Source organism: Melanaphis sacchari, unplaced genomic scaffold, assembly GCF_002803265.2.
Source record: "Melanaphis sacchari strain LSU unplaced genomic scaffold, SCAv2.0 Contig51_pilon_pilon, whole genome shotgun sequence".
Classification (NCBI taxonomy): Eukaryota; Metazoa; Arthropoda; class Insecta; order Hemiptera; family Aphididae; genus Melanaphis; species Melanaphis sacchari.
In genome coordinates, this window is record NW_020271353.1 from 1,120,700 (window position 1) to 1,192,788 (window position 72,089).

At 24.2% G+C, this 72,089-nt stretch overlaps 5 protein-coding genes across 6 annotated transcripts; 1 reads left to right on the forward strand and 4 right to left on the reverse strand.

Annotated features, from left to right (window-relative positions):
• The first annotated feature begins 1,661 nt into the window (after nucleotides 1-1,661).
• Nucleotides 1,662-17,642, forward strand: LOC112599492 (suppressor of tumorigenicity 7 protein homolog). Its single transcript, XM_025346414.1, has 11 exons — nucleotides 1,662-2,098; nucleotides 3,614-3,696; nucleotides 7,567-7,681; nucleotides 9,839-10,009; nucleotides 10,081-10,314; nucleotides 10,923-11,020; nucleotides 15,236-15,426; nucleotides 16,226-16,328; nucleotides 16,677-16,920; nucleotides 16,996-17,135; nucleotides 17,239-17,642. The coding sequence occupies exons 1-11, from the start codon at nucleotides 1,978-1,980 to the stop codon at nucleotides 17,332-17,334; spliced, it is 1,596 nt and encodes a 531-aa protein (XP_025202199.1). The 5' UTR covers nucleotides 1,662-1,977; the 3' UTR covers nucleotides 17,335-17,642.
• A 1,356-nt stretch (nucleotides 17,643-18,998) lies between these two features.
• On the reverse strand, nucleotides 18,999-24,528 carry LOC112599446. Its single transcript, XM_025346363.1, has 9 exons — nucleotides 24,237-24,528; nucleotides 22,492-22,530; nucleotides 21,967-22,021; nucleotides 21,529-21,740; nucleotides 21,307-21,446; nucleotides 20,505-20,735; nucleotides 20,127-20,289; nucleotides 19,912-20,067; nucleotides 18,999-19,323 (listed from the first exon to the last, which is right to left on the reverse strand). Exons 2-9 carry the CDS (start codon nucleotides 22,519-22,521, stop codon nucleotides 19,120-19,122), a joined length of 1,191 nt encoding a protein of 396 aa, XP_025202148.1. The 5' UTR covers nucleotides 22,522-22,530; nucleotides 24,237-24,528; the 3' UTR covers nucleotides 18,999-19,119.
• Nucleotides 24,529-31,365: 6,837 nt separating this feature from the next.
• On the reverse strand, nucleotides 31,366-38,181 carry LOC112599438 (probable ATP-dependent RNA helicase DHX35). Its single transcript, XM_025346357.1, has 11 exons — nucleotides 37,959-38,181; nucleotides 36,894-37,111; nucleotides 36,445-36,624; nucleotides 36,234-36,374; nucleotides 35,993-36,155; nucleotides 35,765-35,924; nucleotides 34,800-34,948; nucleotides 33,183-33,324; nucleotides 32,512-33,107; nucleotides 32,293-32,446; nucleotides 31,366-31,577 (listed from the first exon to the last, which is right to left on the reverse strand). Exons 1-11 carry the CDS (start codon nucleotides 37,984-37,986, stop codon nucleotides 31,460-31,462), a joined length of 2,049 nt encoding a protein of 682 aa, XP_025202142.1. The 5' UTR covers nucleotides 37,987-38,181; the 3' UTR covers nucleotides 31,366-31,459.
• Nucleotides 38,182-53,962: 15,781 nt separating this feature from the next.
• Nucleotides 53,963-58,135, reverse strand: LOC112599467 (max-like protein X). 2 transcript variants are annotated; one of them, XM_025346384.1, is made up of 7 exons: nucleotides 57,616-58,135; nucleotides 56,472-56,536; nucleotides 56,280-56,387; nucleotides 55,406-55,617; nucleotides 54,931-55,098; nucleotides 54,374-54,487; nucleotides 53,963-54,126 (listed from the first exon to the last, which is right to left on the reverse strand). In XM_025346384.1, the coding sequence occupies exons 2-7, from the start codon at nucleotides 56,491-56,493 to the stop codon at nucleotides 54,028-54,030; spliced, it is 723 nt and encodes a 240-aa protein (XP_025202169.1). In that variant the 5' UTR covers nucleotides 56,494-56,536; nucleotides 57,616-58,135; the 3' UTR covers nucleotides 53,963-54,027. The 2 variants fall into 2 exon arrangements, with proteins under 2 accessions (XP_025202169.1, XP_025202170.1); XM_025346385.1 differs by having other exon boundaries at nucleotides 53,963-54,111; nucleotides 57,616-58,133.
• Nucleotides 58,136-63,210: 5,075 nt separating this feature from the next.
• Nucleotides 63,211-68,780, reverse strand: LOC112599440 (pro-resilin-like). Its single transcript, XM_025346359.1, has 3 exons — nucleotides 68,612-68,780; nucleotides 65,550-65,735; nucleotides 63,211-64,008 (listed from the first exon to the last, which is right to left on the reverse strand). The coding sequence occupies exons 1-3, from the start codon at nucleotides 68,624-68,626 to the stop codon at nucleotides 63,454-63,456; spliced, it is 756 nt and encodes a 251-aa protein (XP_025202144.1). The 5' UTR covers nucleotides 68,627-68,780; the 3' UTR covers nucleotides 63,211-63,453.
• Between the last annotated feature and the right edge of the window lie 3,309 nt (nucleotides 68,781-72,089).

Genomic DNA, 72,089 nt, shown 5'->3' on the forward strand with positions numbered 1-72,089 from the left:
ATTGCAATAATTGTACATTGCTTAACTAGGTATTCAATAAAATAAATAATAGTCAAGTTATCGTATGCAGATAACCGTTAAAACCCTATAAAGTATAAACATCATTAATCACTGATGTAAGGAACGATTTACATTATTTGGTCACGTAGGAACTTATATGGAGTTGGACAATGTGGTACAATACGTGTGATCTATTCCGTTTACCGCCAAAGACATGGGATGGCCAAATGAGGGTCTCTGTCGCCAAAGAGAAAGTTAATTTCTTTAGAAAACGCGGAGACCTTTGATGGAGCCGCCTGCGACTCTGGCTAGATTGACCAGGTCGTCTGATGTCTCCTCTCATCAGTACATAAGCACCAGTCAAATCGTCAAGTGCATGCATACCTAACAAGAACTTTCTACACAAAATTTTGCGAGTGACAACTGGACTTCTAATTTTTAATAAGCTAAACCAAAGTTGTTTTTTCTTATTTGAACTCAAGTGCTCCGTAAGTTGTTTCCTAATTTGTTTTACCTTTACATTTTCCCAAAGAAAATAATACAACATATTTACTGCTGCGAATCTGGTAAGGTGCATGATCATGATATACTACCTACTTATTATTACTATACCTAGTTTTTTATATTTAATTTACGTAACGGTGTAGGTACTTGATCACTTAAACGAGATACGATCTCGAGAACCCTCCGAGGCTCCGAAGGTCAGGAGAAAGGTAATAACTTGAATTTAATATTAATATTTGATGAGTGATTATATTTTCCTGGCACTCATAAGTGTAAAAGTATATTTCCACAACCATCTCAGTTTATAATTTATTTTTACTATATTATCTTTCTCCTACTTTTCATGTTATTATAGATAGATTGGCTATTCTCCCTGTAGTCTGTAGATAAAGTTTGTGAAGCGGTGAATTATTTAAAATAACATTTTCTAGCTAGAGAAAAAGACTTACTACAGTATTTTTATGAAAATTATGTATGGAGGTACATACGGGAAAATTAAAGAAAAAAAACAAACAATATCATTTTAAGAAGACTATCACCATTTTATTTGTACCAGAACCATGGAACGTTAATTTAATAACTCTGTTAACAAATCCACATAGAACTAAACATTCTAGTAAAGGATTGAACAATAGCGGTTTTCCCATATTGTCGGCTCATTTAACATCCCAGTATTTAGAAATTGCTTACAAAAATGTGTCAAGAAGTTGGAACAGACAAGGCAAGAATGACATTGGCTGAAGTAAGAGAAATTAATCAGAATAAAATGAAAGCAAGTAAAAAAAATTGAAGTTCAATTGTACATTTTAAGTCGATATTTTGATGAAGACAATTCCGCAGATATTTCTAATTTTTTAAAATAAATTGGTCGAAATATAAAAAAGAGATCTTATATAACCGAATAAATACATTTTTATATTTTGAAATAATATTATTTTAATATAAAATAATATATCTTAATTTTTAATTAATTTACTATAATTTATATTTTATATATTTTTATTATTTTTTACATGTACAACGGGAGGCTTTTTTTCTAATATCGTCTATCAGCTGTCGGCTTTTCATCATTATTTGGTGCAGAATTAGTAAGTGGCGAAACGTTTCACGGATTACGGCGGCGTCGAATACTGTCCCGCCGGCTTGCTGATAAGTGATAAGCCTTGTATCGATCGGCCTAGCGACATAAACAGACAACAGTAAACACTAAACACTAAACAGAGTCCTGTACGTGCCGCGATTTTGCTATTCGTTTATCGTTTCTTCTTAGTCACTTGGCTCTGTCTTAGTAGTCGCAACTCCATGTTGTTGATTACCGTTTAAACGATACATTTCTTGTCGTTGCTGTTCGTCAAACGCGCCGGTCGGTTATTTTTCACCGGCCAACGGCCGCCGACCGGTAATGTCCGTAAAACCGCCGCCACAGTCGCACGTTACCTAAGCTGATCCACATCTCCGTGTGTCCGTAGGAAAATGGTCAAGACGTTCATCGGTTGGATCTGGAGGAAATTGTGGTGGGCGTGGTATCTGGCCATTATTTTGGTCGTGTGCTACACCAGAGAGTGTCTACGAAAAAAGGCTATCTGGGACGTAGGTGAGTGATAACACACAATCTTAAGTTATGGGTGTGCTAGTCGTTTGGGATGCGGCTGATTAAGCTCTTTTTGATTCAATATGGTAGGTGTAGACACTAGATGAGGATATCGACAATGCGTATCAGATGTCTGCCAGTATTATATTAGTTGATTGGTATTTCAGTGATAAAATATCAACCATCTAGATTTGTGAGCCAATTGAATTGCTCCCGATGTTTTGTATGGTTATGTTGCGTCCTGACTATAGCGAGCAACAGCACAGTAGGTTTATAATTTTATTTATTATTGAGAACAACAACTCAAAATTACTATTAATGCATTCATTAAACGAATGTAATCAATATTGTAGCAATAATTACATGAATTATTATAAAGTATATTAACATCAAAGAAGAGATGAGAGTCAATCAACAAGTTTAGACTTATTCCGCCATGCTGTAAATTCAGACTGTCGATCGACCACTAGTCAACCTTCTCTTATGGCCGGTGTGCAATACATAGACCAGAAGGCCTTATCGTAGTAGCCTGTGGGTACTCAGTTTCACTATAGATTAAATATACTATCTATATTAAGTAATATATTATTATTAATTTTATTACTAGTATATTTAATCTATGGTTTCACACACTTTTGTTATTCACATTCATCATAACTGGGTAACTGAGTCCACAATAGTTATGTATGAATTAAACAAAGTACTAGACTCAATTCTGCTTATTTTAAATAATATCTTACTGCATAATTATTGTTATATGACTAGGTATATCATGATGGTTTTTATGTTATTTTATTGTAGTAGACAATAAACAAAATAACAATTATCAAAAACTTTTGTACTATACTATGATTACTTCCTTTTTATAAATGCCGTAATAAAAACAACATTTGATAAGATAACAGGTGGGTATCCATTTAAATTTTACAATTGATGTGATTAGAGTCACAATATGAAAATAATTTTAGAAAAAAATCTATTTGTTTGATAAATTTTAAAAATATAATTTTTATTGCTAGATACATATCTAATTATACCTATGCTTTATACATCCACCAATTATCTTTTCTGGAAATCTACAATTTTAATATCTTAATAATCCTAATTATTTTATAAAAGCATATCAAATTAGACCATTTACAGTTATATAGCCTCTGTTAGATAAAATAAATAAAATGTGTAAAAAAGAGTAATTCACAAAAATTGTTTATAATTATTATCAAATGCAATTTTAAAGAAGAGATTATAATTTTATCAAACAAAAAGAAAAATGTATAAAAATCAAAATATGCTACAAAAATAAAAAATTTAATTATGTAATAATTCAAACTTTATATTAAAAAAATCTAAATTTTATATTAAGCTAAAATAAATGCATTTTACTACAAATTTATGGTCCTAATGATGAGTATTTCAGTTGCATTCTATATTTTTTACATTAATATTTAGATATATAAACTATTTTGCTTTTAAATTAATCTTAAAACTTAAATTATATCTTGATTTATATCTTTACAGTGGCGGTTTTTATGGATTCATTGACACCAAAATTTTATATTGCTCTGACAGCTACTTCATCATTCATCTCAGCTTTAATAATGGTATGTTATTACTTTTTAATATTTATATTACTTAACATATCAAATTAAGTATCTTCAAATATTTAATTATTATATTAAATATTAGATATAAAGTAAAATTATGAATCTACAATTGTAATTTGTAGTTAAAATTTGTGTTTATGATATATTTTCTGTTCAATGTTTTAAGAATTACTCTTTGATAATGTTTATTAATGATGTTATATTTTTCAATGGAATAATAATTTGTAAAAATGATGTTTACTTTATAAAAGTAAAAAAAATACCTTAAAAAGGTTATTTCAAGTAATTTTTTAAAGTCTTAATTATTGATATATATTAATAAATAAAAAGTAAGTGGTCATTAAAATATATTAAATAAGTCAACTTATGAAGAATATTTTAGTTAAAAATAATTTCAAAATTTTATTAGTAATAAAAAAGGTTTTAATCAGATTTTTATTAAATTTATATGAGACTACTTAGGTAGTGTACTTTTTTGATTGAAAAAATATCATACTTATTGGTCCAAAAATGATAAAAGTTATTTTTGAAGTCTGTTAAAAATGCCTACAATTAATAAAGAGTTGGATTTCATAAGCAATTCTTCATTTAATTTAGATTAGTTTAATGTAATGTTTAGTATAGGTTTAACACGTTGACTGTGTATGTCTTTTGACAGTTCCCGCCCAGTGCATGTTACTTTTTTTGTCAAATCTAATTTTGGTACCAAGAAAAAAGTTTTTAAATGTTTTTAACAGCGTAAAAATACATATTTTAAAACATGCATTTAATCACGCTAAATAATAATAAAACCACATTTAGCTACACTTAACAAGTAATAAATCATTTACTTTTAATATTTACTCAAACGCGTGGCTGATTTAATACACAGTCAACGTGTTAATGGATTAAAGTACTTCATAGTTTATAATGGTCTTAGTGTGACATTTTTATATACTTCTACAATTTTATGTTATTTTTAAAAGTAATTTTTGTTTAAGCTGGTTGTAAAATTATATTACTTTTAAAAATGCACTAAAAAAATAATTAAAATGTATTTAAAAAAAAAAATAATTAATTGATGTTTCTAAGAATTAATTATTTTTTGTTGAAAGATAAATGTACTTTCCTCTATTTTGACAAACTGTTATTAAAAAAAGGTATATGGTTCAAATTTAAAATATTCTTGTATATCAAAAATGACTTTTTAACTTTTACTAAAACTATCATTTCATATTTCATACACAAAGAATTATCCCGGTTATTAGTTTCTAAATTGTTATTATTTTGTAAAACTCTTGTAGATTCTTATCATAAATAATCATGATTTTGTCTTCTGTTATAAATCAAATTCTGTTACACAAAATGTTGATTAATCTACTCTATTTGGTGTTAAATCTGTTGTATCAAATGTGTTACAAATAATTAAACACAAAATATCTAAAAACAAAGAAGGCAACAATTATATTTATCCATTAGAATAGAAATAAAATATAAAACGTTTTTTTTGTAAGAATTTTAAAAGAATAAAAGAAAAGCATTTGATTTCAAATTCAAACTTTTTTTATAATTTATAACTAAAGACTAGATTTCTGTGTAATTGCATATTTTTATGGCATGTTCTAAATTCTATAGTAACAAACTTCAAATCCAAATCAAGAGATGTGAATTAGTTTAAAGAAAGTTTTATTTTGCACAAAATTTAACGTATGGGGGTTTTTTTTTTAATAAAAATACACTAAAGGGTACTTATGTACAAATATTTTTACTGTATAATCTATATTATATTATCATCTATCTACTTTATTATTGATATATTATGTTGTTATATGAAGTATTGGACTTTTATAATTAATAATATAATTATATATATATCGATATAATACGATGTAACTAAGATAATGACTGTAAGTACTATAATAGTCGATTAATTATTAATACATATACACATACAGCATTACAATCTATTTGCAGCAGCTATAGTCAACCCGTGTTTTATACAATAATTTTATAGTCAATACTTATTACTTGATATCATTTAATTTAAAATGCTAAAATTGGACATAGTTTTATGGAAAAATCTTGGAGATTTAAATGATTATAAATTTTAATCAAATATTGTAAAGTCAGTATATATACATATCTATTGTCAGTTAATTATTATTTAATTTAATTTATATTACATTTTTTTTTTTTTAATTTTATATTTTAATATAATAGGTACTTCGTAGTTAATGTCAACTAATAAATAATAATATTATATAAAATAAAATTTTAAGTGCTTAAAATGAAAATTTTGTTCTTGTATAATTGTGCACATTTTAACATTTTAATTGCATTTTTTTTTAGATGTTAGTTATACCAAAATCCAGTCTTTACTTATAACTTTTAACTAAAGAATGAAATTATATGCATTTTCATATTCTACTGAGTTTATGCATGATTTTGAGAGTTTGCAATATGGACATTTAAGATTAAATTGATTTTATAGACTAGACTAAATATTATTTTTCATGTTAATGCATACTTGAAGAATTAAAACATTTTTGGTTATTATTATTGCTTATAATTTGTTTATTTCCATATATTTTTAATAAATTAATTAACTATTGCTTTTGCAATAAAAATAAGGATTAATATGTCAGTCAATAACTAATTAGAAGTTATTATGGTAAAATATTTAAAAATTGAAAATAATATTTTTTAATTCAGAGAAAATATTTTTTTATTGCATTTATTGTTATCAAAGAAATAATAATAATAAAATTGCTGCTACTATAGTTTACGTATATGATGAACTGTTGATTGGATCTAGTTTATATTTTTAAAGTTACTGTACATGTTACATTTTTATTTATGTGTATATTTGCTTCATGTTTAATTACTTTTTTAGTACACGTAATTCTAATCTTTTTATTTGTAACAAAATCTTATCTATGTTACAGTGGTGTGTTATGGTATTTGAAGTTTGGAAAGCACCAAAAAGAAAAATCAATTATCAGATGTTCTGTTTCTTAAAGTTTTTATAATAGCTCTATGCAGTACTTTCAACTGCTGCTAAAAATCGTAGTTACCCACCCTACTATACTCAAATATGTCTCCTGTATAATGTATGGTCTGGATATTCAAAATTCCAAGTACTTACGTACCTAAATAACAAAATTAATTATTTTTCTAATTTTGATTATAATATAATTTAGATAGTGAAATATACTATATCTAAAATAAAAAAAACTTACGTTACAATGTAATACATATTTCCAAATGACACATAAAATTAAATAACATTTTTTCCCTCTTTAAATAGGTAGATTTTGTTATTACAATAAATTTTAGAGCACCAATTCATTTAAAGAACCATTTTAAAGCGCTACCTTTTTATTTTTACTTATTTTTGGATATTGTTGCTATTCAATAATTTATAAAATAAAATAAAAATAAATATATTTAATTTAAAATATTATATAAATAGGTACAAAATAAATTAGGCTATGATAAAAAAAAAAAAAAAAATGAAAATCTAAGAAAGAAAAAAAAACAAATTATAGTAAAATTGATGAATAACCACATTTTATTATTTATATACATATAAGAGATTGTCCAAGTTTCAATGAAATAAAAATTTTTAAGATTAAAAATTCTAATTCAAAATTTAATTTGCTTCTACTGAAATTTTATGATAATTAAAATATCGCTTAATTTTTAATTGTTATAATATGTGTGTTATCTATTTATTTATTAAAAACCCTTAATTTTTAATAAATATGTAACTATTTGGTCCTGTAGACATTTTTTAATAATGAATAATGACATTAATAATTTATTATATGTTTTCATTTAATGTAAATTTTTGATTTAGAAAATGTCTCAATTAATTACTATTTTCAGATTTTAGAATGGATATATTTCCAAAAATATGGAGTATCATTTATTGAACAGTTTTCATTGAATTATATTAGTCCATGGATTGGTGGAGGAAATGATAATAATCAACTAGTACCAGGTATATATATATATAAATTTTCAAATAATTAAAAAAAAAAAACCGTAATACAAAAATGAGTGGAACAAGCGTAGTAAATAATGATAAATCATTATAATTTTTTTTTTTTCAAACCAAGATTATTTCATAAAAGTAAATTTAAACATCATTTGTATTCATAACCAATTTATCTTAGTTATGCTTGAGAATTATCAAAGTTTTTTTATTTACCACCAGCTATTATTATCTCCTTAGATTGTTTTTAAACCTAAAACACTATATGTTAATAAAATTGAATTTATATATGTTACGGTGAAAGATAAAGATTGGTGAATGTCGTCATTCTCTGGTGATTGACGTCTTTTATCAAAATGATTTGATTATGTAGGTAAATGATGTAAAAACCCAGATTTTAAATTCAAATGTACATCTTTCACTGGTCATTGATGTAATTTACCAAAACTAGTGGTAAATGATGATAAATCTCAAATAATACTCTGATTTTTTTACTATAGGTACTATTTATAATAATGATTTATTGTTGGTGGTGGATGTTTCATTTTTTATTTTAAGCATTTATTTGAATGAGATAATAGGTTAATTAAAAATAATAAAACACATGCATATTACAAATTATTTATTTGTACAATTTTGGTTACCATGACATTTTTAACTGCACAACATTTTCACTGCATTTCAAGCACATTTTTTAGTACCACAATTAGTACACAAATTTTTACAAATAATATTAACACACATTTGTAGCAAATACAACTCGCTATAATATGCCCGTCGATACTAACCAATAAACTAAAGGATTATCTCATATTATTACTTGGGTTGTCGACATTATTGCTAGTTGGAATTTTTGTTTATCTATCTACTTCCGTCATGATATTTTTAACCAACAAAGCTTATTCGGTACCTACACGCTTATCACTGATCGTTCAAACCGACATAAAAGTTTTAAACATCATTCTCTAATGAAACTGGTGATTGACGACAATAACTGGGGAATGTTTGCATTTACAACGTTTACCAATTTTTATGTAAATGATGTAATTTACCGGGGAATGACGTCTTTTACCACATTTACATCATTCACCGTAACATATATATATATATATATATATAAAATGATGATACAATATTCAATGTTGTTACAAGGTGTAATAAAATCTACAACTAGCTATCCTATTGGCTATGTATACTATACTTTGTCCTATATAAGTTAAATATGCTATATTAATATAAAAATGTTTATTTAGCATTTGCTATGTTACTGTATGAATATTTTTCTCATGAATTACATAAGAGTGTTTTGTTTAAAATTCCAACACTTCCTATACAAACATACTACTTTTCTATATAAATATTTACAGCCCTCTAACATCTCTCTTACCCTTTGTAGACTGGTAGGATTTTAAAGTTCCAGCAACAAAAAATATTATATAAAATATTAAATTTATCATATATTATTGGTAATGCCTTTTGAGACTTATTAGTTCCATGTATTAACAAAAAAAAAATAATAATACCTACATTAACTGCATTATACATTATTAATGTTTTTATTATCATTGATTTTTTTATTTACACATTCACGTGTTTTTTCATAAGTGCTGACAGAAATTTCAATTGATTTTTTTATTTTTGAAATTAAGCATACACTTTTTTTTACCTATTATTGTGCAATAATATATAAGGCTTATATTAAATCAAGTTATATTAGTAATTTAAACATTTTAAGCTTATTAGATAGTATTTTGTTGGCAGGGCTAGAAAGTTCCATCAGTCATTTTGAGTTTTACATCTGGATATCAATTGAAATAAATATTAATTTGTAAAACTATTTTAGGTTTCTCACGATAAGATAAAAATTTTTTGAATTTAGCTTATCATATTATATTTTATCTTTATTTTTATATGTATTATAAGTGATATCAAAAATAATATACAATATTGTATGTTTTGTTAGTAAGATAGAGACAATACTGGCAATTTCTACATACTCTTAACTATTGAGTTATAGATACTAGTTCTTGGTCTTATTTTGTAATAAACTATATTGGCTTTTATAAAATTATTCAGAACCACATGATTTAGTATTTAATTTTTATAACTATTGTGTTTTATTTATAAATACATCAACTTTTGTTAAATTATTATTTTTTTTAGAATGCAAAGTATGGAGAAATCCTTTAGGACTTTTTCGTGGTGCAGAATATTCAAGATATTTCAATTGTACCAAACGAGAACCTTTGACATTTTATGATATGAATTTATCAGCTCAAGACCATCAAGCATTTTTCATTTGTGATGCAGATAATGGAAAACCTGATTATGAAAGTAAAAAATATATATTTTACTTAGTATTGAATGAATTACTTTAACTCACGTATACTTTATTTTTAATTAAGTAATGCAAGCAGCATGGAGAGAAAGGGTACCAGCTGCAAGGGTGAAAGCTGCACATTTGGCTTTAGAAAAAAATGCAGAATGTGTCACAGCTCTTATTATGTTGGCTGAAGAGGAAGCACCAACTATGCTAAAAGTTGAAAAAATTTTACGTAAAGCATTAAAATTAGCTGAAGCAAACTACAAAAGAACACAAAAATCTCATCATCTAGATTCTAACATTGAAATGCAACACAGTAATTTATTTTATAATTCTTATCCAGTAATTAATCATAGTTTGATAAATAATTTAATAATTGATATAAAAAAAAACAACTAAAAATATTTCCAATATTATTTTTCTTTAAGTTAAGTATATGAACCTGAAATTAAATATATTTGTCTTCAGATAAAATCACTGTACCATTATATCAATATGTTGTGTAATGCTTATAAAAGTTATATATTAATCGATCAGTATTAATATAATATTATGTTATATTTGCTTCATGTTTAGTTAGAAGACATTTTAAATTTTAACAAACAAAAGTTAAAAAATATTGATGATTTCAAGTCTTGAACTATAATAATATGTATTTTGATTTAAAATTGCTAAAGACAGTTAAAATTAAGGAATATTTTTATTATTTTATGAGTTATTAAATACGTAGAAGTGAATGATGTGATAATATTATATTACTATAAGCAGAAATTAAATACAAAAACTAATAAATTATTAATTAACACAGATAGCATAATATTAATATCATAAGTGCATTTATCCATTCTTGAAAATATTTGATAAAATTAAAATATTTAAATAATTTATTGATATTACTTGGTATATTATTTACTTATTTTTCAGGACGAGACTTAAATGTTTTGATATATATCAAAAGACGTATAGCTATGTGTTGTAGAAAACTAAGGAAGCTAAAAGAAGCTGTGAAAATGTTTAGAGACGTAAGTTAACAGGAGTTTAATGATATTAAAAATATTCTATTAACAATTAACTTTTTCATTTATCATTAGAATGCTTAACAATAATAATTCTTCAAATAATATTTGATTTAAAAAAAGACCTTATTTAATTATTGATGATATAGCTATTTTAAATATTATTTCAAATGTTTGTATTATTAAACATACAAGATATTGAAATTATATTTCTTAAGTTTTTTTTCACATTTAAACTTCTAATAGATTCAAAATTATGACAAGTGAAGGTTCCTGATTCGATTTAAATACCTAATATTTAAATTGTTGTCTTTGTTTCAGTCATTTTTTTCATATATTTAAAAAAAAAACTAAATTAAATTATATATAGTAAAAAATGTTAACAGAAATCTATTTTTCGACAAATTTCAATTTTCAACTTGTACCTATAACATTTTAAAAACATTATCACAATTTTTTTTATATATTGTATACATACTTAAAAGTTAAACCTTTAATGACAAAAAAAAATTAATATGTATACATAAAATTAGTAAAATATAACATACATTTTTACCGCTTTAAAAAACATGATAAAAATAATATTTATTTGTTCATAAAAACAAATAAAAATAAAATTAAAACAAATGAAAATTAAATAAAATCAAAAATAAAAAATTGTAGTTTTAAGTTTGGTAAATTCCTAAAAATTAAATAATTTCCAAACTATTAATAATTAATATTAAAAACATGCCTTATTATAATTTTTACTTTGTATGATATTTATCAAAACAGTTACTTGTTCTATCTAAGTATAAATAAACATCGCATTTGTTATAAAATATATGAGTTAGGTTGGTTATTATTTCAAATGATGTTCCTCTTCCTAATTGTACCAACAGCACGTGTTTTATTAATTAATAATTGTTCTAAAAGTCCATAAGACAAAAAATAATTAACAAAAAATAAAAAATAACAATTAGGTTTTATATTTTTGATTAGATGTAAATCAACTGAGCTTCTGAAACCAAAAGTTTTAATATTTTTGGCGTCTAATTCAAAAAATCCTTGAAAAAGATACAAATTGTAAGCCAAACCACTTTCTCCACAAAAAAGAAAAATCTTGAATTATTGGCTTATTTTTTACATATTGTTTGATACACAATTTGTCTTTCAAAGGTACCATTTGCTCATCTACGCAAATATTTCATTCGGTGGTTAAATTAGGTTAGATTTTTTCAAAAAATTATCGCATAGAGATCGAATTTTTATAAATTTATCCTTATTGCTAGGTGGTATATCATTATTATCAATAACGTGGAAATTGGTTTTCAAAATTAAAAAATGATTTCGGCTCATATTATCAGCTATCAATGTACCAAAAATCTTTTTTTGCCAATACATGCATACTCGAGAATATTTCAGGTATCCCATTAATATATGTATACCAATTAAAGTTTTTATTTTGTGTTCGTTGGTGGGTTTGAACTTTAAATCTAAATATTTTTATGTAGCGTACAAATTAGTGTTAAATGCTATCTTGGAAAAAAATATCATCCCCAAAATACTCAAAAAAATATTGTATAGGAGTTTTTAAGCGTTTCAACATACTCACTATCTATATCTTCTAAATTAATATCAGGTGACTCAAATGGTTTTTGTGCCCAATTAATATCACGTTTGTTTGTATTTATAAAATCCGGTTCAACATCCAAATCAGGCTCAATCTCTGGGTATAAATCATTAAAATTATCTAATAATTTATCAAGTTAATCGATTGGAAAACAATTATCATCTTTCAATTCGTCAACTTCACAATTTATATCAAATACATCACCATCACCCAAAAGAGCCAGAATATCATAGACTCTCAAAATTTAGTTTATACTTGTTACTTCAAACAATAAAAATTAAAAATATGACGAATATAAAATATGTAATAACTTATTATAATGTAATAAAATATCACGTAATATAATATTTCAATAATCAGAGATAAACGTGTTTCCATAACAATAAGTGTTAATTATTAGTGCACATAGATTATTTTATTATTTTAAACAATAAAAAATAATTATTGCTCATATAAAAAATGAAAGAGCTATTTTTGTCGTGGAACGTTCCGAATCTGAAAGTATGTTGTTAAGGCCTAGCATACACCACAGTGTACTTCGTTTCCAATTTCCAACAGTTGTAAATTATGAACCAAGAACCAGCCATTAGATAGTGATAGAAATTATATTTTTTTTATATTTATAATCTGTTTGACCATAGAAAAAAATCACCAAAACCATAAAAATATTATAAGCACTATAGACTAAGATATCTTAGTCCGTGATAAACACAAAAAAAAAAAAATGATAAAAATCCGAATCGTTCTTATCAAAATTATTCATTTTTTTTCTGGTGATAAAATAATCTTAAAAAATACTTGAAATGTAATGAGTTAATATTGAGCTTATTTTACCATTTCTACACAAGTTCTTCTTAAAAATAGGACAATGACCATGAATATATCTTAATTTAATTAGCTGTCATAATTATTAATATTTATAGTACACTACAGTGTACTTTGGATCTGAAAGGATTAATTAATGTACATAACTTATATTTCTTTTTTTAACAAGTTCTTTTTTTTAACTGTGATAAAAAATAATGTAATAAATATTTATCAGAAATCATATTAATTAATATTTTTTTTATTCTTTCTAAGTATATAAAACTACACAAGATCGAATAACAATTTAACTAATACTATCAGACCATATTTTCATAATAAGCATTATTACATTTTTCATTCCATGTGTTCTGCTAATTATTTTAATAGTAAAATAATAACATGATGCTTGAAAAAGGTAATTTGGATAACTTATAAATATCTAACTTTTTTTGTAATTATATAATATGAATAATTTATCTAAAATCTATTGCATTTTGTTATAAATTTTATAATACTAAACCATTTTAAGCTGCAAAAATGATTTAAATTTAAAATATTTATACATTGAACCTTTCTGTATGATCATAAAATAAATGTAAGTGTAAATCTATCAATTAATAGCTTAATGTGCATTTATAAATATTAATAATATGTCAATAATAGTTCTATTTTGTCTAACTATTTCAATTTCATATTATATTATATATCATATTGAAACAATAACAATGATGTGTTTAAAAGTTATATATTATGTATAATTAAGTTAATGATCAAAATCTACATAGATAACATATATATTACTCATATACTGCATTACTATCACTGTGCATTATCTTTGACATAAGATTTATGACAAAATTACACATACATTGCATTTAACCATAACATAAACTACATAAATTTAACTATTTAGGTATAGCTAAACTTTCATATACTTTCAAAATAAATATTCCTTTGCATCAAACATATTACTCCATTTGGCACGCCACTATAGTATCATAACATAATTGTAACATTGTAGTTAATGCTCGACTAATTGATATTTACATAATCGTAAAATAGAATTGAAATTATTTAGATGAAATTTAATAAGAAAAATTATACCTGTCTTCCAGCCATGTAGTCATTACTCTAGTAGTAGACAATAGAAATAGCCTTTACTATAAATAATTTTGATAAGAAAAATAAATGAATATTATCAATAACTTAGTACTATTATTTCCACAAGAATAGTGCTTTAAAAACTAACTATTAAGTAAATATATTATGATATTTGAATGTTCAATTTTTAATCAACCAACTTGTATACATCAAAAAATAATAAAACTTAAATTAATTAAATTAAATACATTAATTTTGAAATCAATGTGATGTTTTAGTATCTTTTGATATTAAAATTATAAAATGGTATACTTGATTTTTTAATTTCATAAATTTAAATTTTTTAACTAATTGAATATTCAATTGAAATTTTTCATAGGATAAATAAATTAACAAGAATAATTTAAATAATGATTTGCGTTGTTTAGGTTATTAAGTCAAATTATTTTATTAATTTTTTATGCACTTCTAAATTCTACATTTTAAATTCAAGTTATAATTTTGTATTGATGGCTGAAGGAAAGTCCAATAATTTACTTAAAACTTAAAATATATTATTGATTTGTTAATCAATATGGAACTTTCTCTTTATCATAATGTCCTAATGAATCCATAAAAAAAATGAATCTTGTATGTATCTAGTATGTGTGTGGGGTGTTTGTGCGTGTACCTTTATTTATGAAAGGATTTATTATTAACAGTTAAGCAAGGAAATGCCTCCAATAATGAACATACTTAATGTTCACGAAAATTTAATAGAAGTACTATTAGAAACGCAGTCATATGCCGACGTACAATCGGTACTAGCCAAATACGATGATATAAATCTACCTAAATCGGCGGTCATCTGTTATACTTCTGCATTGTTAAAAATCCGTGTTATCGCTGACAAGTAAATTTATTATTGATATGATTATATTAATTATATTCTTTGCATAGAAAATTTCAGGTTTATTCAAGTCCATGCATGTATTTTTGTCATTTTGTTTGATATTGATAATTAGTTAAACAAGCTTGTATTGCTGTAAATATACTGTAGTATAACTTAAAATTTAAATACCTAATATTGTTGTATTATCTTAGTAGTGCTCAGTAGATTTGACTTAATTGATAATATCTTTAAAAAAGAATATTATGTTTATAATATTTAAACACAAACATACCAATTATATTTACTAGTTATTGATATCCATGAGATATAAGTTATGTTGTATTGTTTATAAATGATAAATTCATATAAATAATATTATTTAAAACCTGCATTGTTTATTTTACATGTCAGAATAATTAATAAAAACTAATAACATTTATTACATTGTTAGCAACAAACTTTTTAATATTACGTTAAAATAGATTTACATGAGGAATATTGATATTTTCCAAAGTCGACTTCTTTCTTGAATTTCAAGTTATCTATTGAACTATAATCTAGATTAATATTTACAAATGAACCACACACACGTCATCAGATTTTCAAATAAAATTATACAAAATAAGTGTTACAATAAAACAATTAATTAAAATAAGTATTCATTACTGCCATAAAATATAAAATTTTAACTAAAATGCATGAACATTATTTTTTTGTATATTGTATTGTATTGGATTTAATTTGCATAAAAGTTATTATTATTATTTTATTTTTTATATTTATTTTCTTTACAACATAACAGAAATTTGATAAATTACAGATATAATGTAGAAAATACATTGAAAAAAGGACTTTCTCAAGCAGAAGAAGTGGCACTTGAAGCTATTCACCGAGCTGTAGAATTTAATCCACATGTTCCAAAAGTATATTTAAAGAATTTAAATAATCTCAATATTTTAATTGATTATAAATTATGCGATGTTAGAGTACTATTGATACTATTTCCCAATTACACATCTAAAACCTATTTATTATTAATTATATTTAAATTTTAAAGATTAATGTATTATATCTTATTTTTAAATTAATTATTCAATACAAAAAATTTAGTCTAAAGAAATATCAATATTTTAGTAAGAAAAATACTTTTTCAATTAAATTTATTTTTTCAAATGTTAACATTTTTATAAAAACATTAATTTTATAAGTTTTTTATGAACCAAAATAACTCAATGCATTCATTTATGATTATATAACTTTTAATTTTTCAGTATTTACTGGAAATGAAATCATATATTTTTCCACCTGAACACATACTGAAAAGAGGAGATTCAGAAGCTGTAGCATATGCATTTTTTCACTTGGCACACTGGAAACGGATAAAAGGAGCATTAACCGTTCTTAATGAAACATGGGAAAGTGCATTTAACCAAATTCCATATCCTTTAGAAAAAGGATATTTATTTCATCCTTATCCAACATGTACTGAGTTAGCCGACAGAGAACTATTGCCAAGTAATTCATTCAGTACCTATAATGTTTGATATTTTCTTTGTTTTTACTATTGCTTATATAATTTTGTTTTTATAGCTTTTCACAAAGTAAGTGTTTTTCCGAAGAAAGATTTGCCATTCTTTATTCATTTTACCGCTGGTCTAAGTTCCTTTTCAGCATTACTTGCTCTGCTGATATATCTCCATCCACAGTTCACAGGCAATCTTGTTTATATTGTAAGTTAATATTGCACTCAGTTTAATACAGATTAAAGTTAATAACTAATAATTCAAGTAACATATAAATATTTTACTAAAAATTGTCATTTTTATTTTATAGATAGGCATGTGGATTATTGTGCCAGTAAACTATTGTCTTGATCGTTTGGAGACAATGCTTCCAAATAATGTTATGGATATCCTCTCAAACATTTGATCTGATTTATATTTAGTAAATTATTATTTATTTCTTTGTAAATATTATATGTATAATGTATATATTTAACAAAGGAGAGCACAACGATCTGACATTGTAATTTATGATCATAGTATTATCTTTTTATATAATACCAGTTTTAAATTAATATTAAAATGGAACTAGTCAAATCGAAGCCAAGTTTAAAATAAGTATTGGTCAAACTGAGTCCTATCCATGGATCAAGCACAAGTGATGAAAAATAATACTGAACAAACAACTGTCCAAATATTAATATATGAATTGTAAACTTAAATTTAGCTATTGTGTTTATTTTTAATAGAGGTGAAATTGCTTTTAAGTATTTGTAAAAAAAAAAAACTCAACTTTAATACATGATCATAATTCATATTATGAAAATTATTTTTATTTTTATTTACTCAAAATGACATTTAAAAATTATATGTTATAGCTACTGATCTATATTAAATTTTAAAAAATTGGTCTCACTATGGTTATTGGTTAAGTATTAGGATGAAGTGTTGTTCCTTTCTATCCCAAAAGTAAGCTGATGACACATACATTATAATTTTTCCATAAATACTACTTTTCAAACACAGAATATTATGAGTATAATCTGGAACAATAATTCAAAGATTATTAAGGAAAGCAATACTTTGATACACAGTAAACATGGCTAAGTGGAAATAGTATCATAGTCAAAATTATGGGCAAAGAAAGGTATGTTTAGTACAAATAGTGTAGAAAGTTAAAAATTTAGATTTTTCCTCTTTAGAAATAGATGTTTTGATTAGATAATTACATATTGCATTCTAGGAAATATCATTAAGCAATTAATAATAGTATAAACATCTTACTTGTAACATATCAATTATCACAAAAATCATTAAATTTTTTATAACATCAAATTGATATTATTGGTTTAATTATAATACCAATAATATGTTTTGCTTTTATTCTTTTTGATTTATTATTAACTCTTGTTTTTCTTAACATTTATTATCTTTTTTCATTGGATTGTTTAAATAACAAAACGATATTAAATACATAAACATATAATTTAATTTAATAAAAATAATACTACTACACTATATTGATCATATAATATAATTCTTAAATATATTAATTGCATAGGTAATATAAAGTAATATAAATATTAATAAAATATTTAAATCAGGGACATATATCAATACAATAGACTCCAAACCGTTCACATAATAGATATATAAATATAAAATATAAAACATAAATTTATACTATTTCATGACATAAAACTAAATTTAGTTTTGACAAAATATAAAGAAGGAACTCGAGACAAATTATATTTATCTAAAATATATGTATAAATAGTTATTATAAAAGTATACACTCTTTTACAGGTAACATGTCTAAATAATAAAAAAAAAAAAAAATTGAAATGTATTAAAAATAATACATTCATATTATTGTATGCGTTTTCAAATGTTATTAACGGAAAAATCTAATAATTAGAGCATGTGAGCAGCTAATAGTTAAATAATTGACTATATATTATTGAAAACACATTTAGCAAGAGTGAAGTTCTCAATATATGTCCGCGATTCAAATTAAATTTCATTTAATAAAAAATACTAAATTACTAAAAATAAGTATATGCTTTATAGCCCTATAGAATTATCTTAATAAATCTCAATACCTTTGATATTTCTTAAATATTATGAATATCCATTATTTTAGATGTAAAATAAAAATAAATTTTGTTACATGTTAATAAAAAGAGCACCACAGATTCTTAATTGATGATATTTAACTAGTATGACTAAATGCTGTATTTGTGTATGGGCCGCTGTAGACAGAACTTCCACTGGAGGAAACAGATTTTTTGTGTCTTCTCATCAACAATATCAAAGCTGTTATTACTGTTAAAAGCATGAGGATAAGTCCAGCTATTGCAATACTTATAGCAAAATTTCGCTGAGAAATACAAATATTGTAAGGATCATCCAAAATCTATAACAAAATAATATAACTTTTATTATTAAAATACCTGTACAGTAAAGAAACACTTAAGCCAGTTTAAAATAAAATAATTTAATACACAGCACTTGAAAAAAATAACAATGGTATACTTTGTTGAACACAGACATTTGTTTATCCAACAAGTTATTATGTTTTTATATTCATAATAGTAACCAAATAATTCATAAAAAGTGACTGAAGATCAAAAAAAAAAAAAAAAAATCAATTAGTAAATTGATAAAATAAAAAAAATTTTATATATTCAAAGATAAAATTATTTTTTAAATTAATTCATAATTATTTAGTTTGATATGAATTAAAATATGTCACAATTTATTTTAGAAGTGGAAAACAAGACATATACTATAAAAATTTATGAATAGAAATTATTGAATTTCAATTTGTTACATGAGATTAATTGATATAAAATGTATGTAATTAATGCTTATTACATGCAATATTCAAAAATTGTGATTAAAATTACATATTATACTTAATATTTATTGAAATACTAAATAATAAATTGTTTTTTATACAAACACATTTTTTCATACTTTAAAAGAAATAATTAAAACATACCTTTTCTCGTGCTACTTGATCCATCTGTTCTGGATTACCTGAATCAACTCCTTCATTTACATAAAGGCCACTATATACTTCTATTGTAGCAGGACTTTCATCCTCAGTTGTTTGATCTTCACGTCGAAAACGTTTTCTATTGCTACAATTTGGTGGCTGAAATATAAATAAATTTAAAACATGTACCAAGTTGCAATTGTCTTTAAAAAAACTACCGTATTTGCACAACCTCCATTTGCTTTTAAACACAAATGAACATGACATTGATAATAAACAGAGGTAGTATATGGAAACTTATGAGCTTGAAAGTTCACCACTGCTGTAGTTTTGTTAGCACTATATTGAAATTGTCCCATTATATCATCTTCAATTGAACATCTAACATAAATAATTACAATTTATAAATTAAAATAAGTAAATAAAATATTTCATAATGTCTAATATGAAGTCATGAATTGTATAATAAGAATTATTCTGTTTAATTTTATTGATATTTAAATAAATTTATAACTGTTAAGATTTTAATAAAGATATTTATATTATATACTACAGGAATACACACACACACAATATATATATATATAAGAACTTACCCAGATTTATCAATAAGACGCTGATCACCCCAACCCAAACCATCACGAACTAAACAATCTGTAATAAACAATCCAAAAGTGTCTTCACTGTTAATTGAAATAACCATTGTCAAGGGATCTCCAATTTTCACATTTTCCGCTACATCTTGCTTTACAGTTTTCCCAGAGAAAATTTTCATTGTACACGTTGGCATCTTGGCAGTTTCAATCATTGCTCCTTCATCAGTTGTGCTACAAAATTATAAAAAGTATAGGTGTTAACATGCATAGATTATTATTTATTTATTAAAAATTAAAATACTACTATATTAACCATTTAAAATTTTTTTTTAATCAACTACTAAATTGGCAATAATCAATAAAATGTTTAAATTACAAACATTATGTTAAATTTAATTTCTATTAATATTTGTAATGTACTAATATTTAACACTTCTATAATATTATTTAGTTAAGCATGAATGTTAAAAAGTTTTTATTCATTTTAGTAAATTAAAATTAATGGTGTTTTTAATAAAAGATAATATATTTGGTATTAATAGTTAAAATAAAAGGTTACCAAAAGTATACTTATTATTGTTTCTAGTACTCAAATACTGTTTTTGTAAATATATGATTTAAAAAAAAACAAAAAACTTAATTTTCTTTCATGAATATCAATTTGAACAATATTAATTTTAAACATGAAATAATATAGAATAATAATGTATAAATTATTAATTTCATAAACTCTACACTGTTAATATAATTATAAGTATTTCCTTAAGTAATGAAAAATATTTTAAATTATAAGAAACTTTACCTCATATTTAACACATTAGTTAACAGCTGATCATTTGTTTGATATTTACAACGAATATGAAAGCCTTTACCCTGATTTGTCACCAATTTTCTATGAGGTTGCAAAACTATTGTATTGAAGTATTCTACTAAACCATCATTCTAAAAATATTATTTTTATTTTTAATATATGTATTATTAAATTTAATAATATATATTATACACATTATTTAAATTTACTTACTAGATATGTACTCATTGTATTACATGATCTTAACGGAAGTTTATAAACCACAGGACTTTTTTCATAATTGAATTCAGCCATACAACTTGAATTTTTGGATAAGCCCTTAGGGTAAATTATTCCGGTGAATGATTTTGACTTTGTATCAATAGTTACACTTATTTCTTTATTGTTACATTCTATAGTAATATCTTTAGACATATCATTTAGATCTATATGGGTAATAAAAAAAATTAATTAATACCTATTTTAAAGTAAAATTGTTTTCTGAGTTAGAAATATAGTAATATGTTTTTAAAAATAATTTAAATTTTAGTACATGCTTAGCTATAAACATAGTTAATCATAAAGAGTAAACCTTTTATTACAAAACTAATAAAAATGTTCTAAAAAGTGTTTTTATTAATTTATAAAAATAAAACTATTTAAAATATATACCTGATAAAGCATCATTAGACATCAGGTGATCAGCACGAACACAGCATAATGCTAACTAAAATGAAAAACAATTTATAAAATATGTTAATTACATCATAAGTAAACAAATACCTAAAAATCTTTGTAAATTAAATTTGTTTTTCAATGGAACATTAAAGTGATTATTCAATAATAAAGTTCTGTAAATATTGCATTTATAAATTTAGTTACTAAATATTGCTAATCATATACAGACAGAGATAATATATATTTTATTATATTTAGGCTAAGCAATCTTCATAAAAATTGAATAAGAATATAATGTAAAGGTACAAGTAATTTAATTTTTAAATTCTATGATTAGGTACTCACATATTATTTAGTAAAATAGTTAATATTATACTTGTAAAATAAAATATTTTTTATTTTAAATTAAATTCATTGACTTTTGTAATAGGTTAAAATTAAATTATCTAAAGATTAAAATTATATACTATTTGAAATTGGCTTAAACATAAATGTATTTTTTTAGTTATAAATACTTACTGCACACAAAAGAATGCATTTATTAGCCATGGTATAATCCTAAAAAATAAAATACATTTAATTAGTCTAAATAAGTAATTGTCAAAAAAAGCAATAGTCTAGTGTCTACAAACCATTGGGTCTCAAAATAAAATATAATACTATATACACATATAAGTACTGCAAATATAGGTATAATCGATAAGTTAGAAGTTAATTGTTAACAAATTATAAATTTAACTCGATAAGTTAAAATTTTTTATAGAAAAAAATATTAACTTAACTCAGTTTAAAAAAATTTAATTTTTTTTTTTAATTAGTACCAATGTAAATTGCATAAAGAATGATCTGTCTTTCTAATTTACTAAATTATAAAAAACAATTTTGTTAAACTTTTATCATAATATACATTGTACAGTGTAAATACTCTTTTACGTTACATGATATATTATTTTTCAATTTAAACTATACACATCTCAAATTAATAACTTAACAAATATTAATTTTTTTTATATAAAATAGCAATTGAAGGTCATAAAACATTAAAATAATATAATTTATAATTCATAATTTTATTAAAAAAATTTTTAATATCAATTGCAAAAAGCTAAGTTATTTCAACTGTCAATTAAATGCCTTAAGTTCATGAATTGATTAGAAAATAAATTAACTAGTTGAGTTGAAACATTTAAAAAAATCAACTTTTTAACTAGTTAATGCCTGCTTTAACCTAGTAGTATCTATACAAAAAATACCTAATCTATTACTTGTTAGACATTATGACAATAATGATAAATGTATCAATTATTATAAATTTAAGTTAGTCTTAAAAAGGAAGGTTAAACATTTTTGATTGACTGCTTAGAATTACAATGACAGTTTATAATTACTATGTAATTAATCATGTAAAAAGAAATATTTTCAATAAATGTCTATTTAAGTTGCATTTCATGAACATGGGTAGTATCTAGTACATTGACCGAGTCCAGGCTCAACAAGTGGATACGGAAATAAATATTTAACTGTTTTAAAATGTTGAATTGTTTCTATTTTGCAGGTTCATTTTCTTTTTTTTTATATATTTAAATTCCTTGATAATTAGGAAGGTATATTTTTCTGTTGTGTTTACTACAAAACAATGAACATAAATAATTCTTCAACGTCATAAAATCATGAAAATGCACCAAATAATATCATGTAGTCTGGTTGAAGAACGAGAAAACTTAAGTCAATACATTCCTTCACTAAGTGCAACTTATACTAGCAACCTCCAAGGTTTATTTATGTCATATATCTTGGCATATAAAAACCTTAATAGTATATCGCATCTGCTTGTATGGTCTCCGTTTCAAAAATGTACAACATAGCTATTTACATTCGATAAAAACAATTTTATGCCATTCACTTTTTTATTAGAATTATTTGACTAATTAAAGTTGAGACTGAAAATTAAGAATATTAACTGTGTCTGAATGTGGGTTTTATGATATTTTAATTTTCAAGCGAACCATGAACATTTTCAAACTGTATTATTTTATCTTTACATTTGATACTGGGCTAATTCACTCTAACATAAAAGCTCATTTGATTCCTTTAAAAGTTGTGCGCTTTTAAGACAGAGACGTCACATAGGTATGCGTGTGACATCCTCTTAACCACCCGCGGCAGTAACTACGGATATACGGTTGAGGGCGACACTGAAGGATACGATAAAGACGGGTAATAAGTATAACACCTAGGGTAGGATAAGTAAGTATTGTACTCACGGGGTTGGCAGTGACCGTCAACGGTGTCCGCCAGACGGGAAAATGGCGGAATCCGACGAACGACGCTGTTACGACACGACGACGACAACGACGGCGACGATGACGAACGGCGACAACTGCAGCGGACAAAGCGGGTCCGCGACGAAACACAGGATTTTTTTGTTATTCGTGAGGCGGCGGAACGTCGTCGTCGTGTCGTCGTCAGTGAAAGGTTCCGGCGTTGCGCAATCCGCTATGACTGGTTCTGACCCGTACGAACTACGAACGCGGTACTCGGCAGGTGGGTGGGTGGGTGTTACACACGAATGACGACACGTAGGTAGGATAAATACATATTATTACTATTATAGTGACTCGCGACGTTGTCCCACTCTTCCGTTTTCGACGTCGCCGCCGCCGCCGCCGAAGACGACCGGATAGGTCGTCAGGTGTAGCTGCGGCGGTGGGTGGTGGTAGTGCCGCCGACGGTTTTCGCCCCCGCAACATGTCCATACAGGTAATAATAATTATTATTACGCATAGTGCTGGTACAACGATATTTTATTATTATAACGATTACGACCATCAGATCCATTACTACGTAGGTAGGTATAAGTAGATACCTAATAACTGTATAGTCTCACTATAATATAGTCTCAGTAGTAGGCACACCAGTAGTGTAAATAATATGCCCGAGTGGTACCTACTTTGAAAAATATGTAGATACGTATTTAAAACACACGCCGAACGCTACCACGGTCACTGTAGGCGCATTTTAAGTCTTTTGGAAAAACAAAAATTTGATCTGAATTTATAAACCTGATTTTTTTAAATTAATATAATATTATATAGTAATTTTATATTTATTTTAGCATTTATATACTTGGCATAGATGCGTTTTTTTCTTTAAATAAGTCATTATTGTAAAATGTACATTTAATTTTTCACGTCATGTTCATATTAACATAATTTGTTCGAAATATTGTCTACTGCAATTTTATTTGCATACCATTAGGCTTAGAGACTTCTAGCATATATGTGTATTTTTATTTTTATTTTTCTTTAATTAATATTGCAGGTTTAAATATAAATTCTGCTTAAAATATTTAAGAATCTACCTAAACGTAAAATTTGTTTTGCATATTTTAAGGATTTTAAGTATCATCTAACATTTGAGTACCTTTTATCTATTTTTTTTAACTAGGTATATCTACAATCTACATATTTCAGAGAAAATAATGTGCACATCAAAATTTTATTTAAATTAAAATGAGTAAAATGCAATTTAAAATGTATTTTATGTTATTTTAAATAAAATGTTGTATTTGTATATAAGACTATATTGGAGATAATAAGCTTACTTATTCACGTTCCTTACAAATCGCCATCGATGATGGATGTCGGATGATGGTCTTTTTATAACACATAAAAATAAAACATAATTTTAGGTAATATTGTAATATTGACTACTTATCACTTATTATTTATTTTTAGGATTGGATAGCATTGATTCGAAAACCATGCTTTATGCTATGCAAAAAGTATTTAAAACACCTTTTAAATACCTACGTATATTTTGTCATCTATCTACCTACCAACTAAAAATCATGATTTTAAAAATATACTTTCACTCAAATAATTAAAAATATTTCATATTAAGTATCTACCTACCTATATAGTCAGGTTTTTAAAATTTCGAATAAAAACTATAAAAAATCGATCTTTTAAATGAAATAGTAAAAATTGAAAGTACAAATTCATGATTTATAAATGTAATACTTGTACATTCTAAATACAATTGCAGTTTAAAATCTATATGTTTATTTTAAAAAGAAATATCGTTTTATCTATCTAATTTTTTTTTTGATTTATTGTACCTACTTTAACTGTCATTGATGTCTATTTTCAAAAATATATACCATCCTTTAAATGTTTTACCAAAAATTAATACCTATGTTCTAAAAATATTTTTGTATTTTTTCATCGTCAATAGCATATACCATTTTTTCATTTTTTATACAATATTTTAAGCTTTTTATAGTGCATACAAATTCGTACTTTACGAACAACTAAAAATATTCCAAATGAAGTATTGTTGTACGCGTGCACAATATATAGGTAATATAACTATATTTCTATGTAATAGTATAATAAGAATGTCACTTAGATTATGTTATGGTTAAGTATACACATCTATATAAAAAATTATAAAATTATTTTTCATACGTATCGCATAAATGTACATATACTCGTAATATAGTATTATATCTGTTTTAACTTAAAATATAGGTATACCGTATACTTCAGTAAAAAAGGTACATTAGTACGAACAATTTTTGCGCGTATACCTATATACAACATTCGCATATAAGTACGCGGCTATTCGCCTACTCCTTAGTCCTTATTTGGAAGTGGTTACACCGTAACAGTCGCCAGTCACACACGTACACAACGGCATTGCATAATAATATTATTCTTTTATTATATTATGGAGGACGACAGTGAAAATGTTACGAAAATCGACTCTACTCACGGGCGCGACGACCTCGGATACTATGCGTTGGTAGGTGTAGTTATATATTTAGGTATACATACATATAATATATAAACTTACCTTTAGGCTCCAATTTAACAATACCACATACAGTACAGTGGTGCCCAAAAAGTATTTAATACTGATATAGCTCAAATCTGTGTATTATACACATATTTTTCTCGTTATACTGTGAAACTATAACTATGTAGATTTTATAAATAGATACATGGTTAACATAAATAATATACGTACAGTACCTATCTACAATACATACTATAAAAATGTTGGAAAAACAATAGATAATATTGTCTACAGTATTAATTTATTAGTTTTAAAAAAAATCATTTTTCAATTATTTAGGCTCCGTAAATGTTAATATTTTTAATTGTGTGTGTTTTTATTTTATAAATGTCATACTCATAATATTGAATAATATAAATTAGGTACAACTTTTTTTTAATAATCATTCCTAAATTAAGGGGCAACAGTTAGGCAATTTATAATTTAGTTTTCGCTCGAGATGTACCTATGTAGGTACCTACAACTTACAAGTTATATAATTGATTATTATTAGTGTGAGAACAGTCAGGTTCAATTTGGATACCGACAAAGATCACTCGTATGCACATGCACATGTAAATAATTTTAATACTCAATAATAATATAAAATACACAATACCGCGAATGTTGAGGCAACTTGTTTATTGATTTGATAACATTCAAGTAGGTAGATTAACAATGTATGATTTTAATTCTAAAAAAATATATGAGTTCAACAAAAAAATATTAGTAGATCGTACGGAATACTTACCATTTTTAATTTTTAATTATGAATTAATTATATCCATATTTTAATTTTTTCAATAATTACAACTAAAAATAAAATCAGATTAAATTTTTTCAAAACGTTCTATACAATCTATAGATATTTTTCTGATGAATTCATTATCAGTATTATATCAGACACGTAAGCTTATCTTAATTTTGGCTAAACTTAAAGTCTTTTGAAGTTTTGAACTATAAAATTAACTTTAATACGAGTAAGTAGTATAATATATTTATTAAAAATAAAATAAATATAAATTTATTAAATTTGATTTTTGGTCTTAAATATTGTATAGCTATATATTTTTGTATAAGATTTATTATTGTTTTTCAAAATCAATTATTATTATGATCAAAATATAATCAATTTATGTTAAAACACTATATACTTTATACCAGAGATTTAAAGAACTAAAAGTGATTAAAAATAAATAAAGAGATTTTAACGCTGGATATGTATAACCAATAATAAAAATATATTTCCAGATTTAAAGTTGCAAGTACATTTGTATGGGTGGTTGTGTTAAATATGAAAGATTTCACCTTGGATAATAACTAGAGGTTAGGGCTCGGGCGTTATTGCATTAAAAATGTTATAAAATTGATTGCATTATTGCAAAAAAACTCAAAATTACAATGAAAATAATTTTTTTTACCAAAACTATATAAAAAAAAATAAAAAAAATATCAACAAATTATTTTATGAAATGGATTAAATAATTTTATAAAGTAGTTAATAAAAATAATTTAATTAGATAGATTTAAATAATTAAATTATGTAAAAATACAAAATCAAATTCTCATAATTGAAAATCTGATAAATTGTCTAGTATTTTCTTATTTTTTCTGGAACCTACAAATAATTTTATCAAAATTTAAAACGTTTTATTTAAACTATTTTTTTTTTTTATTTTTTTTTTTTTTTTTTTTAAGACGAAGTATTAACGAAATAACCTCAGATTATTTTTATATAAATTAACAAAAAAAAGTGAAAATGCAAAAAAATACCTATATAAATTCGTATTGAAAATGATAAAAATCAACAAAATTACAATAAAATTGAAAAAAGTAGAAAATTGCAAAAAGTTGCAGTTAAAATTCTTAGATATTAATTTTTACTTGTTTGAAACAAATTTATAACCTACTTAGCAACGAATCCGAACATTAGAAAAAAAAGTTCCAAATGCTGCAACATCCAAGTATTATTAATAACTAAATATCTATAACTTAAATACTTAATGTTTCATTAAATACGTAATATATTGATGTGTATACTACATATACAAACAACTGAATAATAAAAACAAAAATAAATATTTTTTGTTATAAAATAAAATATAATCAAATAATAATAAAAATGTCAATACATAATCGCGTCCTTCAGTAATTCAATATCTATATAATTAGTAACTACGTATCTAAAGATGGTAGATATTTGTCCTATGTACTGTTACATGGTTATTGGGTACCTATATATATAAGATGTTTATTATTATTTTAGTTGCCTATAACATTTGACGTCTATATATTATAAAATAGCCTATAAGGCTATAGGTTATTTATGGTTATATATGAGTTATGACGAAATAAATCATAAAAAAATCATAAATTGAGTTCTTAGAACTATAATAGTTATATTTATTCTGAATATTTTTTTCGTCCCCTACGCGAAATTGAAACTTATTTTATTAGTAGTTCAAGAGAATAAATAATTAATTTATATCGATTTCATAAAGTGGCTACAACATATCCATTAATTTGTCAAAAATGTAAGATTATTTTTGTCTAGTCACACTGATTTGTTAATGCTTACGTATATTTTTAATGGTATGCAAAATTTTTGGAATAACAGTGTCGCTAAAAAAATAGAATGACGAGAAATATCATTTTACCAGTAGCGCTGATATTTCAACAGGTATTGCAAATTTGTACCCCATAAGAATCCGTGTTAAACTCAAAAAGTGTCCTTTCTGGTTATTTTGTGATAAAACGTTCAATATTTATCAAATTGTTATGAAAATAAAATAACTAGTTGGTTTTATTCTTATTTCTTTTAATCTAGAATAACTACAGAGACCGTTTCAGTTGAGATTATTTTCATATCCTAAAATTAATTTATTGTATAATTTTAAACGGTAGGTATATACCTATTTAAAATGGTATCAGAAAATAGTTGTGATTAAATAGTTTCAATACTTTTGTTTTTCTTCTGGTCCGTTTAATGTTAATTATTTTTGTTAATTATTTGGTAATTTTTAATGCATTTCAAGTGAATTCAGTATGTTTTACTTGTTCCTAGTGGTACAATGAATAACTATTTTTTTTCATTTTTTTTTTGGTTTCTTGTACTCAACTGTATAATAAATGCAATCAATTCCGGCCGCCTGTCGTTATGGTCTATAATTTTATTTTAGTTTAAAAAATTATCCTTATACATCTTATTTAAAAATAATTTTAGAAAATTCTTCAAACGTATAATATAGATATACATAGTTTTTTCGAGATATTTATATTTCCAGTAGTAAATTTAATATTGAAACGAGGTGTGTTATGACCAAATTTAGTGGTATCGTAATTGAGTTTGTTTTTATTTTCATATTAAGTGTGTTGTGTATGATATTTTAAATTTTAAATGAGATATATGATTGTTGAAATCTATTATTTTAAATAGTCATATAGTGTTAAAAAACTATAATATTGTAAAAAACTCTATTGATGGATAATAATTTATATAATAGCTGATAAGTTTGATTCAAGGTAATCTCCCATTATGTTTAGGTGAACAATCAGAAGTAGATTCTACTGAAGGCGAATTTGGTAAACAATACTTTTGAGAGCTGAATGTAATGTGTCTCAAATTCATATATATGCCTTGTTACCTTATTCGTTAAAATCTTTATCTTAAGATCAAAATATTGAGTTGATAGAGAGAATTTATGTGTTCATCAACCGTCATAGTCAATAATTAAATGTTTAATAAACATGGTTTTTGTTAATTTTCATTGAAATTGTTGTTTTTTAGAACTAATTATAATTATAATTATTGTTTTAATTTTAATTTTTTATTTTACGATGTGTGAAAGCATAATATGTAAGGATGTTTGTTTTTTTTATTTTGTTATAACTACTAAACTACTATAGCATATATTATTGAATGGTCGACTAATTGATAATGTATGTGAAGTAAACTACACATAATATTCAGTAAATACTAGTTTTAAAAGTATTAAGGTAATTTTTCATGAAAAAGTTACTACTTAACTTTTAAAAGTTTGCATTAGATTACTTTAAAATATTCAATTTTCACAGGATCATCATGAAACCAAAACCAAAAAACTTTTCATAACTATTTTGATCTAAGAACTTTAAGTTCATTGTGTTTATTTCAGAGATTTATAAAATCAAAAAATCAATTATAAAGCATAAGAAATACTTTGTTCTAAAATTACTACTTTAAATGACTAATAACATATTCAATATTCATTATCTTGAAACCAAAACCAAAAGATTTATCACTATCTTAGTCTTAAAAACTTAACATAAAGTTTACCATGTTTTTTCAATAGTTTTTATGATCCAATAACAGTTTTATCATACATAAAATACTACTCAAATCTTAATTTATTAAATTTTAAATTGAATAACACACTTAATATTCATTGGATCATCTTGAAACTAAAACTAAATGTAAATTAACCTAATTATAAAAACTATATAATAAAATAATAAAAACTTGTTTTTTAATTCATTTATTTAATTAAATAATGGTAATTATATATTCTTAATAATTGTATAATAAAAAAAAATAGTTAACCAATTTGTAAATGATAAAATAATCCTATTAACTAGTGAAAAATGTCAAAGTTATGAAATAATTTTTTTTTTATAATGTCGGTGTAGCAAAATAATGAGGTGCTACTTCTAATAATAATGACGGTGTTATTTCAACCAAATTTTTTATGTATGTTTTTGTAGTTTCCAGAAGTTCATCATACAGGACCCTAAAAATAACACAAAATTAATAATTATTTCTTTAACATAATTAAAGCAAAACTTTTCAAAGATACGATTTCAATGTAAAATTTTTTTAGTAAAATTTACAATTTTTAAATTTAAATATGATTGGAATTGTAAGTTTTGTATGTATTTTAGGTTTCATATATAATTTTTTATTCATGTTAGTTTTATATGTAACAATTGTAAATTTTAATAGCTTATTAAAAATAATTTATTAGAAGATAAAAATAAAATTTATAGTTCATGAACAATAGTTAAATATTAATTGGTACTATTCTTACAGAAGTTAATATTAAAATTTGTTGTTTTAGTTTAAAGAATTTTAAAGGACTTATTTATGATTTGATAATACTTGTTCTTAAACTAATTAAATAATTGTATTCAAGAATATACAATATTCACGTGTGATTATAATAAATGAAATTTATTTAAATAATATTGAAATGGAATACTTTTTACAAAATGGAGTAAGAATAAACATTAAATATTATTTATTTTTACTTAACAGTTTTTAGTTGAAATAGGCAACTTAATATGAAAATGGGGGAAGTATAGTTCATTAAATAATGATATTATAAAGAAATTTAAGTTGTATTATCATAATCTGCTTAACATTTATCATTTACACAACAAATATTAACATATTATTTATGATGTATTCTCCTTAAGTATAAATTAATGAGTATGATAATAGTTTACCATTGTGGTTGATTCACATAATTCATAACAGATTTGGGATGAAAATAAAGATCTTCATCAAGACCAACCGATCTATAAACTCCTGTATAATGTAAATAAGCAGCATTTTTGAAAAGTCCAGATGCAATACTCTTTACAATAATTCTTGTGTTACCTACATTTTGGAAAAAAGTAATATTTATTTCTATAAAACATTGAGTTATAAAAATTTATATTCACCTTTGCAAGATTTAAGTGGAATTTTTGATGACCTCATTAAATCTATTAAATGTGAACGGATTTTACGTGCTTTGCATAATTCATTATAATTTATAAAAAATCGATGACACCATTGTTGACTATAAAGATTTTTTTCAAATCCATTGTAAACATTTAATAAAGTTAGTAGATCTCCTTCAGCAACTTCAAAATTCCTATGTTGTATTTTAGCTTTTTGTATTGTAGCTCCATACTTTGGGCGTACAAATGCATCTTGAAGTTGAAGCATAGCTAATATAGATACAATTTCTGAAGAACAACCCCATTCCGCAGACTTTAATAATATTCTTGAATGTTTTGCTGGTAATGGTAATTCAGCCATAATAGTTCCAAATGAATTTGTTAGATTTCCGAGTTCATCAATGGCTTCTAAAGCTTTTAACATCTCCATGGCATATAAGAGATTTTTAGCTGGAGGTGGACTTAGGAAAGGAAATCTTAAAACATTATTAATATAAATGGCTTTAAGTTGCAAAGTTACATCAGTTAAATCAGATCTCATCATTTCTGGAGGAGTAGCATTTATCAAATTTTGATAGGCTTCTTTTGTGTATAATCTAAAAATTAATTATATTGTGTGAAAATTAGCATAGCATATAATTTACTGTTTAAATATAAAATTGATTGTGTACCTATAAACTTTACCAGGTCGTTCTCTTCCTGCACGACCAGCTCTTTGAACTGCTGATGCTTTGGATATAGGAACAGCAATTAATGAATCAGCGCCAAACTTAGAATTAAACCACTTTAGTTTAACAAATCCACAATCAATAACTATAAATAAAAGATTGATAAAATTTGAAACATAATAATAATAATAATAATAATAATTATATACATTTTAATTTAATATATCATTGCTAATATAATAAATGAAACATAACAATAGTTGTAATAAAAATATTTTATTAATAAATATTGAAAGGTGATAGTATGAGATTTAATATAAATTTTACTAAGTAATATACATTATTTGTGTATATTAATTTAACAATAAATTATAATATGAAAATGATTAGATTTTCAAATAATATGTTTAGGACTTTATATAAAATATTCAGTGCTTTCCTTCAATTAAAAAATAAAATTATATATTTTTGGACAAACAATAATGAATTTGAAATAAATATCATGGTTAATGAATAATGATATATTATTAAATTTGATAATCTAGCTTAATCTTAACTCATTAAGAGTGTTAATAGCAATTATGTATACATATAAATATAAATGTTATATTTGAGAAGATTTATACTTAGATAACAATTTGTTTCAATTGTATTTATGTAATTTTTATATATTTCTTAAATTTAACGGGATTTAAGCGGCGATTTTATTATTTTTTGTCTAATACACTCACAACATAGGATTGTTTCTGAATTCTGAAAACAGATTTGAATTTGTTGCCAAGTCTTCTTAAAATCGACTTTCCTACATTTTTGATATTAACTCCTAAAAAACCACAATTATTGTTTTGGAAAAAAAGTAATTAAAAAAATAACATATTTTAAAATCAAAAATACGGGGAAGTCGATTTTAAGAGGATTTGATGACAAATTCAAATCTGTTTTCAAAATATTTATCACTTCATTACATACATTTTTATGTTGGAAATAGAACAATTACAGAACATCACAGTTTTTATCCTTTTTAAAAGTTTTTAATTATTTTAAATCTCTTAATTTTAATAATCAAGCAATTTTATGTTCTTTATTTGCTACATATATTTAAATTTTAATCTAACACAATTATTTATTAATGATACATTATTTTAGAAAATATTTACTCATTTCGATACATTAATACTATTTTTGTTTATTATCTTAGGCCAATGTACAACTTAATACACAAAATACATTCACATACATTTTTTTTTTTTTCTAAGAGTTATCTGAGAATAAAATCACCTTTTAAAATAATTTTAGAGAATAATATTTTTGGGGATTTGAGATACCAATTTAAGAAATATAATATTTAATAAATTCACTTTTTTAAATTAAATAGAAATTTAATAATAAGCTAACAATAAAAATAAATACATAATAAAATAAAAATAACAATAAACAAATATGTTTAACTAACTTAAAAAATATATACATTCAACTTATTTTTTAGTTTTCTTTAAAACCATTTTTTAATTTATATTTGTTAAATTTATTCTATTCTGTTATATAGTTATTTGATTGTATACTATATACTATGTATATTATTGTATTAACTTTTTGATTTATTTTATAAATTGAAATTACCATGAACAATTCCAGAAATTGTAACTGATGTCTCTGCAACATTAGTTGAAAAAACTACTTTTCTGTATCCTCTAGGTGCTGGGCGAAAGGCTTTGAGTTGTTCATCATTAGTTAATGTACCATGCATAGGTACAGGAAGAAGTTTTATTCTGTAAAAATCAAAAATTAAACATAAAACAATGTTATAATTTTAACACATAATAGTATAGAAAAAATAGCTCAATCAGTTTAATTTGGTGACCAAATTATTATAAATATAAAATTAACTGAGTATTAATTAATAATTTATGTATTTTGTAGTAATATCTACATTTAAATTACATTTATGTTTATTATTGGAATTAAAATATATTTGATTGATGTCTATAACTTTTTTTATATAATTTAATAAAGATTCTTATTGAAAATTATTCTAATATATATTATAATTTATAACTTTAACCTACTACCATATCAAACATTATAATACCAGGATGAATAAACAATAACTAGATATTTAATGAATCAAATTAACTAATGGTCCTTTAAACATAATTTAATAGCTTGCAATTAGCCCATTACATTTTATTGAACCATTAAATTAATTTAATCAGTTATTCGTGCAATTGTGTATACTATATAACAGAAAAAAAAGATGATATAACTAAACACATTTGTTGATATATAAACCCCATTTAATAGATAAATACTTAAAAAATATGTTACGATTATTTTCAAATAATTTAAAAATAAAAACTTATCATTTGATAATAATAATAAAAAAGTATGATAAATGTTTTTATTATTTTTAATCATACATATTACAATATTTGGTTGCTCATAGAAATTTAAAAAAGTTAATAAAAGTATTGACATAGAATTATTTTATTATTAATTTAGTAAAAATCAATAACTTGAATATTAAGATTAAAATATTTATAAATTTCTAGGGTAAATAAAGTAAAAAAGTTAAAATAAATTGGTACTTTTCATTAGGATTTTTAATGTTGTAATCGTCCAATGTATTAACGGCTTGCATTATTTCTTCTTTTCCTGTCAAAAACACAAGAATATCACCTAATGCACCACTTTGTTGAATTTTTAATACTGTATTAATTGATTCTTCTACATAATTTGGCGTTGGATCTAAAAAATAACATATTATTATAATTCATTTAACACCAAATTTAGTGTTATATATTTAAAAATATCACCTTTTAAGTAATAGATTTTTGTAGGATAGGATCTTCCTTCAATACCCAAAACAGTTGCAGTATCATTACTAGGATCATTGCTTTGGTTTAAATTAAAATATGATTTAAGTTGTGTGGAATCCAAAGTGGCAGATAAAATTATGAGTCTTAAAGTTGGTCGTTTCTGAAATTAATAAAAATAAAATATGCATTGCAAAATAATAAATAAATACAATTTAAAAAATAAGAATTAGATACAAACTTTCAAAACTTTTTTAATTAGTCCCATTAAAATATCAGTCATCAAACTTCTTTCGTGTATTTCATCTAATATTATTACAGAATAATTTACTAACAAAGGATTGCTCATCATTTCATTCAAAAGAATACCTTCAGTGATATACTATTTATAAAAATCATTTTGTTAAAATATATGAACAGAATATAAATATTATATAACATGAATAACTTACTTTAATTTTTGTACTTGGTTGACAACAGTTATCAAATCTAACTGAATAACCAACTAGTTGACCTAGGTTTGTTTTTTGCTCTTGAGCTACTCGAGTTGCTAATGTTATAGCACTTATTTTTCGGGGCTCAGTAATTACAATTGATTTGTCATTTTGGCATAAACCACTATCTAAAAGCATCTGAAAATAATTTTATATTGATAAACTATAATGAAAACTTTTTTACATTATTAACAATACCTATGTAAAAAATATAGTCAAGGAAATAAATTCATAAAAGTATTGTTTGCAGAAGCAATTAAGTAATTAAGAGTTCCTGGCAAGAAATTGGAGGATACATGTATTTAAATATTTCAATATTTGGTATAAATTTGTAATTATTAAAATATTATTATTAATGAACATAAAATAATATATTGAATTATTAGAGTAAATGAAATTAAACATACTTGGGACACTTGAGTACTTTTTCCACTTCCAGTAGATCCGACTAATATTAATGTCTGAAACTTTTCACATAGATATAAAACTTCATTACGATACTTGGTAATAGGCAATTTATTTCTTTGGCTTTGTAAATCCAATGACATATATGGATTATAAACAAATGAAGAGGATATAGCAGATTCAAAATTAGAATCCTCTTCTCCATATCCTGGTTTTTCATCTAAAATAAACATTTGTAACATAAAAAATAAGCAGAATTCATTAATTTAGAAAACAATAAAAAAAAAAAGTTGCATTGAATTTTTTATTTATACAATTTTATTAGTCGAGATATTTTGATCAAATTCTATGATAATATGTTTTAAACTCTTTTTTCAAAGTTTGATTTATGAAATTTAATTATGATATCATTAGTAATCATTGTTACTGCTAATGTCACAACTTTCAGAATTGATATTCAAATAGTGACTAGATTTTTATTTTTAAAAATTAACCAATTACTTTCTGAAATTTAGACACCAATAAAGAAATTATTTATTAGAAAACTTAAGATTATGGTTTTCACAAAAACCGTAATGCTTCATTCAGCTAATCAGAAAACCTCCGCTTAAATTTCAAGTAGAAAGTATACAAGTATTTTTGCTACAGCTATGATTAGTCTTCAAATGGCTGTATGTCTGGCTACATTAAATATAAATGTTCAAAGGAGTGATAGCTGCCACAAAAAATTAGTTAAGTTAGGTCACAACTGGAATTTTTTGAATAAGATATTTCAAAATTCAAACAGAGGAACAAAAATCATAAATTATAAGTTTCTTTAATCGAAAAAAAACGTGAAACTTTAAGATTAAATAAAATTTATTATTAAATTTCTTTTTAAGTAATGACTCAATGCAATTTATTTTGTGATTGTCTCTCATGTAATATTTTTTGGTGCTTTGAATAAGTGTTTAAAAATAAAAAAATAACTGCATACTAAATTTTATTGAAATTTGAAAAAATTCCACATTTTTTATTCAAAGAATATAATGTAATTTTTGTACTATAAAAGAAAATAAGAAACTTACCACAATTTTTAAATCGAAAACTGCTCATTTTGTTTATTGCCTTAGGTAGATAATAATATAAAATCGATGTCTGAATAAACTGTTGTATAATTTTAACTCGCAATTAATGTCATTTCGAGCAATCAAATAGTCATTCGAGTAATAAAATTAATAACACAAACCTGATAGATTGGAAACAATTTTGTCCTTACTAGTTAGTAATTACTATTAGTGATTTTCAAAATATTACGATTTAGTTATCACAGATTCGTTATCAAGTGGCTGCTGATGTATGTAAACAATAATTTAGGCGTTTGGCGTTTGGTTAATTATTTCCCCAGTCATTTAGTCCCTCGTTGTAGATGTAGACTATCAAGTGCGGAAGTACTACCCATAATGATATTATAGAGTTTTAGATTGTCAATAATAGGTACGTTAATATACTATTTGACAGAATTTTCTTCAGAATTTTCTATCTTCCATAATTTTACTTTATCCATTTTTAGTATATCATAAAAAGTAAATTTGGCGATATTTTTGAGTAATGGAATTTATATAAATATAAATATAAATTTATTTAATATATTTTTACAATTTCAAGTTTCTGTGGTTATTTGTTAAAGATGATAAACCTATATTTTAATGAAAATTGGTTTACCGTAAAATCTCTTGTTTTTCAAATTTTTTTTTTTTTTTGTTTCTTCCCGATTATTAAGGAAAGACATTTTGGTCATTTTTTTACTTTTGACCCTCCAAAAAATCAATTTGATCCAATATTCTACCCAAACCATTCACTAAAGTTGAAAATCAAAGCATTTTTATTGCTCAAAAAGGCGATGAAAAACACACAAAAAAGTAAAAACCGCATGTAAAATGAATATACTTATTACTTAGTTTAGAACTGTAAATGATGATTTAAGTAGACAACATTGGAATGTTTTAAGTTTTTACGGTTAATACTTATCGAAAAACGCTAAAATCGTTATTTTATGACTGAATATCAAATTTCAATTTTAGATGCTCATAAAAAGTACTTGTGGAATTACGCGTTACGCTCAATTATTTCTAAATTCCATTTTTAATGAATTAACGGGAACCTTAAATCAATTTTATAGTCTTAGATATGAATTTAATACAAAATATAAAACATTTTAAATTTACGTTGGCTAAGTATTTTCTATGAGCTAATTAATTATCGACAGAAATCGAGAAATCTTATCGTTTTTATCTAGGTCTCTGATTATTCGGAATCGAAATTAAAAATATTGAAATAATATGGCCCAATCGATTTCAAATAGAGACATTAAATATTAACTACGTTTATCAAATTAGTTGTCAGAAGTATTATCGAATTATTTTGTCTATCGCCTATCGATAGGACACTAGCGGATTGACAAAAAGTTTTATACAATTAAGAAGCATTCATTCTTTACGGAATTATTGTTCACTCGTTCACGTGCGTGACAATCACAGTATTGCTTGTGTGCATGTTTTTATTCTTATTTTTAAGCAGTCGCACACATACCGATGATCACTTTGCACACACATTTACACGATCCACACGCACGTATAGGTACTTAAATAATTGTCTAATTGAATTATTTAAGAACTCTCGATATCCAATCTGCAATAATATTAATCGTTAATGTTTAATTATATAACGGCTGATATATTCACGTCAATCACCGACTGATTTCAAAATATTACCATTACCTGAATATTGAAACTTTTTAGATTATAATAATGAAAGAATCAAATGTCAAAATTGTTGCGGTGAAACCCAAAAGCGCAAATCGTCAATTTTTTTCGATAGACCAAAAGCGCAAAAATAAATATTGTACCCGTTACACTATACGTTTCATTTAAAAATTATTAATTATTAATTTTAATTAAATATATAGTATTTTTATAATTCAAAATCAACCGTGATCGAGTTCAGTTGAAGTTTAGTATTATCTTATTGTATTTTATCGTAACGAACTACGGTGAAGGTTGATAATTAGGGTTAAGATATTTTATGACCTTAAAAAAACTAAAAAATAGATGCAAATATGCACAATATATATCAAAATATGCTCTTAAAAAAAAATTAAATGTGTCTTTAAAATTAGTTTGTTAGTTGTTACTAATTTAAAATGTATTATAGTAATGTTTGTATTACTATTTTTATAACTTTAAACTTAAATACAAATACATACAAATATGAGATTTTCAAAATTAAAAATATATAGGTACTTAAATATAATTTTATTTTTACCCAAAAGACACAAATAAATATACAAATGCAAGTGTAAGTCATTACTCATTATGACCTATCGGCATCATCACACTATCGCGATCATCGTTCTTAAACATGATTATATTGATTAATAAACGTTGAGTTGTAGTAAAGAAGATAAGTATTAATACCTAATATTAACTACACGCTTTTCTTGTTTTCGTTAGTTATGAAACCAACAATGATTACTTATGGGTTTATGTTTATGTTTATATTATATTTAAGTTATTTCTTGGCAGAATATACATTTATCTATAAAAATCCCCAAATATGCAAAATAAAATTGAATGTAGGTATCTGATTCTGTGTCATACAAAACGAATTTATTACTGGGTTTGCAATGTATACGACTAAAAGAAAAAAATATGCAAAATTTATAAACATCCTAACCCTATTGATCATCAATTAAAATATATTTAGTATAAACTTATGTCTAACTTATAAAATACACTTTATTCTTGTAAAATTTATTTGTGCTTATAGTTTGTTAAAAAGGAATTTATTTGTTTGCGCCTATGGATTATTTATTTTTGCGCTTTTGAGTTGAGTTTGAGTCATATTTTACGCTTATTGTTGTTATGAATAAGTACTTAACAATAGAGCGTCGTAGATTAGAACGTTAGATTATACAGGTTTTCAGAAATTTACCATAATTTTAAAATGTCTAGTTGAAAGGGGAAGGAATGACCAAAAGTGAAAAATTCCTAATATTTCACAAAAATTTACATATTATAAAATTTTAGATTTTTATAACTAAAGCTTGAAAACTTAAAAACAAGGTTCCTCTTAAAGTCCTAAATAATTCGTACTATTCAAAGACATTTAAATTTAAAATTTGGACAGAATTGGATATTTTAAATTTTAAACGAAGATTAATAATTTTAATTATTTAGTTTTACTTTAAAAATAATATTTACGAGAACTTGAAATTTTTAACGTAAATACATTATTTTATTGTACACACAAAATTATGAAATTTTCAAATGCAATATTTTCAGAAAAAATGAATTTAAATTTCAACTTAATTTAAAAAAACATATTTATTTATACTTTAATTTTAAAATACATTTAAACTATTAAGAGATTTAAAAATATTATAGAATTCCAAATTAAATCAAAACGCTATACCTACAATTTGACAAATAAATGTTTACCAATAACTGAAGACATATCTTTGAAGCACAGACCTTTCGTGTTAAATACATTTCTATAAAATAGAATTTTTGTGATAGCTGCAGTTATATTACATGCTTAATAAACGAAATACACAATGGCATAACTAAGCGCGAATAGCGTGATCAGAGGACGTGGGTGCGCTTGGGGGGTCCAAAGTAATATTATGTTTTTCTTTTAATGATTTATAATTAACTAAATAAATTATTAAACCATTATTAAAAAATAACATGCAATAATATTTCTAAAAAATGTATAAAATAATTTTATCTAAATGAATGAGCCTTCAAAATTTAGAGTATTCAAACATTTTTTTTCCAGTTTGATAATAGAAGAAGTATCTGTAGGAATATAATGATTTTTAATTGTAATTTTTTTTCCGGAATTAAACTTTGATAGAGGTACCAATATGTCTAATTACTTATTATACTAATTATAAGGAATTGTTCAGTAATAAAAATGAAGATTATGTTTATCGATTTAAATTGATATATGTATGTACGTGCAAAAACTAATCTGAGACTAATAATCAAATATGAATATTGTACTGGAAATACAATACTGGAATAAAGTTTAAATTATACGTTTCATCCAAACTATAATATTTCTTTTTATGATGATGTTAATATGTTGTAGATAAAGTTATCAATATCGAAATTAATGAGAGCACCTATCATACTTAGGTACCAGTTGATATTTGCCATTAGTTGGTAGAGGTAGAATTAAATTCCCTTAAAAAGAATTTACATTTCTTTGCAATAAAAATAAATCAAAAATGCAAAATAATGCAACTATTTTATATAATATATATATTTTTTTTAAGGAAAAATTTCTTCTTATTTTTATTTTTATAAATTAAGTTTTATGGCTTTTGATAAGTTTACTAGCTAATACCTATTATAGATAAAATGTCTTCGTTCAGGCCACGTTCATCGTGAAGAGCAATAAAAAAGTTTTATAAATGTTATACAAAGTATTATGTATAAGTTACCGACTTATTAGTACATTTTTATTAAACAAGAATTTAGCTATAAATATAACATACATATCTATAATATTCTGTCATTTTGAAGTTCTTAGTACCTCAGCCGTGCTATAAATATAATTGATATAATATATAATATAGGTAAATTACCTATTGAGTATTATTGAGCTCATTGGTATATTTATACCGCATAACGTTGATATTTCTGGACCCCTCCTCGACTTTTATTAAAGCGAATAGCCTATTTGTATCAGAAATGGCTTTATACTTCGTTAAAATAATAATAATATCTTTATTTTTTTTTTTTAATGCGCACCGCCTCCTTAAAATTTGTTTTTAGTTATGTCCTTGTCACACACAATATAACCGTGTAGAATTTGAAACTTTTATTATTGCAGAAATGCAGACTGATGCAGAGGTTATAGCAGTACCAATAACTACTCTGGTCTGATCTAGATACGAGTGTATATAAAGATTAGGTATTTCACCAGAAATGTTTTTAAATTGTATGCCTATTTTATGTAACGGTCGTGACTATAATAATGATTTATGTTCCTTTCAATGTTAATTGGGTGGACTGAAGTCGAACTCTGATATCTCCGCTATTATTGTTTATCTCATATAATTCAATGTTAATTGTCAATGTAATTATATCATACACGTTTTTTTAATCTTACAAACAGTATTTTTATGATAACAAACCATTTCCTAATATTTATACAATAAAGCCATTTCCCAAAATACAAATAAAAAAATTGTTTTCCGATGTATTTGTTTATCGATAATACATCATCATATATCTGTCCATACATTATCTACTTAGAGCTCATAGGTCTATGATGATGACGATGATTGATTATTATATAAGCAAGTATGTAACTAATTAAATACGTTGTGTTATGTTGTGCAATATTAATTAATGAGATTAACAATTATATAATAACGCCAATAAATATATTATACATATTTATACTGTTTAAACTGCACATGGCATGCACAATACTAGAATTGATAAATAAAATACCTTTGATTTAAAGTATTATTTATTGCTACATATTTATTACGAATATTTATTATTTATAAAATTACAACCATTGAACATGAATTATTTGGTGTACAAAATTCAAATAGTGTTTTAATTATTAGCTATCGCATAGAAAATAATTATTACAAAGTTTTTTTGAATCAATAATTTTAACTAGGTATTATAATGATATAAAGATAATTAAAATTAAAAAAAAAAAAACAATATTGTTATTTATAACATTGATTGTAGGTATAATATATACTAAGTTACTAAATCAAAAACAAGGAGAGTCACTCTGGTCTATAGGCCTAAATTATAAACACGAACGTAGCTATACTTAAACGTACAATTATATATGTATAATAGTTAAATATGATGTATATAATTTTAAATGCAAACCAATAAAATTACTAGCTACATTATTTGATTCATTCTGTGAAAAATGAACAAATGTGGTTTCGTAGAAAACATTTTTTTTTCAAGACATAAAACCCGTACTAATAATTTGCAGTAGTTAATTTACCGGTCTTATTGTTATTGATGTTAAATAGGAAATCAAAATGGATTTATTGATAATGTTTCTGTCGAAATTAAGTCCCTGAGTCCTAAATAGTTTACTCCTGTCATCTCTTTTCGCAGCGGCCAACACTATTTATAAGGATGTTTTATCTCAAACTATCAACAGTATATTTTTTTTAGTCAGCAAACCATATATTATGCTTTTTTATCGTTCTTATTTTCTCTCTTCATTCACACCGTACTATATCCACCTAACAAGTTTAATTGAAATTGTTTCAAGCATTCCAGAGTAATGGAGTATACATTATTTGCGTACAAAGTTCTACTTTTTTTTTTTTAATGATTTAAATAGCTATATTAGTGGTATGCTTTATGCATTTAAAAAATACCTCATGATGCCGATCGGATAAGTAGTTCCATAGCCAGCTTGTTACAAAATTACAAAATTACCAGATTCAATCTTATACAATATAATATTATATTGAGATATATGATATTATGATAGGCACGTTAATACATTATTCTCGGTTAAAATGAAAATGCACGTCCGGACCGATAATAATAAACACACGACAGATTTTTAATTTGAATACGAGTACATTTTGGACCAATTGTGTTAGATGTCAACGGTCGATTAATACATTTCGCGTGTTGCGCTGCAGTCTATTAATGATGCATTGTACCTACACAAATTCATTCATGTTTACTTCCGGATTGTGCGGAAGCCATTCAAAACAAATAACAGAGGACTACTGATATGTAAAATAAAAAAAAATAAAAAAATATTTTCATTTCCTATCACAAAAAAAAAAAAACGAATAAATGACCGTTGTTTATTCGTCCGAGATTCATTAATACACAATCACACTCTAGAATACGGTGTCATGTGTCCAGTTAACAAAATTATTATATTGTTTCAGTTAAATTTTTTTATTCGTCGATTGAAGAATTCTGTCAAAACAAGTTCAATCCACAGGTAAAAATCACATCATGTTATGTTATATTTTAATGTAATATATAGGTGTAATTATTTTAATATTATAGATTCATAGTAAGCACTTAATACCTACTAAACAATTTATTATTATAAATTATAATACTATAGTATTATAATTAATAGAATTATATATTAATTATTATCCGCGTGGCAGTTAATTTAATGTACTAAAATTATACAAAAAAAAATCTAAATTTAAAAAATAAAAAAGTCTATTAAGTATAAACTATTTTTAAATAAATATATTATTAAGTACATGTAAAATATTTGAAATACAAAAAAAAAATCCGTGTAAAAAGTTTTTATTGATAAAAATAATTAAAATTCCTAAAAAGAACTTAAAATTAAAAAATTAAAAATAAAAGTTTTAGCATTGCATTTGTTAGTACCTAGTTCAAACTTTATGTTAAGAAAACCGTATTATGCAATAAGAAAAATAATTCATGATTCTATTATTTATTATCCACAATTACCTAAAAAATATTAATACAAATATTAAAAACCGTGATAAAATATTTTATTTAAAAAATAACACGTTATTTTACAATGGTTAGTAATTTATTCATTATTCATTCAAAATTTGCCAGTCGTCAGGAAAATTTATTAGTGCCTTATGTAATGGGTAAGTACTATACGTAAGTAGGTAGTTAAGTAATAGCCATATATGATGGTATGCGTGTCCGCGGGTAGACAAATTTTTGGAGCTAATGCTAACGAAGAATGTATAAAAAAATATTTGAGCTTTATTCGACTCATAGAAATGTATAGACATACTATTGTAATAGGTACCTATTAGTTAAAAACTAACTGTTAAAATTACAAAAAGAATTACCTCTTTTTAATACATTTAAAATACATTTTATCAAACTCTAATTAACATTTTCTTTTTAACAACATTTATTATCATGTATTTTAATTAGAACTAATTGTTTCAAAAATAATTAAAATACGTTTATCTACAAAAAATACCCACGTTGGAGTATTTCCGAATCATCAAAATGTTTAGTTTAGTAATATACATTGTTGGTTTTTTTTTATAAATTATAGAAGTAGATACTTACTTAAGTATAGTTTTATAAATATTTTATTTCTATAATGATTAATTTTAACAATCTCCTAAATCATATAATATAGAACGTTCCTTAATTTTGAAGAACGTAATCCTATGCAGGTATATGGACGTATCCACATTACGTACAGCAGAAAACAATTAAAAATTATAAAAATTATTACACTTGAGGTTTATTTTTAGCGTGTCTGTGTTACGTATGTCATTAATGAAAACTAAGACATTACATATCACGGGTTTTACCTTATTTACTTTATTGTATTCTTAATCTTAATGAAATTGTGGGTATAGAACGGACATAAGTAATATTGTCATAAAATATTTAAAAAAACGACAAGAAATAATAGACAAAAAATATTTCATAAAAAACATAATAGATAAAATATATGAAAATAAAAAAATAACATGAATTTAATTCATTGATAAATCGGTGTTCTCATTTTTATGGAAAATTTATTGTTATTATGAATTATATAATGTATAGATCTATATTTATTATTATAATTATTACATATTATTACCTATACATTTATATTAAATAAAATATAATTATGTATAAGTATGATTTTTAATCACATGTCCACACCAGTTATGCCACCAACTTTGTCAGTCGACAGCCCTAATGGTCAAATAGTGGTAAGGAAAACTTTAAAATTGTATTGAACAATACAAAAAACAGGCGTACAATTTCGTTATTTATTCTAAAAATTAGACACACAACTTGGATACACCCAAAATTATATAAATGATTTTATAATGCAGGACCGCATACAAAATTTATCAATTTTTTGGATCACTAAAATTTAATGGAATTATAATTACTTAGTTCACTATTTATTCGTTAGATGATAACTATTTATGCAAATCGGCATTAGTAAATTTGCGCAGTTATAATAACTGGAAAATTACATAAAAACAAGAACAAAAGTAATTTATCTTTAAATTAACTACACCTTGATAAAACTGCGTTAGCAATAAATATTTATATATCTATATGAAAAATTAGACGCAAACAACGAACCTTATTCGATATTTTAATAATCTGCTCTAGATAATTATTTGTTACATGTAAACAGTAGGTATATCTAATTATTTTACTGCGGCGTTAAGCCCAGATTTCATTCTGACCCTCAAAGATAAAAAAATGCCTTATCATAAAAACTCGAGTGGATACCACGAGCTATATCATTCCTTCGAGTAGGTATAAGTTAATTTAATAAAAGTTTTCATACATACATAGGTAACTATATTATTTAAATGTACAATAAATCTAAAATATAGTTGGTATAAAATAGTACCTATATTATATATACCTTACTCTTAGTTAATACACTCTAGGATATATTAGAAATAATATATTTTCATGTTTTCTCGGACTGACACTGACGTTTTTCAAGCAAAAGACTAATATTTTTTATATTTTTATAGAATATAATTTGATTTGTACACAAGACAGTAGCTTCTATATGTACTCAAATAAACTATATTAAATATTTAAGGAAAAAAGTAAACATTAACAAATTAATAAATTATTATTTTTTTTTTAAGCAGTTAGCTAATTTTAACGTATTATAGGCTAGGGACTTCTAGGAGTTTGCATATTTTTCAATAATCATTCAAAACATAGCTAAGTAATATAGAAATTTGTTTCATGGTAATACGAGTTCATATTTAAAATTTATAGTTGCATTTTTTGCATATTTGACCATTTTTTAATTATAATTGCATATTTGAGCATTTTTAATATGAAAATGGTAGTTTTATAATTATTTAAATATTTTATACAATCACTTTTAAATTTAGATCGATTTCCTAGACTAGAAATATTACATTTATGGTTTTATATATATAATTAGACATCAGTATTGTTTTTCTCGCCGAACGCTCCCACTGTTATTTATGGGCTATGGCCTTAATGGTATACCTCACACGTGATTCCTGACTAGAACTCGAGTATTAGAAGAAAATCAATTATTTATTATGACAAGTTTTTTTACTCTAAATTAAAATTTTATTAATTATGTCTACATATTAAAATAAAAAGGTTTTTTATTAAATACTATTATTTATTTTTTTTTTGTGCATATTTTAATAACATATTTGGTAATTTTTAAAGGCATAAATGCATACATATTTTAAGGTTTTTTAGGGAATGAAGTCCCTAGCCCTATAATAATAACATATTACGTCTTACTACGATGTAGCAAAATGTCAAAATGATCGACGAGGTGAACATATTATAAAACAATTTCTTGGTAATTAAACACTAAAAAAAAAAAAATACTAGTATTTTAATTTTTATTGTAAAAAATGATAAGTAGATAAATACTTGTCATGGATACGATTAAATATTTCATTCAGAATCTTAACATGTAGATAGTAATATAATATAGTTATTGTGTTTCTGGTTTTAAAAATATTTTATGGATGTATGGTAGAGAAATGATAAACTTGACATTCCTTGAGATAAAAAATTTTGTATTTCATCTTAATTTTGCACAAAATTGAAGATAATAAATTTGAATTGTAAACTCATTAAATAATAAGTAGAATGTATTTATGTAGAATATATTTTTATTAATAAAGTGTGAGAGCAGTTCAATAGTTATAGCTTAATAGCTTATATGTAGCTTATAAGTTATAGACAGTTATACGAATGTTTTATTTTTAAACACATAGTCTAATGATATATTATATTATAATCTATGATGTATTTTCAATTTACATATTACAAGTGTGTACAGTGAACCAGTGAAGAGTATGAACTTGTTCATTTTTCAAAAAATGAACTTGAACAAGAACGTTTTTATATCGGCATATTGGCTAACATGTGCCATGTGGTTAAGACAAATTAATTTTCATAAGCATAATTTATAATTAGTTAATTATAATTGATAATTTAATAATTTCTCAGAAGAAACTTCAAAGTTTCTGGTAGATAGCTAATTGGATCTAGTTTGTACTTAGTTAGTTCTAAAGTAGAAATTTCTCAATAAGTATTATGTTCTATCATTCTATGTTAAATAATCAAAAACCAATATATTTGTTAAAATTTTAATATTATTATCGTTAAAATAACTGTTTGTTAACAAAGTTGACCATCTTCACTCAGAATCATTTTTCATCGTATAGAATGATTTATCATTGAATTTTAATTTAAAACAGCTTTTACGGTGACATACTCAGTGACAAAATACACTTGACATCTATTGAACTCCAGAGCAGTATCCTATTCGACGTTTTTTCAAATAAAAACCAACTTTTTAAATTGTAAATCGTTAAGCAAATAATTTACTGAAAATATTAATGAATTCAAATCAAAATTTTAATAAGCAGTTTAATTTATGATTTGATGTTAAACCTTATAAATATAATTGTAATATGCAACTGTATTAAGCGTAATATGCGTGATATTACCCACTTTTTAGTATAGCTATTAAGGTCATATATATTTTACTTTTAGTATGATGGTTATAATTTTTTCTTGGTTAATGTAATATTGAATTATTATAATAATATACATTTATACCATATTATCATAGTTTATTTAACTTAAAAGTTAATTTTATATTTTTGTAAATATCGTAAAATACCTAACAAAAATAGATCCATCATTTGAATAGATATTATCTTAAGATTAATTAAGGGTGTCTTCGTGTAAAGTAAAATTTATAATTATATACGTAATACACGTAAAAGTTTTAAGTTTTCACGAATAATGTTTTTAAATTATAACAAAATTATTAACATCGTTTTATATTGTTTAAATTGAAACTTAAAATGCGTATAAAAAAGTATAGTGTTAATATTTTTAAACAGATAAAAGAATAACTTATGTGAAATATTGTACTCAATTTTCAAGAATTTTGATCCAGTGAATAATTATTTATCAACATTTTATAAAAAAAAAAAAACTAAAAAAATATGAAAAATGTATATGCCTAAAAATAGCTTAAAATTAGTTAAAAATTGTATTACATAATATATAAACATTTTGTAAAAATTTCAAGTATTCATGGTTATTTGTTTTTGAATTACAATTAAAAAAAGAAACCGCTTGGAAAAAAAATAGAAATTATACAAGTGAATATTTAATATTATAAAAATTTGAAATGCTTATATAAAAAAAATAAATATTGTAACTATAAATTTTCAATAATTTTTAATTGGAATAAGAATTATTTATTAGTATCCTTATATTAATTTTTTGGATTTTTAACATCCTTCATTTTTTTTATCATTATTTATAAAAAAAAAAAACTAAAAATATACAATGTCAATTCTCTAAAAATAACTCAATAAAAGCCAAAATATTTTAAAAATTATACCATACAAAGAAAATGAAAATATATCATTGGTGAAAATTTCAAGTTTCTATGGTCATTCGTTTTTGAATCATAACATTTATAAATAAAAATAATTTTAGTAAAAATGTTCATTATTTTTCAATTTTTTGTTTGTTTATCCCGATTATATAAAAAAAAATACTAGCAATTTTTAAAGTTCAAACTAGATCCAATTTTCTATTTAAAACTACATTCAAAATTGAAAATCTAAGCATTTTATCGACCATTTATAATATATATTTTATACACAAAAAAAAAAAAAAACTATTAAAACAAGTCTATACAAACTTATGTTATTTTGTGAAATTCGATTTCACGAATCAATTTAGTAAATAGCGTGGTTTGTACATATATTATGTTAAATTATTATACTGTGAAAAAGTAAATTATTGTAAGCTTGTAACTTAAAGTATAGTAAATTGTCGCTTATTAAGTAATAATTATATATAATGACCCGTAACTCGTTGCTGTTAATAAATATTGTTCAAACGCATTTTCGTGTTAATCTATATCTTCTTTTAACACTTTGCTGATGAACAGTAAATAATTTACATGTATACTATTGCCACTCTATCAAAATCTGCTGGTAATCGGAAGTTTGCTATGTACAAAAGACTTTAGATTTATTCATCAAATAATAAGTTTGTTTCTTAATAATAATTAATGTATTTATTTATGTAATTTAATTAGCAAGTTTATGATTGTATCAGTATATCATTTTAGTTCTTATGTATATGTACCTATAATTTGAATATATAATGCACTAATATATATATATATCGATAAGATAATAACAATTAACTATTCGTTTTATTTTAATATTAAAAACACTTAAGGTAAAAGATGATTCTTACTAATTAATTATGATTATAAAATATTAGTAGGTAGCTTATTAAGTATGTACTTGGTAGTTAGTTCTAACTTTACTTTAGTTTTGTTATTTAATGGACTTATCAATTTATTTGGGTTTCTCGATGACTGGGACCTTGAAATTATTTTAATATGGTTCGTTGTCGATGAAACCTTGATATTTTTGATAACACTTAAAAATATCATTATGATATAACATTATATTTTATTTATTATAATTCATGATTAATAATAAAAAATGTCTAATTGTTAAATTTTCAACATGAAATACTATTAGATAAGTTTATCTACATGTATGTTTTCCGTTAAGTGAGTAAAATATATTTTATATTTCTTAGCTATCATTTATTAGGGCATAAATATCCAAAGGTACAATGAACTTAATTTGATAATTTTATAATAAATTATTAAATATAGCATAAAAATTAAATGAGCTTGATATTTTGTTAATCTATGTTTAAAATATATTATTAGACACATATTATGAGCGTTCTAAATATTGAGAAACGTGATCGACCATTATTTAAGTATATTTTCCAAGTTCAAATGGACAATCAGTAAAGGTCAGTGGACAAAATTTTTGCTTATTGTCTGTATATTAAAAAAAAAAAAAAAAATGGTAAATTATGCAAGTCTATTAAAGATTTATAAGAAAAAAATCATAGAGGACAAAATTAAAGAATTCTTAGTATTATTCAGAATAAACGTGGAAAAAATGAGAGTATTTACATAACATTAGTTTTTTTATTTTGTAATTAATTCAAAATTTTAAAAACGAATGACAGTTTATAGATACTTAAATTGTTTACAAGATTATTAGCATTTTCTAGATAGTTACATTATTATATTAACAAAATATTTGGGTACGTTCACTTTAAGCTGTTTATAGAAATTTAAAATTGTGGTAAAATGCTTCTTCAAAGTTGTTCTTACAGTAATTTATAAATATCGAAAATACATAAGTAACATTTTCTTTTTTGAAATTCTTTAAAGTTCAAATTTTGACAATCTTAGATATTCTATTTAAAACTAAAGTATTATTTCATTTTTTCATTGTATTAAAAAAAACATTATTGATAGTCACTCGAAACTTATGTATCTACATATATTATTATTTTCAGTCCAAAATAATGGTTTCAAAATATTTAAACTAATTTTAAGCTATTAATAACCACGAACCTATTTTAGCCATTTTACGGTACGTCGCCATCAGTATTGAATATTGAATATTACAACATATTAAATTATAGATAATAAGTAATAGAGATATGATATGATATAAGATATAATAATATAATAATTACCTAATAGATAATATAATATCTACGCGATGAAATTTTCAACTATGGTTCAATTAACCGTATTAATTTGGAACATATTTGTAACATAGATATTTTTACAAATTGCTAATAGTACCTAATACAGTGAAAACTATGAAATACAGACCTTGATAAAACGGAAAACTATCCAATACTGAATTTTTCTATGATCCCGGTATGTTCCTATAACTTTATATAGATGTCGAATCTCAATAAAACGGAATGGTTTTGTAGGTCCAATGCAAGTATCACAAGCTAATATTTTTATTTTTCGTTGTTTAATTATTCATTCATATTTTATGGTTCGATCAAATGCATTTACCTATGCATGTTAGCACCTATGGACTACAGCTAGTATCTACTACAATAAGTTTTTTCACTATTCTACAGTTACTCATTAAAAATTATACATATCATATAAGTAATATAAATAACAACGTTTTTATGTCGTGAGTTAAAATTAGAATTTTTTTCAGATTTTTAAAACTGTTTACCATACGAATAATCATTATCAATTACTACAAAATATTATATTGCAATGATGTATGATAGTATAATAAATTAAGTTTTTTCTGAACAATTGTTAGTGATAAGACCACATAGTTTGGATGATTTCTAGTATTTTATCTATTATAATATGGAATTATCTGGAAAGATGATTAGGTTTGTTATTCATTAATATTATAAATGGAGGGGGCGAACACATAGTAGATAGTATTCCCATAAAATTTTTTTGAAAGTGATTATCATATTAAAAACAGCAAGTCCCACGCTATATAAAAATTTAAAACATTATAAAAAAAAAAAAAATAAAATTAATAAAAATATTAATTTAATATATATTATAGAATAATAATAAATTTAAAATATTATAATAATAAACTGTCATAAAAAGATAAGGCATTAGAGAATACAATTAAGATAAACTAATAACTGAGAATAAATTATTCAGTGGATCACAAAATGTCATATTTAATTTTTTCATGAGATTTTATAGGCATTGCTATAGTGTAAACTTAATTTTAAAGATTAAATTAAGAAGGAATTCTGGAGGTTGAATTATAGATATAATATATATGTGTAAATTTAATGCAAATAAATTATTGTTTTTTATTTTTTTACTTTATTAATGATGAAATTGCCTGAAAAAAAAATGTATAATCTGAATAAGATTAATTGTATAAATTTTTATAATTTTTACTAAAATTCATTTAATTATATTGAGTGATATAGCAACCTTATACAAACCTTGCTGACTACCTAAGTTTATGTGACAATGTGGGGATGCTATATCAAGCAAAATATTTTAACTGTATATACTGTGACCTTAAATCATAAAACATTAATTAAATTTATTTAGAGTTAATAAAATAAAATAGTAAAATAGAATTTGTTATAATAATAAAACAATATATTTATAAAAATATTTTAATTTAACATAATTAAAAATTTTACAACAATAATCGGATACTTGGTAAAAAATAAAATTCAATAAATAAAATATACTTTATGGTGAAGTTTTGTCGGTTGAGGTAGGTGTATGACTTTTTGGTTCCTTTTCAAGAACAGTTTCTATTAAATTTTGTAATGTCTGAAAATTGAACAACTAAAAGATACATTCACTTATAAAAAATTTACTACATGAAGTGTATCATAAAATAATTGAATACAAAATTTCATACAGAAAGAATAATAGAATAAAATATTCAGTACAAAAAAATACTATTATTATCATATTATATACAGTAAGTCTACATCAAAGAATACATCTTATGCATTTTTAAAATATATATTGAATTTATTTTTAATTTCAATTATCAAAAAATAAATGAAAATTATAAAAAAATATTCACCTGAGGTTTACAATGTTCTTCAAGCCAACTGAAGACGCAAGCAGATAGTTCAGTAAAATTGTTAACATTAATATTACAAAATGTAAAAAACAGTTCATCAATAATATTCTGAAACTATAAAATACAATTTTTATTAGCTACAGAAATAATTAAATTAAGATGGCTTAAAGATTAAATTAAATTAATTATTATACATAAACCAGAGAAAGAGAAAGAGACTGAGAATCAAAAGAATCAAATCATACCTATAAAATAGACCCATATTAGATTGTTAAGATGATATTGTTTATACAGGTAAAATTATCAATAGCGAAAATTAACCATATATAAAGTACAATATTTAAGTTTAAATTTTAATTGAAGGTAGATAACATAATATGTTCTAATAGGATTTAAAAGATAAAATAAAAGATTCCAGAGTAATTATTCAAATGTTTAAAAATGTATAATGAATTTATAGGTGCTCATTATGTATTATTTTATCTTTAATTAAATACATGTAAATTACATTTTAGTAAAAAAATGTTTTTAAATCTATTTGTAATAGTTATAATTACCATTTGAAATTTTTCTTCATCAGGTATCCTAGTTTCAACGTGACCCATTGGAATTTGTTGAGCTTTTACCATTTGCTCATAATTAGCTTGCATAATTCGTAATGCAACTACTTCTTTTCGTAAAGCATTACGTTCTTCTTCTAATTTTTTCTTTTGCAACAGTAAATACTAGTGAAATTAATGAAATAAATAAATATTAGTATTTGGCATATAAATTATACATGTTTATTGTTTATGTGTGTGTATAATATAGTAAGTAATAAAAATTTATAATTATGACATATTATATTGATTTGTATGATAAATAATTTATAACAATGATTAAGTATTGTTATCTTAATGTATGTATGTATATATATATATATATATATTCCTTTAAAATATTAAGTAAATTTAAATTGTATGGACTTTTTTTTATCTTCCAAATCGTCTTTAGAATTTTATTTTTAAGTTATATTGAATTGTTTAAAATTACTTGTATGTAATCTATGGACTTTTGTAATACTGTTGCTTTGCTCAGTTTATAACCACTACTATCAGTTTGCTGACAAGTTGGTACTAAATCTTGTAAACAATCATATCCTTTTTTTATGGCATCACGACGTTTTTGTTCAGCTTGGGTATGAGCTTCTCGTCGCCTCTCTTTGTAATTGTTTGGGGAACCTTTTTCTTCACTATCATCATCTTCTACAAACATAGAAAAGCAAGTAAAAATAAGACAACTAACAACAAAAATAATAAAATTTGATAACGATAAAAGATGAAAAAAGGCAAGCTGCTAAGTAAATAATGCTTTAGTTTTAAATATTTAAAGAAAGAATGAAAACATAGATATGAAGTTTTGGAAATTATTAAGATTCAACTTACAATCTTATTATACTCCCTCATCGGTATACCTATAATTAATTATGAAGAGACACCCAGTTATAGACTGTGATATTACTGACATCGACAATCCAGATGGGCCAATTCTCTCATCCTACACTAATGTATACAACTCATCTGGTATAAGTTGTTTATACCGAATTCTGCACATCGGGATTACTGGCAACATAATTAAAATCATGGTTAAGTATTATATAGTAATATTATTAATTTAACTACGTCCATTATGAAAAATTTGAGAATTATTGAATAAAAATGTACATAACATGGATGTATGCTCTAGAAAATATACCTATTGGTTCTGATATAATAATATACATAATTCAAAACTCAAAAATTCTTTACATAATTTAAATACATATTTCTAATATTTATTTAAATTTAAAATTAAATAAATACATAAAAATAAATAGGCTTAATTTTACAACTTGCCTACAAAGTTTACTTGTTATTTAAATACATACCATGACCACTACTACTACTATGGTTTCCAGCATGTAGAGAACTTCCACTACTAGATCGACTAAATGGATTTGGATTTCGTACAGGACTAGATGGTTCAACTTTCATGTCTAGAAATTTAAGTAAATGTATATTTATAATTAGTAAGATATAAATTCTTAGATTAAAGTAACATAAAAATATAGATGTTTTACCATCACTATCCCTAGAATCCATTATTTCTTTTTAATGATTGCAATGCATCCAGAATTTTATCAATCTAAAAATAATAATACACCTATTAATATTATTATTATATTTTAGTTAGGTATAATATAAAACTTGAGTATAGAAAGAAAACATAATTTTAATTTTTATGTTAGGTAACATTAGAAGTGTTCATATAATATTGGTACTATGAAATACAATGACAATTCTGGGTATAACTAATATAAATGAAAGAAACTATTTGTATGAAAAGATAAAATATTTTTTGACAGCAATATAATATTTCAAATATTTTTATAGCTTCAATATCAATTAAATTTGTTTAATTATTATTTAGTGTAAGCTTAATTATTTGAACAATTAAAATATATTTTATTAAAATGTCAAAATAAAACAAAGTTAATAATGCTACAGACTATAGTTATTGAGAATATTATTTAGTTAAATAAAAAAAAAATAAAAATTAGAAAAATATAACATATTGAACTTATTCAATAATATCTAGGGCAAATAATTATATTAAAATGGAAATTTATATATACAAAATGTACACATTTGTTCTTTAGTTGACAAGATCCACAAGACTATGTACAATATATATTACTAATTTACTATTAATCAATTTAAAAACTGTTTATTAGCCATATGTTGATGTGCTTGTAAAATTTCTGGGGTAGTATTTGTGCCCTACACTCTCTGGAAATATAAATTTTTTTTAATTGAACTGCTTATAAGTCCAGTTTTATATTTTTGTTTGTTTATGAAAAGTCTGATATTTTTCAACTGAAGAGTGGTATAATAACAGACGACAACAAATGGACAAAAATTAAATTACTAATTAGTGTACAGACTCCTATAATTTATAATGGCCTTGGTTACCACCATGTACAGTATTGAATTGGAATTTATTTATTTTTTTAATACTGAATTGAGAAAAGAGAATATATCTAATTATAATTCCCGTCATCACAAATAATTAATAGTAGCAGAATTTAACACTAAGAACACCCATGTGTTACACTTATTAATTTTTTTTTTTAATTATAGCTTATAATACAAATTAAATTGCACTCAATAAACAATTGAATAATCGCTATCATTATGCAGATAAAACAAAAAAATATCATTTACCAATCCCGGAGAGTTTGTCCGTCATTCCGCCGGTGACAATAACCGGCGACTCATTCGCTATGACACTCGAAGTCGGTGTCTCTCTCCTCTTACCGAGGGGGTGCCGAGAACGTCGCCGAAAACGAAAACGAAGTAATGTGAAAGAGAACGGCAATAACGAGTAGTAATAATTCGTACGCTGAGAAACAGTTAAATTTAACTAACGTTTAAAATTGTTTATGTGCGCTGCATTGATCGGTAGCGTCGTCGCCACGGCGTGTTTTTTAACGAACGTAACAGCACGACCGCCGTCCGTCGGGAAATGGATAGAGAGGCATAGTATATAAGACGCGGTTACGTACGGCTGTACTATAGACGACGGCGGCGGTGACGAGTCATGGCGGTTCGTCGGAATAGGAAACGTTCACTACGTCTTCCCGGCTTTGATACGAGACTCGGGATGATAAAAAAATATATTAATATTACTCATTAAAATAATATTATAATAATAGTTGTAATATCGTTTGTAAATTTGCGATTGCGATAATAATCGTAAATGGTAATGATTATCGACTCTTATCGCACCACTGTGTCCTTGGGCGGAGGAGAGGGATACCGGCTAAACCACCTGTAAAGTCGAGACGTTCGGCTCGCGGGATATCGACACGCTGATGATAACGAAACGCTGATAACAGTTATTATTATTATTATTATTATTATTACTGTTATTGTTATTATAATAAATAATTGTTGTCGTCGATGGAATTATTGGGAGGACGATCGCGGACCGCAGTATTGCAGTTTCGTCCTTTCGTGTCGCTCTATGAAATAATTATATAATTATTTATAATAACGATTAAATATACTAAAAAATATACGTTTTCAACAAGACTATTAAACTACATAATATATTCCCTATGCCTTATGAGTACAATAGTTATTGTAGTCAGTTATGGACTTTGGGTAGTTATAAATACTCATTATAATCGAGTACTTATTTTCTGTACTCATTAGGTATTAATAATTATTTAAGTTTAAAAGACCAACAATAAATGACCAAAAAATGTTCTTTTCTTTTTATAATATTATTTTGTTTATGGATTCACCGGTTCACCATAATATTAATAAAAGTTAAATTTTGAAAAAAAAAAATTATTTTTAATTTGTTTTAAAATCTTTCTTTTTAAAGAGAAGTTTTAAAAATTTTTCATAAACGCGTACTACAGTTTAAAACTAGCTTCAGTATATCGCAGGTAAACAATCGCGAACTTTATTTTGGTTTAACATAATCTGTCAAGTATTCATTCTTTATTTTTCTAAACTTTTATATAATATGTATTAATTAGATTTATATTTTCTTTGCGAAATTAAAACAATTTTTGAAAAAAATAACGTATTGTTTAGTGCGAATAACACAAATTAGAAAACTATACTTATAAAATTGAATTTCCCACAGTAGAAAAATTAATTAAAAACTTACAACAGTTAAAAACATATTATTAAAAGTTTGCTCATTAGGTAATATTAATATAATGTATAGACAAATTTAAGAGAATGTAGGTTCTTATTCAGATTTGATTTTCTCATGGTAAACATACAGCAGTGTACTATAACCATAATGACCTACTTACTAGTAATTATGTCAGATAGTGATTAATGCTAAGTGCCAATTGGCCATAAAATACTATAATAAAAAATTTCAAAAAGTTAAAGATGATCCATAAACCATTAATCAATCCTATTTCTTATTATCTGCTATAGCTTCTTATTACTTGCGTATAATAGTATTTTTTGAATATTATTATACCTAAACCAATTTTTTATTATCAAATATCTATTTTGTTTTTAAATATTTAATAGTACGTTAAATACCTAATTTTTACATAGCTTGATGCTTTTAAATAAATTAAATGAAGAAACAATAATATTATGAGTTTTACAATTAAAAGAAGATTAATTATAGTTTTAATGTGTTTTTATAAATTATTATTGTTCTACAGTTCTATCTATAGATAACTTGGATGACTAGTTTCAGATACTTATAATCTATATGTACACAATGTTCACATAATTTATTGCTGTTAAAATATTTTGTACAAAAATACTCTATAAACAATACTGGTACCAGTATTGGAATTAATTAAAACAAATTATCTAGTTATGTTGTGTCATTCGTTTATATCTTTTTTTTAAATACGGTGATAAGCGTATTATAGTTTAAAAAAATGTATGTTGATGGTATTATAGTATATAGGTACCTACAACATGTAAATATAATTAGCTTGAGTGTTTATACGCTGTGGCATATACATAACTTTTGTAAAGAAAAGATTTAGAATCAATGAAACATTTTTATATCTGTGTAAAAAAAGGCGTTTTAAAGGCAAGTGAGTACCAATTTACTGTACATTAGATGTCGAGTAGGTAATTTTAATGGGTGTATTAAATTCGAATTCAATGATAAATCATTGTAAACGAAAAACGATTGTAAGCGGATACGGTTTGCGGTTTATCAGTTCCAAAACATATTTATTAAATTTTAACATACAATATAGGTAATAAATGTAATGTTTAAGTACCTACCTACTTATAATTTATGAGTATTACTATTGTTATTAATTTTTGAGAATACTACCTTACCGAGAATACCGTAAAACAGTGTTAATAGATTCATAGAATAAATAGCTTATAACATCATAAAATTAATTAATATTGGTACTTTCAAAAATTTTATTGAATACCTATAGTAAAATTAATGGTATACTCGTATTTAAATGTTTAAATTCCTACGAACAATATTTTTTGAATTATAACAAAATAATTAACATCGTTATTCATGAATCAAATATATATTTTCGTCCAAATTTAAATTTTAAATATTTACATAATCATAGTTGTGGTTATATATTTTTTTAATTTTTTTAGTTCCACTTACCTAACTAATCTAACTACTTACAAGGAACTGTGTTTATACCTTTTTACTAAAAAATATTTGTAACTTGTAAATTTTTATGATTTTGTATACATTTGAACTTTAAATATTAAATATACATAAAAAGTTGTATCTATGTATTTTATAATTATTTTTATATGCATAAATATAAGAAGAATTTATGTAGAACCTAGCATTAAATTTTCAAACATTTTATCTAGAAAATAATTTTTTTTTTATTTATTGACATTTACAGTAATTGACAGAGTTGAAATATTTAAAATATATATATAATAGAAAATTACAATTTAAACATTTGGTGAAAAATCCAAATACATTGTTGGTTATTTGTTATCAAGATACAGTTTACACCAAAAAACCAAAATCGATTTCGTCAAAAATTTGATTTATGAAAAATTCTCGTTTTTTCTTATGTATTTTTATTTTTCACAATTAGGTACTTTGTAAAATACTGTAAATTTTAACCTTTTTAAAGTACCTACTTACAAACTAAATCTAATTTTCTAACTAAAACCACACTCAAAGTTGAAAATCAAACCATTTTTTTCGACTATTTTTGTATATACTGACACATACAAAAAATCAAACATTGTAGAGTCAATACTTTATTACTTTGCTAAGAATCTAAAAAAATAAGTGATGTACGCCTATATACTACTTTAACGATTAAATTATAAAACTATTTTTTTTTTCTACCAATTCGTCGATTACTCCTTTAGTAATATTAGGAACATTATGTTTTACTATCATTGCAAGGACTCAATTGACTAATACAAGTAAGTTTATATCTTGAGTGTTGAGTGTATTATAATTTTTAATAGCTGTGTAAGTATGTATTAAAGCAAGTTATACTAAATGAAATTCGTATTTATTTTTATAAGTAAACTATGTATTTTAATGAAATAACTAAATTTTTTAATGAATATGAACAAAAAAAAGATTATATATTTTAAATAACATGTTTCAACATTTCTTACAATTTTATAAGAACAAAAATGTGATGCGGGATCTATTAGTTGATCAAGAGATCTTGTTAGGTAATAATGGACATAATATAGCCACATTTCATAGGTAATTGCTTGCTTGATGTAAGTAATCATGTGTAGTTAGTGATTACACACTATGTGAAATACAGCTTACAGAATAATATTAATGTATTATTATTTATTAAAGTATGATTTAAAATTTTCATATAGTAGTATGAACAACCATCCAAACTTCGTTATCTTATCGCATTCATAGTTATTTATTCCTATGAATAATTTAATATTTCTTACCATAAGCGCATTTGAGTGGTTATTCCTTACTCCCTGTCTTAACCCCCTCCCCCCTCCGTAAAAAAATATTTATAATTAATAAAATCATTAATATTATATAATTTATATCACATAACAATTTTTAAAATTATTAATTTATAGAACATTACCAATGTTCGTATATACTCTGCTTTTTTACATTATTTCAATTGTAATGCAAGTTATGAACGAACATGTAAATATATTACAATATTTAAAAATGATTATTTTGTACCAAAAAGATGGAAATATCGTAAAAATATAAAAGCTAATGTTTATACACAGAAAATAAGGATTATAATTGATAATAATAATTTGGTATATTATTGCTTTCATAAGCGCTGGTTCAGCAGAACGTACTCTTAGATTATTATTTATGTCTCACTTTGAATAAAGAGAAAAAATAATACATTATACTAACATACTAAAGAACGCAATATTTAATTATTTATCCATAAAAATGGTTTTGCATTAGATAAACTTACGTAGACAGTATTCGCAGTAGGCTTGAGTGCAAATTTTTTTTAGAAATTTATGTTAAACGTTTTTATTTTTTTGATAACTATTAAAGACAATTTTAATTATTTATTCGTAAATATTCTTTTTTTTCATATGATTATTAAAAATTATTAAGTTTAAATTAAAAAAAAAATTAAAAACGCTACGATATAATAAAATTCTCTTTTACAAACAACATAAACATTTGGTAAATCTACTGTAAGTATTCTACTTGTAGGTAATTCATAAGTTTTTCAGTTTCTTCTTCCATTCGCGCAAAACCGTTTTTCTATATTATAAATTATAATATTATAATTACGCAACAACCATATTATGATGGTGTCTATTTTTTTAGGAATTTATTCCAATAATGGTTTTTTTATACATAAAAAATAATAAATAATAATAATAATAATAATATAATAATAAACAGTTTTTCATACGGTTGTTTTATTTTATTGTTATTTTTATTAATACAATTTCAAAATAATATAATGATGACATAATGTATTATGCTGTTGAGCTATTTATTTTATTGAATAAAAACATCGTTTTATTAGTTTAAGTAAGGAACTTGATATATCAGAAAGATCTGAATCTATTTCAATTTTAATCATATTATTATACCAATTACTAGTATAATAACACGGTAAAACATAAAATAACATTTGATATTGTTTGGTCTATAAAAATTTTTATCTATAGTTGAGTCATACGAAAATAAAATTTATATTATAGATATTGATATTATGCAACTAAACAATTTAGAAAACACAAAATAGTTGTAAAACCATGATAAATGATTATAGAAAATAGAAATTACTGAGGATAATCTAATAAATAATAATTATATGATAACAGTATTACACGCATTTTATAAAAAAACAATTTTTTTATTAGTTATGAAATAATAAAATAATTTAAATTAAGTAACTTTTTAGTCAAAATACGGTACACATCTATAAATATTCTGTTATAATTTGGCCGATGACCACGTTATAGTTTATTTTGACCGTTTTTGAAAAATAAAAAAAAAATTGAATACATACTAAGTACAAGGGCGATAAAATCGCTTAAAATATGTAAAATAAACATCACAGAGATACATATTGATTAATATCCTCCGTTTTTGGGTTGAGGTGCGGCGTAAGATCCCTTAACACCAGTTGAGTAGCTCGGGGCAGATGAAGGGAAACCCGGTGCCGATGAAGGATAACCAGGGGCAGTAGAAGGATAACCAGGGGCAGCTGAAGGATAACCAGGGGCAGAAGAAGGATAACTAGGAGCAGCAGAAGGATAACTAGGAGCAGCAGAAGGATAACCCGATGCCGACGGATAACCTGGAGCAGCAGAAGGGAAACCCGATGCGGACGGATAACCAGGGGCAGCAGAAGAATAACTAGGAGAAGCAGAAGGGAAACCAGGTGCGGACGGATAACCTCCTTGGCTGCCGGGTTGAGCTGGTTGTGGTTTTGCTTCACCTTCATAGTTGACCTTAGCGTTGTATCCGTTTTCGTCGGCTGTGTACGTTACCACTTGATTACGACCGTCCGGCAAAAGTACGCTGTATGCTCCAGTCACTCGTTTGCCATCACTGTTTGCTTCGTGCTTGAAGTCTGTGTTGGTGGGTGCATCTTTTACTTGATAAGCAAAATTGAATGGCTCTGGCTACATTAAGGCAGATAAAAATGTTATTCAGATAATAAAAACTTAAATCTATCACTAAAGTCAACATTTTAACTATGTTTTGCAGTTTATGTCAATAGATATAAGATATAACCTATATTCATATTGTATTTACGTATAAACTTATAGGTAATTACTAATATATTAGCTATACATAGTATATTAGTTAATAAATCTGTGTCTGAATTTAAAAATTTTAACTTAATACTGATTCGTTCGTCACTGTTACTTGTGTATAACATCAAAATAAAATGATAAAAAACTGTACCATTCGACTAAAATCTTGTATAATTTACACTATGCATTAACCCATTTTTTACAAATGATGATGGGATAATTTATAAATTTAATAGACGATTGTTTAAATAGCAATAATAGATAGCAATTATTAAAAGAGGTAGGTAAGAAAATAAGTCATTAAAATGTTTAGGTGAACATGTACCAGGCATTAATTTTACAGGTAAAATCTACCTACAGCAACGTTAACTGTACAGGTCTTACAAAACAGTTACTAAAATGAAAAATACACATTAAACACGATACCTTAATGTGTTAATGTCATTTTAAAATATGAGTTAACACTTATAAAGTTTATTATACTTACAGTTTTCTATTATTTTCACGGGCCATAGGTAGGCACTTAAAAATAAAATGATTTGGTAATTTTCAAGTTGTGACACATCACAGTTATTCAATTGTTATCACACCCTTTATTATTGTTATTCCATTTTAAGTCAAGTATAATTTGTGAAGGGCATCTTTAATAATTATAAGCCTATCACCAATAATTAATACTGATTTTCCTATGATTGAATAAATTGACTTTATTACTGTATAGTTTTGATAAAATATAATGATAATAAGTTTTAACGTCCTAATTTATAACATTATATTTTGCGATTAATATAATATTATCTTTATAGTAGTATTGTGACGCTAATAATTATCATCTACACTATGTGTATCATTACAAAACGTTATAATTATAACTAATAGGAATAAAAAAATACATATTTTTAAATGATAATTGATAAGTAACAGTAATTTTATGGACTTCTAATAAATACGTATCTTGTACAGTTTATTGCTGTGAATTGAATATTATAAACTAATTTCGTAAAATTAAACATTTTAAATAAAAATAAAAAATAAAATCTTTATGGGAGTACTTATTGGTTTCAATGATTTATGGTAATCAATAGTTTTAAGTAAATTCTATTTAAAAACTATATAATTATACCAAGATACAATGCTATAATTAATTCAATTGAAAATATTTCTACTCATATAATATGAAAATATCCGAGTACTTGACGGCTGACACCATTGTTTATGGTTAACTACCATATTATAACAATACCTATATTGACGTGGGCACACATATTAATATTTTGTTATGAAATTTATTTGCATTATGTAAAATTATGATTAGTTATGCCAATAGTAATGACTTATTGTGAAAATATAGTCTGTATTAAAAATTAAAATACAATATGCATAAAAAATATAAACATAAAACTTACTTCTGAATTTCCATCTGATCCACTACCTCCTCCGTTGAGGTTTTGGCCTTTGTGTCCATAATCTCCTGACGGAACAGCACTTGAACCTGTACCACCATATCCAGGATTGCTGTTGCCAACAGGACTACCATATTGAGCACAGACGAATGATGTTAAAAACACATTCAAAAGTAAAGTAATAATGACCTAAAAATACAAAAGAGTAATGAAAACATTGTATTTAGTCTTAGTTGTGTAAGTATACAAATGTATACACATTTATAAGTCAAATCATTCATATATTAACTAGTTCAGTAGTGTACTGTATAATTAAGTTAAAATAATAAAATATTAAAATAGTATTGTGTTAAATATTTTATTACTTATTAAGTTTATTAATATTTTATTCGTATATTTTTAGATTAACTTTAAGTTAATGTATTAAAAAATAAATAAAGTAATAGAACCACTTTGAATGGCAACAAACAATTTTATTAAATTAATTTATGTAGATGTTAACTAGATACTAAATAATTATCATGGAAAGAATCTAATTTTATGAAATTACACATTTTTAATATCAACAAAAATTATGCACCTATTTAACTTACAACGTTTTTGTTTTATTTACAATATTTTTCAGGAAGTATAAAATATTTGGAAAAAATTAAATTGGTATCTATAAACAATGCATTGTAAAAATGAAATCATGTGTGGGTACCTATTGTGTGTTTAATATTTTGTAAGTATGTGAATTATAGAAAAATTATAATATTGTATTATAAAGAGTAAGGACAAATGAATGACGAATCAGAGGTCACAATTTGTTTTTATAAAATAGTGAAGATGCACTGACTCATATATGGCAACGAAAAATAAGAAAAAGTATACTTTATTCTATGTCAAAAACTATATTTTATATACATCATGAATAACTACGGGCACGTATAGTGTAGGTGGGTACCAAATAAAATAAAATGTTAAAAATAGTAATGAATAATGTTTAAAAGACTCCTTACTTTACATAACAATTTCTAATCAAATTTATTAGTATTGTTTTGTATTGTACTAAATAGTACTATAAGTTCCTATAAATTACAGTATATTTTGATGAGTAAATATTCAATATATAATTTAAAAAGTTATTTTATTTGGCTTTAAGACCATATTATGGATATATATTTATGCTATTCTCTATCTTACAACTTTACAAGGTTTAAATTATTATCGTATTAAATACCTATGCGTTGGAGAATTGAATTTACTGCAGTAGGCTAAAATAATAATATTTAGATACTGAATAAAACTGTAATGGCTTGCATAACAAAATTTTTATACATTTTCACGAGATTAGAAAAATTTAAATGTTGTTATTTATAAAATTATGATTTTATTACAATAATATAATGAACTTGAAAATAATTGAACAAAAAATATAAGATCGAAATTTAAAATATAATAATACAAATTTTATCCAAGTTGTTTAAGATAGTAACTAAATATTTTATAATAATATAAAAATCATAAAAGTATAAGATATTATACAGATTAGTTGTGCGCATTTCAATATTTTATACTTAGGTACATAGGTATAAAAATATTTGTTTTGAATATTAAGTAGTATTTTAATGAAATATGATGTACTAGGTGTTACTATTTATTAATTTAATCTATAAAATAATTTAATAATAAAACATAATGTAAAATTTTAATAGTTTATCACTTCATTTTTTTAAATGTTGACAAAAAAAAAAAATACTTAACTTAACTCTTACCTAACTTTACTTAAATTGCGATTGTGAATTATTAATGCTGAGTATTATAATAATAGCTTAATATTGTTTTTAGTAACTAATGAAAAATTAAAGTGAAATCTATAAAAAATTATGTATAATATATATTAGGTACATAAGTACACACAAGTACATAATACACATACAAAATATATAAACAAATACGCGGTATGCACTGGCGATTAATTATTTGTTCAATAAAAAAAAAAAAAATATATTTACAAAATATTTCATTATCTTTTAATTTTTTATCCATCAGATAGTTGGATAAATACTAGATTAAAAATAATCATATTATTATTGTTATATAGTATCACATAAAGAAATACTAAACGCACTCGAGATTTATACAAAGTAGATTAGAATAAATCTATTATTCGTTTATTAGATATATTTATATATATTTTTATATATACTTTAGATACTTATGAAATGTAATTTTAAAATTTTTATAGACAATTGGCAATGATCGTCATAAAATTATTATACACTATTATTATGGACAAATTTAATTATATAATAGTTTCTATACAAATTAGTTTAGTAGATACTTCAGTACTTGTAAGCATACTGAAAGTAAAATAAATGTCAACTATTAATTATTTTTAGATTTAATAAATAGTCTTAAATCATTATTCGATATAATTAGACACCAAATAGCTGTAGATTTGGATATTTATTGTTCGTAAATATTTTATTAATAAAAGTATTCAATAATAATATTTCAAAATATAAAAAAAAAAATTTAATAATTGAAAATTAAAATGGTTATTTAATAATTTATCAATTTGGTGATATTTTAAATTTTAACTGAGCTAGATGCTTACTGTAAATATTACTAATGTACTATTTTGTTTTCAATTATTATAATATTACATTTTTAATTAAGTTAATGTGAAAAATAAAATATAACCAAGAATGAATTGTCTAATTAAACGTAATCGTATATAGGTAGATATTACACGTGTTGTAACATGCTACAGTTTCATAATATTTTGAATACTTAATATGAAATGTCGAAAATAAAATATGATTAACGATTATGCTAACGAATAGATAATAATAAATTTTATATTTTTTTGTAATATAATTTTATTCGATGCATAAAACATTTGTAATGAGTATTTTAAATGTCATCCATTTGTATTATAAATTCACACAATATTATTATAATGGTGTAAAATACTTATTAAAATAATAATAATAATATTATCAGTACTCATATAAGTAGGTATTAATTTAATCTCAGTATTGTACGGGTAAATAAATATAATCGTGTTTTTCGCTTACCTTTTGTTGGCTCATGGTAATGTGGTCGATAATATCAAAGTGTGAAACGTTGATATAAAAATATATTTACACGAGACAGACGATAGTTACGCACACTGGAATAGTTATAAACAGCAACGGAGTTGGTATTTTTCCCGTTCGACGGCACTATCACAAATGATTTACTTTGATTGCAGCGGGACGTCTTATATAGTCGCCAGCGGAGTGCAACTGAAATTAGCATACGATGTAAGATCTAGGTTGTACAAAAAAAAAAAAAAAGACCGAGATGGCACTGGGTTAGTTCATCTATATAATCAGCCCCATTCATCGTCTGATTCCAATGATGTAATATTGCTCCATGCAACTACGATACTAAACTGAGGTCAAGTGTCATTACCGGAGGCAGCGTCGTGATCTTCCTAGTAACGATTGGTTATTTATCGCAACGGAAACACGCCGCGATGTTACGTATGGACTTGGAGTAAAATTACATGTGTACTTCGTGGTGCATGATTCATATAATAATAATAATAATAATAATGATAAATACTCCAGAAAATAAATATGGGTAAACGTCAACGCCGCGCCGTGCGCTGAAGGTAAAAATATTGCGATTAAATGTGTGCTTATTATGTCCATTATGTTAAGCGTATTGAATCGGCGATAAAGTGCCGACCAAATGAAATTATTGCTTATAAACACGCCATCGGTCTTGCAGTATAATAATTTTATATAAATACCGTTTTACGGGGCAATCGAAAATACAAATATAATATACAATATTACAAGAAATAATAATATAATCGAGATAATCATGTCGGTAAGTGTTACGCAGCTGCCTCGATCCGTATTATTATCTCACTGCAGTCCGTTCTGATGTGGGAGAACTAGAAGAGCTATAGGTGGACATTATTGTGATGTATCGTTTCCACGGAACGAACAGAAAAATCACCAATTGATCCAGCTAAGTACGTCGGTGTCTATTGTTATTATTTTCATGGTAAATCGTTATCCCTTAGGCTTCAGATGCAAACATCGATAATAAAATATAATTATAATTTCGAATTTCAACTCTAAACATACAGATGACGCAAGCCGAACATGATAACATTATTATTCGTCAAAGGTACGAGATATTTGTTCAAATTAAGCACGATAAAACCTTGTCTGACTAAATTTCGCCGCCAAAATAACATGATGTTCATCTTTCTGTATAAAAAATTAATAGTTTTTCGTGCAATTCGTGACCGTTAATAGCCGACATTGGGTGTGACCTGGAATTCTTATTATTGCCAAACTTTATTTATTTGTAATTAACTTAATATTAGACACAACGTGTACATTTGTACAGGAATACTAAATAGTCAGTATGGACCCAACGGGTTTTAATTGAATATTTTTTATTTACGATAAAATCGTATGTATGTCAATAACAACATTTTTATTTGCATTATTTCATTTTTAAATCCATTATTTGTATAATATTAAGAGATTTCAGTATACGTAATGATGAATCAGAGATGTCTAGACAAATTACTATAGTTGGTAGTTGGTACAGGTAGGCACTCATGACCATAATTACATAAAGATTAGAGGCGGTACACATTTGTTTCATTCTTCAATTGAAATATTATGTTTTCAAGGTAAGTTCAAAAATACTAGGATAACAACATTTAAAATTATTTTAATACATTTTGAAAATGATTTTTAAATGAACGCTGAATAGAAACCATTTCTCAGTTCATGGAGCTCAAACTTTTTTTCGGTGGTTATCCATTCATATAAAACAATTAGACAACAGTAATTATTATTATTAAAATAAATATTATTCCTATATGAATTTGGCTCATTTTAAAATTCAAAGATAAAAAATGTTTTATTTTTTGAAATAAAGGTTTAATAAATAATAATTGCATAAGTAGTACATAACTAAATTTTAAAATAATCACGTTTTTTTAGATCTGTTAGTATGTTTGAATATGAGTTAAGGTACAATTAATAATTAATACTCACTTAGTATTTTTAAATTAAAACAAATAATATTTGACTTATTACTATTATTTATGCACATAACCAATAATGATGGTTATCTTGGTATTATCCCAATGTAATAAGTTTTTGAGCCCATCTGTTAAAAATAAAGTACATTTATATTGAATCTATTCTTGTAAAACCTACCATTTATTTAAATATAATAACTAGTTATAGACAATAGTTAAAACTTTAACAGCGGATGAAATATTTATATTAAAATAGAAAAACAAAATACGTATATGAATTTACTATACCTATGTAGATATCGAATATATTAGGTACCTATAAATAGTAAGTTGCCAAATGTTATATTACAGATTAAATGTAATAAAATACTTATAGATAGGCAGATAACTATTTTAATACTTATTAATACCTAATGGATTATTGATATTTACATATTAAATACCTTAGTTTTATTTTTGTAAACTTGATTTAATAATTAACTTAATTGTTTGTTTTTGTTTTATAACTGTCTATTAGAACAGCAGTTCTTAACCTTTTATAGATCACGAACCCCTGATCAAAAGTTCTTAGAAATCGCGTATCCCTTACCAATTTTTTTTCGAATACCTTTTTGTTTTTACAAAACATTTCATGTTATTATAACCAAATTTATAATAATTATTTTATTTTAAAAATTACATAAGTATACATCACAAAATATACACATCTATAATTATTATTAATACACTTAATTTTTCATAAAAAAAAAAAGTATTGTAAATATGATAAAATTGGACTATCTCGTTATATAATTAGATATATTATATATGAAAAAAAAAATAAATAAGAATTCAACAATAAAGTAATAATGCACTCATGTCATGTATTGACCAATGTTATGTGTTAAGGTTGTCACGGACTCCCGACATGAGTACCACAGACCCCTAGGGGGCCGTGGACCACAGGTTAAGAATCGCTGTATTAGAATATTTTAAATCTCGACTTTAATAGTTTTTCCAGTTTAACAGCAAAAATAGAATAACTAATAAGTATAATATGTAATAATTTTAGAAGATATGTGTGTTTGACTGTTTATTACTACTATTACTACTTTATTGATAAATTATTTTAAACATCACGCAGATTATTCAAGAAAATAACAAATCGTTAGTAGGAAATTAACAAGTAGGTATGTGGGCGATCAACATTTATTTATATAAAAAGAAAAAGTTTGTTTCTAATTTTTATATTATACTGTGGTAGATCATATTAATATAGACGTGTTTACTTTTGTTTTGATTTAAATACGATATTTGTTGCCAGGATTAAAAGTAAAGGCAATCGATCAACGACTGTTCTGTGGCAGTTATTATTGCGTAACTTTTATATGTTTATGTATTATGTTCAATTTCTACTCCTACACGATCTCATCACAAATAAGTTACGTTACGAATGTAACTGTACATTAGTGAGATATGGGTTAACGAATGCTAAGAAGTAAAATCGTCATTCCTTG

Excerpts from the sequence above, each read along its gene's own strand:
- LOC112599446 (XM_025346363.1), bottom strand. The coding sequence starts at position 22,521 with ATGGCTAATAAATGCATTCTTTTGTGTGCA. Across the intron at positions 20,736-21,306 it reads ACTAATGTGTTAAATATGAG|CACAACTGATGAAGGAGCAA; the intron begins GTAAAGTTTCTT and ends ATAATTTTGTAG. Across the intron at positions 19,324-19,911 it reads ATCAAGTAGCACGAGAAAAG|ATTTTGGATGATCCTTACAA; the intron begins GTATGTTTTAAT and ends ATTTTGTTATAG.
- LOC112599467 (XM_025346384.1), bottom strand. The coding sequence starts at position 56,493 with ATGGATTCTAGGGATAGTGATG. Across the intron at positions 55,618-56,279 it reads TAGTAGTAGTAGTGGTCATG|AAGATGATGATAGTGAAGAA; the intron begins GTATGTATTTAA and ends CTATGTTTGTAG. Across the intron at positions 54,488-54,930 it reads ATGAAGAAAAATTTCAAATG|TTTCAGAATATTATTGATGA; the intron begins GTAATTATAACT and ends TGTATTTTATAG.
- LOC112599492 (XM_025346414.1), top strand. The coding sequence starts at position 1,978 with ATGGTCAAGACGTTCATCGGTTGGATCTGGAGGAAATTGTGGTGGGCG. Across the intron at positions 15,427-16,225 it reads ATCCGTGTTATCGCTGACAA|ATATAATGTAGAAAATACAT; the intron begins GTAAATTTATTA and ends GATAAATTACAG. Across the intron at positions 16,921-16,995 it reads CGACAGAGAACTATTGCCAA|CTTTTCACAAAGTAAGTGTT; the intron begins GTAATTCATTCA and ends TTGTTTTTATAG.
- LOC112599438 (XM_025346357.1), bottom strand. The coding sequence starts at position 37,986 with ATGAGCAGTTTTCGATTTAAAAATTGTG. Across the intron at positions 34,949-35,764 it reads ATTAAAAATCCTAATGAAAA|AATAAAACTTCTTCCTGTAC; the intron begins GTACCAATTTAT and ends TGATTTTTACAG. Across the intron at positions 31,578-32,292 it reads TATGTGAATCAACCACAATG|GGTCCTGTATGATGAACTTC; the intron begins GTAAACTATTAT and ends TGTTATTTTTAG.
- LOC112599440 (XM_025346359.1), bottom strand. Across the intron at positions 64,009-65,549 it reads GATCAGATGGAAATTCAGAA|CCAGAGCCATTCAATTTTGC; the intron begins GTAAGTTTTATG and ends GCCTTAATGTAG.